The sequence below is a fragment of the Vipera ursinii genome (assembly GCF_947247035.1).
Source record: "Vipera ursinii genome assembly, chromosome: 2".
Classification (NCBI taxonomy): Eukaryota; Metazoa; Chordata; class Lepidosauria; order Squamata; family Viperidae; genus Vipera; species Vipera ursinii.
In genome coordinates, this window is record NC_139513.1 from 10743902 (window position 1) to 10815990 (window position 72089).

General features: G+C 46.3%; 1 protein-coding gene and 1 long non-coding RNA gene across 2 annotated transcripts in view; both read left to right on the forward strand.

Moving 5' to 3' along the window:
* Window positions 1–14667: 14667 nt before the first annotated feature.
* Window positions 14668–38628, forward strand: LOC310633991. Its single transcript, XR_014491133.1, has 2 exons — window positions 14668–14723; window positions 36145–38628. It is a non-coding gene; the product is annotated as an uncharacterized lncRNA (long non-coding RNA).
* A 24877-nt stretch (window positions 38629–63505) lies between these two features.
* The window catches only part of LOC310636531 (uncharacterized protein), a 142481-nt gene continuing 133897 nt past the window's right edge, over window positions 63506–72089 (forward strand). The window contains exon 1 of the mRNA XM_083356470.1: window positions 63506–63546. The gene's annotated coding sequence lies outside the window, so the exon portion shown is untranslated. The remainder of the gene's footprint in view (window positions 63547–72089) is intronic.

Consider the following 72089-nt stretch of genomic DNA (forward strand, 5'->3'; position numbering starts at 1 on the left):
TGCTAGCCTACAATGTTGGGTTGAAAATATATTAACCATAATGCTATGTCTTTAAGAAGTTAATTGGCCAATGGGTGTGTAAGTGTTCTCATGGCCATAAGAGGAAGCTAGGAACATAGCTTCTCTCTCTCTCTCTGAATTCACTGATCTCTACTATTACTATTTTTGCTCTGCTGTTGGTTTACTACTGTTGTAAACCTGAACTGTGTATTGACCTCTGGACCGGGAAGAAGACTTTGTAGCTTGGACTGTTGCTATTGTTTATGACCTGAACTGTTTATTTTTTGACTGTGCATTTTTGTTCTTACACCACCTCAAAAGTAAACTACTTTTTGTTTTTATAACTCAGTGTATTCTTGTGTGACTTTTACTGCTCTCAGTACCCTTCCTTGTCTGTGCAACTCTTTGGTAGCACAAGGAGACCTTGCACAACAAATTCCTTAACAAGCCCCTTCTCGGTGGATGTTTTACAAAGCACAAGTTTTAAGGAGGTTTTGAGGCTGGCCTTGTAAAGCAGGTAATAGAACAAGCTGATGGCTAGAAGGCTGCCTTCCATAATTTTAAATATTTTTCAAAACGCCTATTGGAGGCAGCTGCAGAGACCTGGAATCTTTGTGGCTTTGTATTCTCCAAAAAGCTTAAGAAAGAGCAGCCCTCTTCACACATGCTCTGCCCCACCTGATCTCTCTCATCTTCCACTGAGTTTTTCCTACATTGCTCCCTGTTGGACTTCATCTTGCTGGTTTCTCTCCGTTTTGGCTCATCAATATCTTCCTGAATAATGATTCTATCTCCATTATTCTATCTCCATTCTAGAGAATTTGGAAATTGAGGCCTGGTTGGAGAAGCAGCTTCCTGCACAAAGGGCCAGTTGGTCAGGTGAGATCAAATCGGTCAGCGGTGAGGGTCATACCTGGCCTTGATTCACAGCAGTAACGAGTGACCCAGAAACCTCTTACCCGCAACTATATTTCTTTTCACTTTGGGGAAGCTCTCTGTAGCTTTATTTTCTCTGATCAGCAAAGGTCCTTTTACGAGCGGCTTGGCTGTTGAGTCTGGAGAAGGATGAAATGCCAAATCTGAGCCATTTTCCCATCCTCCTTTCCTGTCTGATTTTCTGGGGTTGAGTCACTTTTCTGGTGCACTGACTGAAGTCCTCTTTCCAATACACACACACACACACACACACACAGAGTGTTTTGGTTGGACCTGGTTGTGCTTAGACAAGCACAACAGACAAGTTGCCTAGTGTGATCCAGGCATTCAGTTGGCCTCTCTCCCATCCAGGTAGGAAATGCAAAAGAATGACCTCAATTCAGACAGCAGCTTTGTATCCCAGTCCAGGAACCTCCCAACTCATGGGTGGCCTATGCCTGGTCTCCACGACCTCCCCCACCACCATTGTCTGGTCCTCCTCCTCACCTAACCACTGCTTCACTGAACAACTGAAATGCCAGTCTCAACTGTGGTCCTAAGTTGAGGACATGTCTCCTACAGATGTAGGGCCTCCATCACTGTTTCAGGTATACCGAGGACCCTATCCTGGGCAGAGGGTGGGACTGGAAGACCTTCAAGGTCCCTTCCAAGGCTGAGATTTTGTGATCCTCTACCATTCTCAAAAGGAAATATTATTCTCGATTTCTTTTTCATTCCAACAGCAGATAAGCGATCGTAACCAAAGATTTATCTGCAATTCAAGGCATAATAGAAAATCAACCCAAGGCAGCAGTCACCAGTAAGCATGGAGCCTGGGAAACTCTTGGATCCCCCGTCAGACACAAGGAGCACTTCGGAAAACCACACCAAAAAAAACTATGAATGCTCAGAGTGTGGGAAATCCTTCGCTCGCCAGTCCTCCCTTTTGACCCACAGGAAGGTCCATGTGGAAAGAGGATCCAGTCAAGGTTTGGAGGGTGAGAATTCCTTCTCTGGAAAAGACACCCAAGATTCCAGAAGCTCCTCCAGACTAAAGCCCTATAAATGTCTGGAATGTGACATATGCTTTGGTCAAAAGTCACGTCTTCTTACACATCAGAAAATCCACACTGGAGAGAAAAAATATCAATGTCTGGAATGTGGGAAATTTTTCCGTGAAAAAGCCCAAGTCAGAAACCACGAGAGAATTCACACAGGAGAGAAACCTTACAAGTGTTGGCAATGTGGGAAGAGCTTTTCTTGGAATTCAAGTCTTTGGGCCCATGAGAAGATCCATGCAGGAATAAAACCTTACAAATGCTTTGAGTGTGGAAAATCTTTCACCCAGAGTTCAGGTCTTTGGACTCATGAGAAAACACACAGAGGGGAGAAAAACGAAAAGTGCCTCGAATGTGGGAAACGTTTTTCCAGGAAATCACACCTGATGCAACATCAGAGATGTCACACTGGAGACAGACCCTATGAATGCCCAGAATGTGAGAAACGATTTACATTTTCTTATGAACTTCGGAGACACCAGGAAAGGCACAGAGGAGAGTTACCCTATCAATGTGGGGAGTGTGGGAAAAGTTTTGGTTTCCTAAGAGAGCTTCAGATTCATCAGAGAATCCACACAGGGGAAAAACCATACAAATGTGGGGAGTGTGGGAAATGTTTTTCACAAAAACAACACCTTATAAGGCATGAGAGGCTCCACACAGGAGAGAAGCCATACAGATGCGTAGAATGCGGAAAATGTTTTACTCAAAAGGGGGACCTTTGGAAACATCTTAGAACACACACGGGGGAGAAGCCACATCAATGCAATGAATGTGGACGATTCTATTGTACCTCATCCGCCCTTAAAAGTCATGTGAAAATTCACACAGGGGAAAAAAACAACAAATGTTTAGACTGTGGGAGAACATTTGCTGATGTAAGTTCCCTCAGAAGGCACAGCCGAATCCACACAGGAGAGAAGCCCTTTAAATGCTCAGAGTGCGATAAATGTTTTTCTCAGAAAGGTAATCTTGTGACACATCAGCGAACCCACACTGGAGAGAAACCCTACAAATGTCTGGAGTGTGGGAAATGTTTTGCCCATCCTTCAACACTGCATGCACACCAGAAATCACACAGGATAGTCGCCTTATAAGTGTGCAGAGTGCGAGAAACCTTTCCGTTGTAAATCAGAGTTAAAGATGCATCAGAATGCCCATTGCAGAGATCAATCTCTTCTGTTGTGAAAAAAACTGATTTTTTTTAAAAAGTCACATCTTAAGGTTAATCAGGAACATCACACAGTGTCAGAAGGGAAATCCTACTATTGTTTGGTGTGGGAAAAATGTTTTTCCTACTCAAGTAGCCTTAAATACCATAATCAAGAAAAACTGCATAAATCTTTGCCTCAGAAAGCAGCAGCCTTAGTAGCTTAACGGTTATTACACAAGAGGAAAGAGCTATAAGTGATGGGCGGAGTAGATAATGGTTTGCAGAGTGCAGCTAGTCTCCACTTACAGTCGCAGTTGGGAAGAGATTTCCAGTCATAAGTTGTTACGGTGGTTAGTCGAGGCACCCATATATATCGGAGCTGATTTTCTGACATGTTTCTGGTCATTAAGCAAGTCACTGTAGTTTAAACATAAAGCCATTCTTCGAAATGTGTGTGTTTTGATAAAAAGTGGCAATACGCCAGGAACTACCAGAAAAAGAAAAATTGGGATCCCACAGCTGCAGGATCACACAAGTGGTCTTACAAGCTATACGATTGCCAAGCATCCATAATGAGGTTACATAACTTTTTGGCTTTTGGGATGTGGATTGGGGTGTGTTGGAAGCTGGCTTTTAGGTCATTATCATATATGGACACGTATATAATGTATATTCACCTTCATTCGTGACAGATTTTCTAGTTGAAAATAAAAAACGTTGAAAGCAAAGTTCTTGCCACTTTCCTGTATTTCTAGCAAAGAGAGTCAAATCAGATGGAAATTGCTCAGATATTCAGGAACACTTAAGAATATTGAAAAATGTTATTTTAAAATTCTTGCCAGTGTTTGACAAACGGAACATTCTTCTTCAATGATTTCATTATTTTTCCTTGGGCTCGATCTTCACGCCCGCTAACAGGAAAAGAAGCCACAGCCTGTGTTCCACTTACAGCAGCATTTGGGACTGGAGTTTCCATCCTTAAACGATGCCGTCATAAACCCCTGACTGCACTGCAGAGTGATGACAATCCCTACAGTCCCGGTTACCGTTGTTAATTGAATCCCACGGTCATTTGACGGGGTGACTTCCTGCAGGCTTCCCACAAATTCAGTGGGGAAACGGGCAGGAAGTTGTGAGTCCCAGGTCCACAGCTGCAAAGCATCTCCTGAGACGGAGCAAGGAGTGTCCCAGGCTATGGGAGAGGGTCAGGAAGTGTGCTGCCACCACGTGGCTGTTCTTGGGAAATTATAATATGCTAATTGGGTCTGCCAGTACCTTTCCCCTTTCTGATGTATATCCTATCCTGCTCATGATGCTGTACTAGGATCCACCCCTTCTGGGTTGGACTTCCCCTTCCCCTTGTTCCCTTGTGTTCCATCCTCCATTGTAACATCTGAACACAAGCCATGCGGACAGTAATCCCGTTACTGTCTTTTGACCTTAAAGTACCGTCCAGACTTCACCTGACCACACCTTCTCTGCTGTAATCATCTACATGCAAAATAAAGGTATTTCAGATGAACCAGGTACTTTACGAGTTCACTGTCTGGAAAGGGCCGTTAAATTGTGACTAAATTTGCTTAAACAGACCAGTGCAAGTGTTAACAAGAAATTAAAACACTAGCACAACGAGCTTCGATTCAGAACAGGAAGGGTGTGCAAGTGGCATGGCATGGGTGTGTGTGCGAGAGAGCAAGGGGTGCACAAGAGGCCTGGTGTGGCAGCAGGAGAGGAGTAACAGGACAGGGAGAGGACGTGGGGGAGCGAGGGTCACATGGGTCAGGATGGAGGCAATTGGGACTCCGCAAGTGGCTGGCACAGTGCAGAGGGGTCAAGGGAGGGGATGTGAGTGGAAGATACCCAGCAACCTGCAGTCTTCCATGCCAGCTTCCCCTTTGACTTTTCAGGGAAGCCAGCATAGAAGTTTGCAAATGGCAGTCATGCAAAGGTGGGCGCTTGCCAGCCAGTGGTACCTGCCTACAGCTTGCAAAAGCACTCAGATATTGATCACAAACGACCAGAACAAGAAGGATCAGTTGCAGCCACCAATTGATTCTGGGTGGTTATGCCCCAGATGGGCCTTTCCCAATCTGGTGTTCTGCAGATGTTCAGGGAGTCGAAGTCCCAAACATCTGGAGGACAGCAGCTGGGGCAAGGTGGCCAGAGGGGTCTCCTGGCTCTCACTGGGCTGACCTGTTTAACTCCTGCTTTTTCTTCCGCCTCTTCCTTAAACCCGGGTGCTGCTCTAAATGCTCCTAATTGTTTTTCTATCTCAGAAACAGAAATATTTCGGACTGCAGAGTAAACAAAATGTCACTCTATATACAGCAAGTTAACCTTGTGTTTCTTGGGTTGTGGGTCCAGGGATTATCTTGCCACAAGGAGGCTTGCTAGCATTCACTAAATGGAATCCTCCAGATGTGAGTTAGGCTGGGATTCTACTCCCATAACATCTTGGCAGCTGGACCTGATGGGAGTTGTGATCGAGCAACTCAAGGAGAGAAGCAACCTAGAACTAAGGAGAAACTTCCAGACAGTTAGAACAATTAACCAGTGGAACAACCTGCCTCCAGAGGTGGAGGAGACTGGACAGCCATTTGCCTGAAATGCTATAGGGTTTCCTGCCTGAGCATGTGTGGGTTTTTCGCACCCGGCGGGCTCCTCATGAACTTGCCAATAAATGAGGACATGTCTCTCTGAAGCGTTCTCCGAGTGAGGCCAAGACCAAAGTCCCAAGCTCTCTTTTATTAAGATACAAGCAAGCAACAAGCAGCTATCTCATGGTTACATCTCAGCTATAGCCCTGTATGGAATGCCTTTGTTCCTGTAACTTTCTTGTGTTACTTTCTTGTACGTGTTCCAACGGGATTGTCCGTCTGCACGTAGCAAGGTCATTTGATTTCTGGTAAACTGCAACTTATGTACAGAAACGAAACTTGTCTCTGCCCTGAGCCAGACCTGCGCCATTTTATGTGAGCCTAAGGTGGAAATATGACAGGTTTCCTACAAGCATGGGGTTGGACTAGATGACCTCCAAGGTCCCTTCCAAATTATTATTATTATAACTGCAGCCTCCAGGCAGGTGAGCTGCTCTTAAGACATTTAAAGGTTACATTTGATAATGTTTGGAGCTGGTGAACAGGCCAAATAAGCTTAATATATATTCAAAAGTTGAAATATCCTTAAGAGGCCCAAATGAACATTAGGTGTCAAGGGAGGGGTGGGGTAGAGAAGAATAAGAAGGGGTCTTCTCAGCGCCCTACAAACAGTGTATAAGTCTCTGTGTGAAACGGGAGACCCCGAAGCCCAGCAGTGGCTCAAGTGTTTTTATCCTTGGGAGGGAAGCGGAGACCCAGCATCCCCAGCGCCTCTCCGATTCCGGGCAGAAGGGAGGGGAAGGCAGAGGGGGGGCCCTGGGTGGACTCTCTTCCCCCCCCCCGTCTGTTCTCTCCTACACAGCTGGAGTTGGAGATCTTCGAGATCCAGAAGGGATCCGCTCGGGGCTTCTTCCCCTTCCTCCCCCCAGGCGATCCCCCAACCTCGGCTGCACGGAGGACTCTGCCCCGCTTCCCCTCCCCTCCCGTCTCGGCCACGGAGGAGACCCCCGGAGGGAGGGAGGGAGGGAGGGGGAGGAGAGGGGGGCGGCCAAGGGGCGGGGCTGCAAGGCGGAGGCGGAGCCTGAGAGGAAGAGAGAAGCCCCGCCCCCCTCGACCCTCCCACTCGCTGGATCTCCGCTTCCTTCCTGCCGTCTCGCTTCTCCTCGGGAAGATCGGCGCCGGATCCCTCGGGAGAGGCTTCTGGATTCCGCTCCGGACAGGTCTGGCTGCTCTCCTCCCTCCGGCCTTCGGGGCGCCCCTCCCGCCAGGAGAGCTTTTCCCCGCAAGCAGAAAGGTAGCTGCGGATCCGCCTCTTCGTCCTGCAGGGTTTTCCTTGGGGAGATTCGGCTCTGGCGTCGCCTGCGGGGAGCGGATCCTTCCCTTCCCTCCTGGGGGGCAAAGGGGGACCCCTCCCCGGGCTGGATCTGCCCCCTCCTCGCCCGGCCAAGGGTCCCCGCGGGGATCCAGGTGGATCCGGGAAGGAGCTTTTGGGAAGTTGCTTTCGGAAGGTCTCTCTGTGGTCCGTCAGAGCATGCACATCCTCCCACGTGCAGTTGCAAAAATGGAGTAAACGGAGCTTTAAAACCTGTATTGAGGTTTGTCGTGTGGTATTAACCCAACTGACCTCGTTGCAATGGGGAGTGGAGGGTTTGGGGGAAAGAAAACAAGTTTAAATGGAATGAATTGATCTCATGTTGTCTTAGCCCAGGTGAGATCCTCTTTTTCCGTGCTCAGCTTAAAAGCCCAGCCAGGAAACCCTTTGTCTTTAGGCGAATGATTACTTTGCTTCTTCTTTTAAAAAAAACTCTGTGGAATCCCTAAAAAGCATTTTTCCCCTTTTTTTTTGACCCTGAGGAGGCTGTGATGAGGCAGCCCCTTCTTGGTGGATGTTTTACAAAGCACAAGTTTTAAGGAGGTTTTGAGGCTGGTCTTGTAAAGCAGGTAATAGAGCAAGCTGATGGCTAGAAGGCTGCCTTCCATAATTTTAAATATTTTTCAAAACGCCTATTGGAGGCAGCTGCAGAGACCTGGAATCTTTGTGGCCTTGCATCCTCCAAAAAGCTTAAGAGAAGCCCTTTTCACACATGCTCTGCCCCACCTGATCTCTCTCATCTTCCACTGAGTTTTTCCTACCGACAATTCTGCCTTGGTCCCTCTTGGACTTCATCTTGCTGGTTTCTTTCCATTTTGACTCATCAATAACTTCCTGAATAATGATTCTATCTCCATTATTTTGGATTGTGAAGAAATAATCCTATTTTCTCCTCCCTCTTCTGGGTCACTTGCACATTATGTTCAGCATTACTCTTGGCATCTGAGCCTTTTTCCTTTCTCCTTGCAGGAGAGCAGTGAAGATGTGGCCATGAGCTCCGCAGAGGAGAAGGGGCGCTCTTGGATCGGGACCCACAAACTCCATTCTAGAGAATTTGGAAATCGAGGCCTGGTTGGAGAAGCAGCTTCCTGCACAAAGGGCCAGTTGGTCAGGTGAGATCAAATGGGTCAGCTGTGAGGACCACACCTGGCCTTGATTCTGTAGGAAGAAAAGTCTCCATCATGGTTCCTCCAAGCGGGGAATAAACATGGCAACTTCTTTGGGAAGAAGGTTGTAGTTGATTGCAGAGGAAAGGCAGACAGAAAGATGGATGCAACAGGAAACGGAGGGCTGAGCACATGTGGGTAGTGGGTTTTTATACCCCTTGGACTCTATTGTCTGGAGTTATTTCCTGTTTGAAGCTTTGTATTTCCTTTCTCATGTATTCTGTCCTGAGCCTAGGTGTGCCACTCTAGGATTCTTGCTGGTTGTCTGTCCCAGCCCACCTCCCTGGGGCTGGGGTATGTAGATTTTAGAAGTCTTCTTAGCTTCAACCTTCCTGAATGGTTTACATCTGCATTTCTATACAGTTGGTTTCCGCTTGGGGGAGGGAGACTTGGGGCTATTAAGAAAACCTGGGCATGCTTTTCTGCCTTTTAACTTCTTTTTAGGAAATGTATTTTATTTATTTATTTATTAATGGGATTCCTGCCCTTTTATTATTTTCTTCTCTGGGGAGATGACTTCCCACAATTCAGAGCAGTAACGAGTGACCCAGAAACCTCTTAACTGCAACTATAATTCTTTTCACTTTGGGGAAGCTCTCTGTAGCTTTATTTTCTCTGATCAGCAAAGGTCCTTTTGCGAGTGGCTTGGCTGTTGCGCCTGGAGAAGGATGAAATGCCAAATCTGAGCCATTTTCCCCTCCTCCTTTCCTGTCTGATCTTCTGGGGTTGAGTCTCTTTTTGGGTGCTTTGCTTTCCTCTTTCCAATACACACACACACACACACACACACACACACACACAGAGTTTTAGTTGGACCTGGTTGTGCTTAGAGAAGTACAACAGACAAGTTGCCTAGTGTGATCCAGGGATTCGGTTGGCCTCTCTCCCATCCAGGTAGGAAATGCAAAGGAATGACCTCAATTCAGACAGTCCTGTGCCTTGTGCCAATCCAAGGGTTGTGGAATAAGCCAGGTGTGAACTTGGGTGTACCGAGTGCCCATGTCCTGGTCAGAGGGTGGGACTCAGGTGACTTTTGCCCCTTTTTATGACATTTCTAGGGACGCGGTGGCTCAGTGGGTTAAGACACTGAGCTTGTCGATCAGAAGGTCGGCAGTTTGGCGGGTCGAATCCCAAGTGCTGCGTAGCAGAATGAGCGCCTGTTACTCGTCCCAGCTTCTGCCCACCTAGTAGTTCGAAAGCACGTAAAAATGCAAGTAGAAAAATAGGGACCACTACGGTGGGAAGGTAACAGCGTTCCGTGCACCTTTGGCGTCTAGTCATGCCGGCCACATGACCACGGAGACGTCCTCGGACAAACGCTGGCTCTTTGGCTTTGAAACGGAGATGAGCACCGGCCCCTAGAGTCGGAAACAACTAGCACGCATGTGTGGGGGAACCTTTACCTATGACCTTTCTTGCTACACTTGTTAAGTGAATCATCTAATCACCGCAGTTCTCAAGTTACTAACATGGGAAGTTTAGGGGGCCCTGAAGAAGCTGACGGATGCTTTGGGACACGTTGCTTAGCAACAATATGGAACATGAGGCTTAGAGAATGGCCTAAGGCTGCAAAGGCCTCCGGTCTGGGGATTAAGGCCTCATTTCTCAGTGGCAGTGGAGACACTGGGCTGAAGTCCAGTCCAGGGGTCATTGTCAGATGGCTGAAACTGTTGAAGACTCCAGGCCTCCATTGAAGACACAATCCCAGTATTGTTGTCAATCCGGCCTGCTTTTCATGGCTGTGCTGGTATAGCTCAGGCTTCCCGGGGTGGCTACAGCTTTGTATCCCACTCCAGGAACCCTCCAACTCATGGGTGGCCTGTGCCTGGTCTCCACGACCTCCCCCACCACCATTGCCTGGTCCTCCTCCTCACCTAACCACTGCTTCACTGAACAACTGAAATTTCAGTCCCGACTGTGGTCCTAAGTTGAGGACATCTCTCCTACAGATGTAGGGCCTCCATCACTGTTTCAGGTGTACCGAGGACCCTACCCTGGGCAGAGGGTGGGACTGGAAGACCTTCAAGGTTCCTTCCAAGGCTGAGATTTTGTGATCCTCTACCATTCTCAAAAGGAAATATTATTCTCGATTTCTTTTTCATTCCAACAGCAGATAAGCGATCGGAACCAAAGATTTATCTGCAATTCAAGACATAATAGAAAATCAACCCAAGGCAGCAGTCACCAGTAAGCATGGAGCCTGGGAAACTCTTGGATCCCCCGTCAGACACAATCAGCACTCCAGAAAACCACAAAAAAACCCATCAATGCTCAGAGTGTGGGAAATCCTTCGCTCGCCAGTCCTCCCTTTTGACCCACAGGAAGGTCCATGTGGAAAGTGGATCCAGTCAAGGTTTGGAGGATGAGAAATCCTTCTCTGGAAGAGACACCCAAGATCCCAGAAGCCCCTCCAGACTGAAGCCCTATAAATGTCTGGAATGTGACATATGCTTTGGTCAAAAGTCAAGACTTCTTACACATCAGAAAATCCACACTGGAGAAAAAAAATATCAATGTCTGGAATGTGGCAATTTTTTCCGTGAAAAAGCCCATGTCAGAAACCATGAGAGAATTCACACAGGAGAGAAACCTTACAAGTGTTGGCAATGTGGGAAGAGCTTTTCTTGGAATTCAGGTCTTTGGGCCCATGAGAGGATCCATCCAGGAATAAAACCTTACAAATGCTTTGAGTGTGGAAAATCTTTCACCCGGAGTTCAGGTCTTCGGACTCATGATAAAACACACAGAGGGGAGAAAAACGAAAAGTGCCTCCAATGCGGGAAATGTTTTTCCAGGAAATCAAACCTGGTGCGACATCAGAAACTCCACACCGGAGAGAGACCCTATGAATGCCCAGAATGTGAGAAACGATTTACATTTTCTTATGAACTTCGGAGACACCAGGAAAGGCACAGAGGAGAGTTACCCTATCAATGTGGGGAGTGTAGAAAAAGTTTTGGTTTCCTAGGAGAGCTTCAGATTCATCAGAGAATCCACACAGGGGAAAAACCATACAAATGTGGGGAGTGTGGGACATGTTTTTCACAAAAACACCACCTTGTAAGGCATCAGAGGCTCCACACAGGAGAGAAGCCATACAGATGCGTAGAATGCGGAAAATGTTTTACTCAAAAGGGGGACCTTTGGAAACATCATAGAACACACACGGGGGAGAAGCCACATCAATGCAATGAATGTGGACAATTCTATCGTACCTCATCCGCCCTTAAAAGTCATGTGAAAATTCACACAGGGGAAAAAAACTACAAATGTTTAGACTGTGGGAGAACATTTGCTGATGCAAGTTCCCTCAGAAGCCACAGCCGAATCCACACAGGAGAGAAGCCCTTTAAATGCTCAGAGTGCGATAGAGGTTTTTCTCAGAAAGATAGTCTTGTGAGCCATCAGCGAACCCACACTGGAGAGAAACCCTACAAATGTCTGGAGTGTGGGAAATGCTTTTCCCACAAACAACACCTTGGAATCCATCAGAGGGTCCACACAGGACACAAAATTCACACAGGGGGAAAAAACTTCAAATGTTTAGACTGCGGGACAGCTGTTTCATCTCACCTCAAACGTCACAGCCGAATCGACACAGGAGAGAAGCCCTTTAAATGTTCAGAGTGCGATAAATGTTTTTCTCGGAAAGATACTCTTTTGAAGCATCAGCGAACCCACACTGGAGAGAAACCCTACAAATGTCTGGAGTGTGGGAAATGTTTTGCCCATCCTTCAACACTGCATGCACACCAGAAATCACACAGGATAGTCGCCTTATAAGTGTGCGGAGTGTGAGAAACCTTTCCATTGTAAATCAGAGTTAAAGATTGTAGGAAACCTGTCATATTTCCACCTTAGGCTCACATAAAATGGCGCAGGTCTGGCTCAGGACAGAAATAAGTTTCGTTTCTGTGTATAAGTTGCAGTTTACCAAAAATCAGATGACCTTGCTACGTGCAGACGGACACCCGTTGGAACACGTACAAGAAAGTAACACATACAAGATAGTTAGAAGAACAAAGACATTCCATACAGATATGTAGCTGATTTATAACCTTGAGATAATTGCTTAGTGCATGGCTGAGATGTAACCATTCGCAACCTTAAGATAACGGTTTTCATGGATAGCTGAACGCTTAGATAATTGTTTGTTGCTAATTGCTTGTTGCTTATGCGCTGCTGGTATCTCAATAAAAGAGAGCTTGGGACTTCGGTCTGGGCCCTCATCCCGAGAAAGCTCAGACACGTGTCTTCATTCATCGGCAAGTTCATGAGGAGCCCGCAGGGTGCGAAAAAACCCACAACTGGTGACCCCGACGTGATTCTGCGGAATACGTCTTCAGCCGTCCATCCTCATTCACCCGATGGTGGCCGTGCTCAACCTGGCTGTTCACTAGCAGCAGGTTCCCAGCAACAGGTTCCCAGCAACCCGGCTGCTTCAAGCAACGGGTTCCCAGCATCCCGACGTGATCTGCTGCGAGTGGATACGTCTCTGACGGTCTCCATACTCATCGCCTGGAATAGGCTGTGCACACGATCTCGCCTCGTGAAGAGGACGATCCATTCGTGAGTATGGGGAACAAATTTTCTAAGCAACAGGCAGCGCACCTGAAAGAGCTTGAGGAAATAGTCAGAACTTCTAATATTTTACTTAAAAGTAGTGGCAAACAATTACCAGCAGTTTCAAAAAAGGAGTTGATTGCTTTAATGGAATATATTTGGGAAAAGACTCCGGCTTATCCGGAAAAGGGCTCCTTGAAAACAGGGACTTGGAGAAAAATTGGAGAATGGCTCCACGAACCTCCTCGAGCACCTCCAAAAATGTTAACAGCCTGGCGAGTCTTAATGGAAAGTTTGTGGATTCACGAAAAGGGACTTAAAGAAGCCTTTTCCGTTTCTCTGGCTCCCCCTCCTTATGAGGAACTTATTCAGCTGCGAGAAACTCAGCAGGGCACCTCAGCTGCGGCTCCCAGTGCCCCTCAGGCTCAGCCAGAAGCAATTAACAATTATCCTAAGAAGGAATGGTGGCAAATTCTGCTAGACAAGCCGCCCGATCAGGACAGCTAACATTGGAAGATTTGTCTTGCTATCCAGTAAACATCTAACCAGCTCCGGCAGCTGGAGGAACTGGAAGTCCATTGCACACATGATATTGACACCTTCACAATATGTAGTTTGGGAATCTGAGTATAAAAAAGAAATAGAGAAAATTTTTTGCTGTATTACCTCAAGGAATAAATAGGGATCAATTATTTGGCACGGGACAATTCATTACTAATGACCAACAGGCTCAAAGCCCAAGGGAGACTTTTAATTTGAAGGGGCTTTAGCAACTTTCCACAAGATATCCACACGGAAAAGCTAAAATGTCTTTTGCAAAGGTTTATCAAGATCCCAATCAGGCTTATTCAGACTTTGTGGATAACTCCTGTTAAAATTGGCTTATGTGGGGCTTGAAAGAGCCTCTTGGGGCGAGCTGTTCTCAGTAAAGTCCAGGGGCGCGCCTGTTGAATTCAATTGCCTGGACCTGCCTGAGATCTAGCTAGCTCTTTGGATTATTGTTTTGGCCTAAAACCCCAAATTGATATGTGTGTTTTGTTTTGTTTTATGTGTATGTATATATATATATGTATATATATGGACATTTGGAACATTAAGCTTGGACTTGGAATGGTGAGAAAAATAGGAGATGGTTAAAGGGCCCTATAGAAACCATGTTCGGTTGGAATCAACTCATGATTTTTCTCACCTCTCGTAGGACAAGCCATATGTCTAAATAAATGTTGTTTTAATAGTATCTGTGTATATATGTCTGTCTGTGTTGTTCTGTGTTATTTCCAAGACTTGGAAGAGGGTCAAAATCCTCTCTGATAACACCAAACAAAAAGGCCTTATTTAACAATGTATGGTTTGTCTGGAGTAAGTATGAAATGAAATTTTTGTATGTGAAATTGTTTATGCAAGCAGTCAGAATGGAAGTGAATGAGTTAATTTGCTGATATGTAAATGTGTGTGTTAGTCTTCAAACATCACTCACCCCCACCAGTCCCTGGTGTGAAAGGAATAGTAAATTGCAGAAAGTAATTGAAAAAACAAAGAAAAAACAAAAAAAACCAATGAGACAAGTTTCATGGACAATGTGTGTGAGAATTTATGGAAAATGCATGTAAAGGAGAGCAAACTATTTTTTTTAGTGGTGAGATTTTTGTAAAGTTTCTTTTACTCACTCCCCCCCAACCCCGCTCTGTTATTTTAAGAGTGAGAAAGGGAGAGACAGCCAGAAGAGGGGGGGGTGGCTGGTCCTTTTAACCATTTTTTTTCCTCTGCTTGGAATTCCGGTCTGAGAGGGGGGGGGGTGGATGTGGGGCTTGATGCCCACTCTTGCAGTTTCAGCTTGCAATTTTTTTTTACTCGAAAGAGGAGAGATTAATTGTTGGACAAGTTTTTGGAATTCTTTGAGTTTTAGTTAAACATCACCCAAAAGAAATTACTCTGATCTTTTTGTGGAGTTGTTAAATGTCCCAAGGATACATTTTGTCCAAGAGCCGTTAAAGGCATCTGAAGTAAGGACATTTAAAAAAGAATTGAGAAATCTAATTTAGGACCCGCTGGGGGCTGCTGAACAGTTGGATAATTTATTAGGACCAAACATTTATACCTGGGATGAACTGACGGCTATTTTAAATTCTTTATTTTCGGCTGAAGAAAGACAATTAATTCCAACTGCAGCAGCAGCAATTTGGACTAGGGAACATCCAAATGGTGGGGTAGTGGCAGATGTAAAGCTTCCTCTTGCCAGACCAAACTGGGATAACAATGATTTGGCTGGAAGACAAAATATGGAAGATATGAGAAATCCTATAATTAGAGGAATGAAAGAAGCAATACCAAAGGCTCAAAATATGACCAAGGCATTGCAGATAGAACAAGAGAAGGACGAATCCCCAGCTGCCTTTTTGCAAAGACTAAAAGATGGTATGCGTAAATATACAGGGATGGATCCAGATGATGATGCCAATGTACCACTGGTCAGAGTTCAATTTGTTACTAAATCCTGGCCTGATATAAATAAGAAGCTACAGAAATTGGATGATTGGACAGCCAAACCAATCAATGATTTATTGAAAGAGGCTCAGAAGTGTATGTTCAGAGGGATACAGAGAAAGTAAGGCAGAATAGTAAGATGATGGTAGCAACAGGTACAGCAAGTGATAAGCAGGAAAAACCTCCTAGAAGAGAGTTTGGGAACAAGCAGAGTTCCTTTGAGACAAGATATAGGAGGGGTGAAAGGAACCAGTATGTTAATGAGAGCAGAGGAAGAGGATTTGGAGGATTTTGGAGTGGATTCATTTATCCCATACGCCCAAAGTTTCTGTTTTAACCAGAGAAGCACAATTGGCTCAATTGATTTTTAAAATCTGTCACCGAACAAAAGCCTTGATTGGGCTGGAGATAGACACTCTTTTTGTGCCTATGTCTTTGCAAATTTGGGAATCATTTTTTCAAACCTCGAGTGAATTGCAATTTTCCTTAGCTGATTGGCATGGCAAGGTTTCTTGCCACCCACCACCCGATTATCGTTTGCAAATTGTTCGCACTGTACCCATTGACTGGTTGTCACCCTTGTCCCCTCACCCTTTACATTCGGCTGTTACAGTTTTTGCAGATGGGAGCAAGGAGTGTGGCGCCTGTGCCTGGTTGGAAAATGGTCAATGGAGAACCAAGCAAACAACACCCCAGCGGTCAGCTCAAAAAGCTGAACTGGCTGCTTCAATTTTGGCTTGTCAACTTTTTTCCTTTCAACCTTTGAATCTTATTGTGGATAGCTTTTATGTTTATCACACAATTCAAGTGATTTATGGATCTTATTTATCCCCCTCCATTCAACCAGATTTGTTACAACTTTTTTTAACCTTGCAAAATTTGCTTTTTGAACGCCAACATCCTATTTTTGTTGCTCACATTCGTAGTCATCAGCCTTTTCCAGGTTTTTTGCAAGAGGGAAACAATGTTGCAGATCAGGCTGCCTCCGGACCTTCAGCCTGTTCTTTGCAACCCCTCACCCCCTGGGAAAGTCATTCATATTTTCATCAAAATTCCAAAGCTTTGCAAAAGCAGTTTGGCATCACCGCTGCAGAAGCTATTGCGATTCGCCAGCAGTGTCCAACCTGCAGCCAACAAGCCACTGCAATCCCTATGGGTGTCAATCCAAGGGGATTGGAGCCTTGGCAAATTTGGCAAATGGATGTCACACAATATGCACCATTTGCCCCATGGAAGTATTTGCATGTTTCAATTGATACCTTTTCAGGATTCATCATGGCTACCCCCCAAAGGGGAGAAGCCACCAAACATGTCATTAATCATTGTATTCGGACCTTTGCAGTGCTGGGATGTCCAAAAGAACTCAAAACAGATAATGGCCCTGCCTATAGCAGTCAAGCCATGGCAGAATTTTGTCATTATTGGCAAATAACACACAAATTTGGAATTCCATACAATAGCCAAGGCCAAGCCTTGGTGGAAAGAGCTAACCAAACCTTGAAACATGCTTTAGATCGCTATAAAAATCAGAACGGGGGAAAACGAAATCCCAACCTCCCAGCAGTGCAAGAAATTCTTAACCTTTGCCTCTACACTCTGAACTTTTCAAACTTGACTGGCCATCCCTTAACCACCGCTGCAGAGCGGCATTTTTCTTCTTCTTCTTCTTCAGATCTCCCTAAGCCACAGGTTTGGTACCGACAACTTCCAGACCTGACTTGGCAAGGCCCCGCAGACCTTATCACCTGGGGCAGAGGCTACGCAGCTGTTCAACTGCCAGACAAAGTGCTGTGGATCCCCGGTCGTCATGTTTGCCCATATCATGCCTCCACAAAAACAACTATGGACCCCGCTAAAGACGACAATATGGTTTGTGACTCTTATCGGTTTTTCATTAACATTACCAACTCATACGACCACGGTGCTTCAGACTAAAGGACAATGTGAACTTTGCATGGCAACCACCAAACAAGGCACCCTCATAACTAGAACATTGATTTTTCACACTCACCTATCTTGCAAAACCAAACTTTCACATCAATGCACCTATAATGGTACATCATATTCCATCTGTACTGATGCTGGTAAGATTCAATGTTTTAATCCGAAGGGACCCACTCATCGATACACAATTAAAATTGAAGCAGGGTCAGCCCTCCTGGTTAGTCATGATTTTTATAACAAAGAGGTTTCTCAATCTGTCATCTTTGATGCGTGCAGAGCCATGGACGAAGGGGCCAGCACATGCGGATCCTTAGAATGGCGGCGAACTTACTCCAACAACGAAAAGTATCTATGCGCCCGACGATCCGACTACCGTGACTCTTGCGGCAGAGGCACCTATTGTGGGGACTGGAAATGTGTGGATTTTCAGTCCCGAGGAATGACTGTCCATCCAGATACCATACCCAGGTATAATCAGCATAAAACACTTTATATTACCAGGTTGCCAGCAAACTCCTCCTGCCACCGGCATAATTGCAACCTAATAAATTTGACATTCCCGGTCCCACAAAATTGGTTGGGATCGCATTCCTGGAAAGGGGTCAACAATCAATATGGGCTGGGTATCGACGGAACAGGCTCAGACCCCAGTGTAATCTTAACAATCCAGATTATTCAGCACAATTTAGATCCCCTTAGTCAGTCACTTTTTCATTCTTATTATCAAGAAAGCCAACAAATGGAGGGGCTGGTACTTCCCCCTAGAGCTCACAACATGTTTTTGGCCTTGGCAGAAACTATTGCTAAGGAGCTCACGGTACAAAATTGTTTTGTGTGTGGGGGCACTAACATGGGTGATCAATGGCCATGGGAAGCCCATGAACTCAATTACACTCAAATGTTAGAAAATCAGGCCAATTACACCTTTAATCAGAAAGGACAAGAAATTTGGGCTATAACTACCAAATTGGTAGGCAACGTTTGTTACCAACGCAAAAAGACTGATTTTCGCCATAGTAACGTGGGCTCACTAAGATGCAAAGGGACTTGGGAGAACAATACTTGGTGGTCAGGTTCTTCGGACGCACAGCCCAACAACGCATTGGCACAAATGACACACATGGCCTTCCTGTTAGATCCAGAAAACAACGCCTTGCAATGGAAAGCTCCTACCGGCCTCTATTGGATTTGTGGACGTTTTGCTTATAATTTTCTCCCCAAGGACTGGTATGGTTCTTGTGTTCTAGGAGCCATCAGGCCTAGCTTTTTCCTTTTGCCCCTCCAACAGCGACAAGTGTTGGGTGTTCCAGTTTATGAAGAAATTGGTAACATCCGTAGTGAAAGAGACACAAAAAACATTCATCGGGGTGTTTGGAAGGACAATGAATGGCCCCCCGACCGTATAATCCATTATTATGGACCTGCAACTTGGGCAGAAGATGGGACCTATGGCTATAGGACCCCAATTTACTTACTCAATCGTCTGATTCGGCTGCAAGCAGTTGTAGAAATTGTCACTAATGAAACAGTTTCAGCCATGACCCATTTAGCTAAAGAAAGTGCTAAATCAAGAACTTATATTATGCAAAATCGATTGGCCCTGGACTATCTCTTGGCTAAAGAAGGGGGGGTATGTGGAAAATTTAATCTTACAAATTGTTGTATTGAAATTGATGACAGTGGGAAAGTGATTCAGGAGATCACAGACAAAATGATTAAAGTAGCTCATGTTCCTGTTCAAACATGGAATGGTTTTAACTTTCAGGAATTATTTGGCTCCTGGTTTCCCAAATTACCTGGTTTGCAGGCTATTGTAGCTTTAATTAGTATGATTGCTTTAGGATGTATTATTTTGCCTTGTATTTTACCTATTTTTGTTAGAACTATTTCTAATAGCATTTCATTTATAGCAGAACAACGTGCCATCAAGCATGTAAATGCCTTGTGGGAAAGAAAATATCAGTTATTGCCTCAAGAAGACCTTGAGTCAAATACTACGGACCGTGCCATTGAAAAGGCCTCCTTCGTATTAGACACAGATGGCGAGGAGGGCCAAAAGAAAGCCTTATGCTTAGCACCGGAATGCACCACATCTCTGTCCTACTGAGCCCTTTGGGTCAAAAAACAAAAAAGGAGGAGATGTAGGAAACCTGTCATATTTCCACCTTAGGCTCACATAAAATGGCGCAGGTCTGGCTCAGGACAGAAATAAGTTTCGTTTCTGTGTATAAGTTGCAGTTTACCAAAAATCAGATGACCTTGCTACGTGCAGACGGACACCCGTTGGAACACGTACAAGAAAGTAACACATACAAGATAGTTAGAAGAACAAAGACATTCCATACAGATATGTAGCTGATTTATAACCTTGAGATAATTGCTTAGTGCATGGCTGAGATGTAACCATTCGCAACCTTAAGATAACGGTTTTCATGGATAGCTGAACGCTTAGATAATTGTTTGTTGCTAATTGCTTGTTGCTTATGCGCTGCTGGTATCTCAATAAAAGAGAGCTTGGGACTTCGGTCTGGGCCCTCATCCCGAGAAAGCTCAGACACGTGTCTTCATTCATCGGCAAGTTCATGAGGAGCCCGCAGGGTGCGAAAAAACCCACAAAAGATGCATCAGAATGTCCATTGCAGAGATAAAACTCTTCTGTTGTGAAAAAAACTGATCTTTTTTTCCAAAAGTCACTTGTTAAGGTTAATCAGGAACATCACACAGTGTCAGAAGGGAAATCCTACTATTGTTTGGTGTGGGGAAAATGTTTTTCCTACTCAAGTAGCGTTAAATACCATAATCAAGGAAAACTGCATAAATGTTTGCCTCAGAAAGCAGCAGCGTTAGTAGCTTAACAGAGTTATTACACAAGAGGAAAGAGCTATAAGTGACGGGCAGAGTAGATAATGGTTTGCAGAGTGCAGCTTGTCTCGAATTACAGTTGCAATTGGGAAGAGATTTCCGGTCATAAGTTGTTACAGTTGTTAGTCAAGGCACCCATATATATCGGAGCTGATTTTCTGACATGTTTGTGGTCATTAAGCAAGTCACTGTAGTCCTAAACATAAAGCCATTCTTCCAAATGTGTGTGTTTTGATAAAAAGTGGCAATATGCCAGGAACAGAAAAAGAAAAATTGGGATCCCATGGCTGCAGGATCACACAAGTGGTCTTACAAGCTATACGATTGCCAAGCATCCATAATGAGGTTACATAACTTTTTGGCTTTTGGGATGTGGATTGGGGTGTGTTGGAAGCTGGCTTTTAGGTCATTAACTATCATATATGGACACATATATAATGTATATTCGCTTTCATTCGTGACAGATTTTCTAGTTGAAAAATAAAAAGTTGAAGGCAAAGTTCTTGCCACTTTCCTGTATTTCTAGCAAAGAAAGTCAAATCAGATGGAAATTGCTCAGATATTCAGGAACACTTAAGAATATTGAAAAATGTTATTTTAAAATTCTTGCCAGTGTTTGACAAACGGAACATTCTTCTTCAATGATTTCATTATTTTTCCTTGGGCTCGATCTTCACGCCTGCTAACAGGAAAAGAAGCCACAGCCTGTGTTCCACTTACGGCAGCATTTGGGACTGGAGTTTCCATCCTTAAACGATGCCGTCATAAACCCCTGACTGCACTGCAGAGTGATGACAATCCCTACAGTCCCGGTTACCGTTGTTAATTGAATCCCACGGTCATTTGACCGGGCGACTTCCTGCAGGCTTCCCACAAATTCAGTGGGGAAACGGGCAGGAAGTTGTGAGTCCCAGGTCCACAGCTGCAAAGCATCTCCTGAGATGGAGCAAGGAGTGTCCCAGGCTATGGGAGAGGGTCAGGAAGTGTGCTGCCACCACGTGGCTGTTCTTGGGAAATTATAATATGTTAATTGGGTCTGCCAGTACCTTTCCCCTTTCTGATGTATATCCTATCCTGCTCATGATGCTGTACTAGGATCCACCCCTTCTGGGTTGGACTTCCCCTTCCCCTTGTTCCCTTGTGTTCCATCCTCCATTGTAACATCTGAACACAAGCCATGCGGACAGTAATCCCGTTACTGTCTTTTGACCTTAAAGTACCGTCCAGACTTCACCTGACCACACCTTCTCTGCTGTAATCATCTACATGCAAAATAAAGGTATTTCAGATGAACCAGGTACTTTACGAGTTCACTGTCTGGAAAGGGCCATTAAATTGTGACTAAATTTGCTTAAACAGACCAGTGCAAGTGTTAACAAGAAATTAAAACACTAGCACAACGAGCTTCGATTCAGAACAGGAAGGGTGTGCAAGTGGCATGGCATGGGTGTGTGTGCGAGAGAGCAAGGGGTGCACAAGAGGCCTGGTGTGGCAGCAGGAGAGGAGTAACAGGACAGGGAGAGGACGTGGGGGAGCGAGGGTCACATGGGTCAGGATGGAGGCAATTGGGACTCCGCAAGTGGCTGGCACAGTGCAGAGGGGTCAAGGGAGGGGATGTGAGTGGAAGATACCCAGCAACCTGCAGTCTTCCATGCCAGCTTCCCCTTTGACTTTTCAGGGAAGCCAGCATAGAAGTTTGCAAATGGCAGTCATGCAAAGATGGGCGCTTGCCAGCCAGTGGTACCTGCCTACAGCTTGCAAAAGCACTCAGATATTGATCACAAACGACCAGAACAACAAGGATCAGTTGCAGCCACCAATTTTTTTTTTATTGAAAAGTTTTAACATACAATTTTTCTTTAAAACCCCCCTCCCCCTCCCTTCTCCCCCCCCACCTCTCCCCCCTCCCCCCCTCCCCCCACTTCCCAGAGCTAAATACAAGGTATATATATAAAAAGCAATCATAAACAATCATATACTAACAACTATAAACTCTAAAATCCATCACTCTCTAGCTTATATAGGATAAAACAAGCCTTAGTAATATTAAATATATATAAAGAAACTAAAAGAAAAAAAGAAAAAAAAGAAAGAAGACTTATTCAAATGCTACATAAAACTTCTTAACCCTATACTTGTTCTGGATAAACTCGATCCATTTTCTCCATTCCATAATATAGCGTTCTTGCGAGTGAGTTGCAGCCACCAATTGATTCTGGGTGGTTATGCCCAAGATGGGCCTTTCCCAATCTGGTGTTCTGCAGATGTTGAGGGAGTCGAAGTCCCAAACATCTGGAAGGCAGCAGCTGGGGCAAGGTGGCCAGAGGGGGTCTCCTGGCTCTCACTGGGCTGACCTGTTTAACTCCTGCTTTTTCTTCCGCCTCTTCCTTAAACCCGGGTGCTGCTCTAAATGCTCCTAATTGTTTTTCTATCTCAGAAATATTTCGGACTGCAGAGTAAACAAAATCTCACTCTATATACAGCAAGTTAACCTTGTGTTTCTTGGGTTGTGGGTGCAGTGATTGTCTCGCCACAAGGAGGCATAATAATAATAATAATAATAATAATAATAATAATAATAATAATAATAATAATAATAATAATAATAATAATAATAATAATAATAATAATAATAATAATAATAATAATAATTAATAATAATAATAATAATATGATGATGATGATGATGATGATGATGATGAAGAAGAAGAAGAAGAAGAAGAAGAAGAAGAAGAAGAAGAAGAAGAAGAAGAAGAAGAAGAAGAAGAAGAAGAAGTAGTTGGAAGGGACCTTGGAGGTCATTTATTCCAACCCCCTGCTCAGGCAGGAAACCCTATACCATTTCAGGCAAATGGCTGTCCAGTCTCTTCTTAAAAACTTGCTTGCTTGCTAGCAATCACTCAATGGAATCCTCCAGATGTGAGTTAGGCTGGGATTTTACTCCCATAATGTCTTGGCAGCTGCACCTGATGGGAGTTGTGATCGAGCAACTCCTCAGGGAGAGAAGCAACCTAGAACTAAGGAGAAACTTCCTGACAGAACAATTAACCAGTGGAACAACCTGCCTCCAGAGGTGGTGAATGCTCCAACACTGGAAGTTTTTAAGAGGAGACTGGACAGCCATTTGCCTGAAATGGGATAGGGTTTCCTGCCTGAGCAGGGGGGTCTAGATGACTAGATGACCTCCAAGGTCCCTTCCAACTACATAGTGTGGTGGGATGGAGGGTTTGTTGTCACTGTGTGTTGGGGGGAGAGAGCACAGGGGGAGGCTCAGCTAATCTCAATGTACACATGTTGTACTTTGACAATAAAGGTTGTTGTTGTTGTTGTTGTTATTATTATTATTATTATTATTATTATTATTATTATTATTAATAATATTATTACTCTGCAACCTCCAGGCAGGTGAGCTGCACTTAAGACATTTAAAGGTTACATTTGATAATGTTTGGAGCTTGTGTAATATATACTCAAAAGTTGAAATATCCTTAAGAGGCCCAAATCGACATTGAGTGTCAAGGGAGGGGTGGGGTAGAGAATAAGAAGGGGTCTCCTCAGCTCCCTACAAACAGTTTATAAGTCACCGTGTAAAACGGGAGACCCCGAAGCCCAGCAGTGGCTCAAGTGTTTTTATCCTTGGGAGGGAAGCAGGGACCCAGCATCCCCAGCGCCTCTCCGATTCCGGGCAGAAGGGAGGGGAAGGCAGAGGGGGGGTCCTGGGTGGACTCTCCTCCCCCCCCCGTCTGTTCTCTCCTGCGCAGCTGGAGTTGGAGATCTTGGAGATCCAGAAGGGATCCGCTCGGGGTTCTTCCCCTTCCTCCCCCAGGCGCTCCCCCAACCTCGGCTGCACGGAGGACCCTGCCCCGCTTCCCCTCCCCTCCCGTCTCGGCCGCGGAGGAGACCCCGGGAGGGCGAGGAGAGGGGGCGGCCAAGGGGCGGGGCTGCAAGGCGGAGGCGGAGCCTAAGAGGAAGAGAGAAGCCCCGCCCCCCTCGACCCTCCCACTCGCTGGATCTCCGCTTCCTTCCTGCCGTCTCGCTTCTCCTCGGGAGTATCGGCGCCGGATCCCTCGGGAGAGGCTTCTGGATCCCGATCCGGGCAGGTCTGGCTGCTCTCCTCCCTCCGGGAGAGCTTTTCCCCGCCGGGAGAAAGGTAGCTGCGGATCCGCCTCTTCGTCCTGCAGGGATTTCCTTGGGGAGATTCGGCTCTGGCGTCGCCTGCGGGGAGCGGATCCCTTCCCTTCCCTCCTGGGGAACAAAGGGGGATCCCTCCCCGGGCTGGATCTGCCCCCTCCTCGCCCGGCCAAGGCTCTCCGCGGGGCTCCGGGTGGATCCGGGAAGGAGCTTTGGGGAAGTTGCTTTCAGAAGGTCTCTCTGTGGTCCGTCAGAGCAGGAAGTCTCCGGGCATGCACATCCTCGCAGGTGCAGTTGCAAAAACGGAGTAAACGGAGCTTTAAAACCTGTATCGAGGTTTGCAGTGTGGTATTAACCCAACTGACCTCGTTGCAATGGGGAGGGGAGGGTTTGGGGGAAAGAAAACAAGTTTTTATGTGAATGATTACTTTGCTTCTGCTTTCAAAAAAACCCTCTGTGGAATCCCTAAAAAGCATTTTTTCCCCTTTTTTTGCCCTGAGGAGGCTGTGATGAGGCAGCCCTGTTAGGTATATGGTGCTAGCCTACAATGTTGGGTTGAAAATATATTAACCATAATGCTATGTCTTTAAGAAGTTAATTGGCCAATGGGTGTGTAAGTGTTCTCATGGCCATAAGAGGAAGCTAGGAACATAGCTTCTCTCTCTCTCTCTGAATTCACTGATCTCTACTATTACTATTTTTGCTCTGCTGTTGGTTTACTACTGTTGTAAACCTGAACTGTGTATTGACCTCTGGACCGGGAAGAAGACTTTGTAGCTTGGACTGTTGCTATTGTTTATGACCTGAACTGTTTATTTTTTGACTGTGCATTTTTGTTCTTACACCACCTCAAAAGTAAACTACTTTTTGTTTTTATAACTCAGTGTATTCTTGTGTGACTTTTACTGCTCTCAGTACCCTTCCTTGTCTGTGCAACTCTTTGGTAGCACAAGGAGACCTTGCACAACAAATTCCTTAACAAGCCCCTTCTCGGTGGATGTTTTACAAAGCACAAGTTTTAAGGAGGTTTTGAGGCTGGCCTTGTAAAGCAGGTAATAGAACAAGCTGATGGCTAGAAGGCTGCCTTCCATAATTTTAAATATTTTTCAAAACGCCTATTGGAGGCAGCTGCAGAGACCTGGAATCTTTGTGGCTTTGTATTCTCCAAAAAGCTTAAGAAAGAGCAGCCCTCTTCACACATGCTCTGCCCCACCTGATCTCTCTCATCTTCCACTGAGTTTTTCCTACATTGCTCCCTGTTGGACTTCATCTTGCTGGTTTCTCTCCGTTTTGGCTCATCAATATCTTCCTGAATAATGATTCTATCTCCATTATTCTATCTCCATTCTAGAGAATTTGGAAATTGAGGCCTGGTTGGAGAAGCAGCTTCCTGCACAAAGGGCCAGTTGGTCAGGTGAGATCAAATCGGTCAGCGGTGAGGGTCATACCTGGCCTTGATTCACAGCAGTAACGAGTGACCCAGAAACCTCTTACCCGCAACTATATTTCTTTTCACTTTGGGGAAGCTCTCTGTAGCTTTATTTTCTCTGATCAGCAAAGGTCCTTTTACGAGCGGCTTGGCTGTTGAGTCTGGAGAAGGATGAAATGCCAAATCTGAGCCATTTTCCCATCCTCCTTTCCTGTCTGATTTTCTGGGGTTGAGTCACTTTTCTGGTGCACTGACTGAAGTCCTCTTTCCAATACACACACACACACACACACACACAGAGTGTTTTGGTTGGACCTGGTTGTGCTTAGACAAGCACAACAGACAAGTTGCCTAGTGTGATCCAGGCATTCAGTTGGCCTCTCTCCCATCCAGGTAGGAAATGCAAAAGAATGACCTCAATTCAGACAGCAGCTTTGTATCCCAGTCCAGGAACCTCCCAACTCATGGGTGGCCTATGCCTGGTCTCCACGACCTCCCCCACCACCATTGTCTGGTCCTCCTCCTCACCTAACCACTGCTTCACTGAACAACTGAAATGCCAGTCTCAACTGTGGTCCTAAGTTGAGGACATGTCTCCTACAGATGTAGGGCCTCCATCACTGTTTCAGGTATACCGAGGACCCTATCCTGGGCAGAGGGTGGGACTGGAAGACCTTCAAGGTCCCTTCCAAGGCTGAGATTTTGTGATCCTCTACCATTCTCAAAAGGAAATATTATTCTCGATTTCTTTTTCATTCCAACAGCAGATAAGCGATCGTAACCAAAGATTTATCTGCAATTCAAGGCATAATAGAAAATCAACCCAAGGCAGCAGTCACCAGTAAGCATGGAGCCTGGGAAACTCTTGGATCCCCCGTCAGACACAAGGAGCACTTCGGAAAACCACACCAAAAAAAACTATGAATGCTCAGAGTGTGGGAAATCCTTCGCTCGCCAGTCCTCCCTTTTGACCCACAGGAAGGTCCATGTGGAAAGAGGATCCAGTCAAGGTTTGGAGGGTGAGAATTCCTTCTCTGGAAAAGACACCCAAGATTCCAGAAGCTCCTCCAGACTAAAGCCCTATAAATGTCTGGAATGTGACATATGCTTTGGTCAAAAGTCACGTCTTCTTACACATCAGAAAATCCACACTGGAGAGAAAAAATATCAATGTCTGGAATGTGGGAAATTTTTCCGTGAAAAAGCCCAAGTCAGAAACCACGAGAGAATTCACACAGGAGAGAAACCTTACAAGTGTTGGCAATGTGGGAAGAGCTTTTCTTGGAATTCAAGTCTTTGGGCCCATGAGAAGATCCATGCAGGAATAAAACCTTACAAATGCTTTGAGTGTGGAAAATCTTTCACCCAGAGTTCAGGTCTTTGGACTCATGAGAAAACACACAGAGGGGAGAAAAACGAAAAGTGCCTCGAATGTGGGAAACGTTTTTCCAGGAAATCACACCTGATGCAACATCAGAGATGTCACACTGGAGACAGACCCTATGAATGCCCAGAATGTGAGAAACGATTTACATTTTCTTATGAACTTCGGAGACACCAGGAAAGGCACAGAGGAGAGTTACCCTATCAATGTGGGGAGTGTGGGAAAAGTTTTGGTTTCCTAAGAGAGCTTCAGATTCATCAGAGAATCCACACAGGGGAAAAACCATACAAATGTGGGGAGTGTGGGAAATGTTTTTCACAAAAACAACACCTTATAAGGCATGAGAGGCTCCACACAGGAGAGAAGCCATACAGATGCGTAGAATGCGGAAAATGTTTTACTCAAAAGGGGGACCTTTGGAAACATCTTAGAACACACACGGGGGAGAAGCCACATCAATGCAATGAATGTGGACGATTCTATTGTACCTCATCCGCCCTTAAAAGTCATGTGAAAATTCACACAGGGGAAAAAAACAACAAATGTTTAGACTGTGGGAGAACATTTGCTGATGTAAGTTCCCTCAGAAGGCACAGCCGAATCCACACAGGAGAGAAGCCCTTTAAATGCTCAGAGTGCGATAAATGTTTTTCTCAGAAAGGTAATCTTGTGACACATCAGCGAACCCACACTGGAGAGAAACCCTACAAATGTCTGGAGTGTGGGAAATGTTTTGCCCATCCTTCAACACTGCATGCACACCAGAAATCACACAGGATAGTCGCCTTATAAGTGTGCAGAGTGCGAGAAACCTTTCCGTTGTAAATCAGAGTTAAAGATGCATCAGAATGCCCATTGCAGAGATCAATCTCTTCTGTTGTGAAAAAAACTGATTTTTTTTAAAAAGTCACATCTTAAGGTTAATCAGGAACATCACACAGTGTCAGAAGGGAAATCCTACTATTGTTTGGTGTGGGAAAAATGTTTTTCCTACTCAAGTAGCCTTAAATACCATAATCAAGAAAAACTGCATAAATCTTTGCCTCAGAAAGCAGCAGCCTTAGTAGCTTAACGGTTATTACACAAGAGGAAAGAGCTATAAGTGATGGGCGGAGTAGATAATGGTTTGCAGAGTGCAGCTAGTCTCCACTTACAGTCGCAGTTGGGAAGAGATTTCCAGTCATAAGTTGTTACGGTGGTTAGTCGAGGCACCCATATATATCGGAGCTGATTTTCTGACATGTTTCTGGTCATTAAGCAAGTCACTGTAGTTTAAACATAAAGCCATTCTTCGAAATGTGTGTGTTTTGATAAAAAGTGGCAATACGCCAGGAACTACCAGAAAAAGAAAAATTGGGATCCCACAGCTGCAGGATCACACAAGTGGTCTTACAAGCTATACGATTGCCAAGCATCCATAATGAGGTTACATAACTTTTTGGCTTTTGGGATGTGGATTGGGGTGTGTTGGAAGCTGGCTTTTAGGTCATTATCATATATGGACACGTATATAATGTATATTCACCTTCATTCGTGACAGATTTTCTAGTTGAAAATAAAAAACGTTGAAAGCAAAGTTCTTGCCACTTTCCTGTATTTCTAGCAAAGAGAGTCAAATCAGATGGAAATTGCTCAGATATTCAGGAACACTTAAGAATATTGAAAAATGTTATTTTAAAATTCTTGCCAGTGTTTGACAAACGGAACATTCTTCTTCAATGATTTCATTATTTTTCCTTGGGCTCGATCTTCACGCCCGCTAACAGGAAAAGAAGCCACAGCCTGTGTTCCACTTACAGCAGCATTTGGGACTGGAGTTTCCATCCTTAAACGATGCCGTCATAAACCCCTGACTGCACTGCAGAGTGATGACAATCCCTACAGTCCCGGTTACCGTTGTTAATTGAATCCCACGGTCATTTGACGGGGTGACTTCCTGCAGGCTTCCCACAAATTCAGTGGGGAAACGGGCAGGAAGTTGTGAGTCCCAGGTCCACAGCTGCAAAGCATCTCCTGAGACGGAGCAAGGAGTGTCCCAGGCTATGGGAGAGGGTCAGGAAGTGTGCTGCCACCACGTGGCTGTTCTTGGGAAATTATAATATGCTAATTGGGTCTGCCAGTACCTTTCCCCTTTCTGATGTATATCCTATCCTGCTCATGATGCTGTACTAGGATCCACCCCTTCTGGGTTGGACTTCCCCTTCCCCTTGTTCCCTTGTGTTCCATCCTCCATTGTAACATCTGAACACAAGCCATGCGGACAGTAATCCCGTTACTGTCTTTTGACCTTAAAGTACCGTCCAGACTTCACCTGACCACACCTTCTCTGCTGTAATCATCTACATGCAAAATAAAGGTATTTCAGATGAACCAGGTACTTTACGAGTTCACTGTCTGGAAAGGGCCGTTAAATTGTGACTAAATTTGCTTAAACAGACCAGTGCAAGTGTTAACAAGAAATTAAAACACTAGCACAACGAGCTTCGATTCAGAACAGGAAGGGTGTGCAAGTGGCATGGCATGGGTGTGTGTGCGAGAGAGCAAGGGGTGCACAAGAGGCCTGGTGTGGCAGCAGGAGAGGAGTAACAGGACAGGGAGAGGACGTGGGGGAGCGAGGGTCACATGGGTCAGGATGGAGGCAATTGGGACTCCGCAAGTGGCTGGCACAGTGCAGAGGGGTCAAGGGAGGGGATGTGAGTGGAAGATACCCAGCAACCTGCAGTCTTCCATGCCAGCTTCCCCTTTGACTTTTCAGGGAAGCCAGCATAGAAGTTTGCAAATGGCAGTCATGCAAAGGTGGGCGCTTGCCAGCCAGTGGTACCTGCCTACAGCTTGCAAAAGCACTCAGATATTGATCACAAACGACCAGAACAAGAAGGATCAGTTGCAGCCACCAATTGATTCTGGGTGGTTATGCCCCAGATGGGCCTTTCCCAATCTGGTGTTCTGCAGATGTTCAGGGAGTCGAAGTCCCAAACATCTGGAGGACAGCAGCTGGGGCAAGGTGGCCAGAGGGGTCTCCTGGCTCTCACTGGGCTGACCTGTTTAACTCCTGCTTTTTCTTCCGCCTCTTCCTTAAACCCGGGTGCTGCTCTAAATGCTCCTAATTGTTTTTCTATCTCAGAAACAGAAATATTTCGGACTGCAGAGTAAACAAAATGTCACTCTATATACAGCAAGTTAACCTTGTGTTTCTTGGGTTGTGGGTCCAGGGATTATCTTGCCACAAGGAGGCTTGCTAGCATTCACTAAATGGAATCCTCCAGATGTGAGTTAGGCTGGGATTCTACTCCCATAACATCTTGGCAGCTGGACCTGATGGGAGTTGTGATCGAGCAACTCAAGGAGAGAAGCAACCTAGAACTAAGGAGAAACTTCCAGACAGTTAGAACAATTAACCAGTGGAACAACCTGCCTCCAGAGGTGGAGGAGACTGGACAGCCATTTGCCTGAAATGCTATAGGGTTTCCTGCCTGAGCATGTGTGGGTTTTTCGCACCCGGCGGGCTCCTCATGAACTTGCCAATAAATGAGGACATGTCTCTCTGAAGCGTTCTCCGAGTGAGGCCAAGACCAAAGTCCCAAGCTCTCTTTTATTAAGATACAAGCAAGCAACAAGCAGCTATCTCATGGTTACATCTCAGCTATAGCCCTGTATGGAATGCCTTTGTTCCTGTAACTTTCTTGTGTTACTTTCTTGTACGTGTTCCAACGGGATTGTCCGTCTGCACGTAGCAAGGTCATTTGATTTCTGGTAAACTGCAACTTATGTACAGAAACGAAACTTGTCTCTGCCCTGAGCCAGACCTGCGCCATTTTATGTGAGCCTAAGGTGGAAATATGACAGGTTTCCTACAAGCATGGGGTTGGACTAGATGACCTCCAAGGTCCCTTCCAAATTATTATTATTATAACTGCAGCCTCCAGGCAGGTGAGCTGCTCTTTAGACATTTAAAGGTTACATTTGATAATGTTTGGAGCTTGTGAACAGTCCAATTATGCTTAATATATATTCAAAAGTTGAAATATCCTTAAGAGGCCCAAATCGACATTGAGTGTCAAGGGAGGGGTGGGGTAGAGAATAATAAGAAGGGGTCTCCTCAGCGCCCTACAAACAGTGTATAAGTCTCTGTGTGAAACGGGAGACCCCGAAGCCCAGCAGTGGCTCAAGTGTTTTTATCCTTGGGAGGGAAGCAGGGACCCAGCATCCCCAGCGCCTCTCTGATTCTGGGCAGAAGGGAGGGGAAGGCAGAGGGGGGGCCCTGGGTGGACTCTCTTTCCCCCCCCCCCGTCTGTTCTCTCCTGCACAGCTGGAGTTGGAGATCTTCGAGATCCAGAAGGGATCCGCTCGGGGCTTCTTCCCCTTCCTCCCCCCAGGCGATCCCCCAACCTCGGCTGCACGGAGGACCCTGCCCCGCTTCCCCTCCCCTCCCGTCTTGGCCGGGGAGGGGACCCCCGGAGGGAGGGAGGGAGGGAGGGGGAGGAGAGGGGGCAGCCAAGGGGCGGGGCTGCAAGGTGGGGGCGGAGCCTGAGAGGAAGAGAGAAGCCCCGCCCCCCTCGACCCTCCCACTCGTTGGATCTCCGCTTCCTTCCGGCTGTCTCGCTTCTCCACGGGAGGATCGACGCCGGATCCCTCGAGAGAGGCTTCTGGATCCCTCTCCGGGCAGGTCTGGCTGCTCTCCTCCCTCCGGCCTTTGGGGCGCCCCTCCCGCCAGGAAGAGCTTTTCCCCGCAAGCAGAAAGGTAGCTGGGGATCCCCCTCTTCGTCCTGCAGGGATTTCCTTGGGGAGATTCGCTTCTGGCGTCGCCTGCAGGGAGCGGATCCCTTCCCTCCTGGGGGGCAAAGGGGGATCCCTCCCCGGGCTGGATCTGCCCCCTCCTCGCCCGACCAAGGGTCCCCGCGGGGATCCGGGTGGATCCGAGACGGAGCTTTTGGGGAAGTTGCTTTCAGAAGGTCTCTCTGTGGTCCGTCAGAGCATGCACATCCTCGCACGTGCAGTTGCAAAAATGGAGTAAACGGAGCTTCAAAACCTGTATTGAGGTTTGCAGTGTGGTATTAACCCAACTGACCTCGTTGCAATGGGGAGGGGAGGGTTTGGGGGAAAGAAAACAAGTTTAAATTGAGTGAATTGATCTCATGTTGTCTTAGCCCACGTGAGATCCTCTTTTTCCGTGCTCAGCTTAAAAGGCCAGCCAGGAAACCCTTTGTTTTTATGCGAATGATTACTTTGCTTCTTCTTTAAAAAAAACTCTGTGGAATCCCTAAAAAGCATTTTTTCCCCTTTTTTTGCCCTGAGGAGGCTGTGATGAGGCAGCCCCTTCTTGGTGGATATTTTACAAAGCAGAAGTTTCAAGGAAGTGTTGAGGCTGGCCTTGTAAAGCAGGTAATAGAACAAGCTGATGGCTAGAAGGCTGCCTTCCATAATTTTAAATATTTTTCAAAATGCCTATTGGAGGCAGCTGCAGAGACCTGGAATCTTTGTGGCTTTGCATCCTCCAAAAAGCTTAAGAAAGAGCAGCCCTCTTCACACATGCTCTGCCCCACCTGATCTCTCTCATCTTCCACTGAGTTTTTCCTACATTGGTCCCTGTTGGACTTCATCTTGCTGGTTTCTCTCCGTTTTGGCTCATCAATATCTTCCTGAATAATGTTTGGATTGTGAAGAAATAATCCTATTTTCTCCTCCCTCTTCCGGGTCACTTACAGATTATGTTCAGCATTACTCTTGGCATCTGAGACTTTTTCCTTTCTCTTTGCAGGAGAGCAGTGAAGATGTGGCCATGAGCTCCGCAGAGGAGAAGGGGCGTTCTTGGATCGGGACCCACAAACTCCATTCTAGAGAATTTGGAAATCGAGGCCTGGTTGGAGAAGCAGCTTCCTGCACAAAGGGCCAGTTGGTCAGGTGAGATCAAATCGGTCAGCGGTGAGGATCACACCTGGCCTTGATTCAGAGCAGTAACGAGTGACCCAGAAACCTCTTACCCGCAACTATATTTCTTTTCACTTTGGGGAAGCTCCCTGTAGCTTTATTTTCTCTGATCAGCAAAGGTCCTTTTACGAGTGGATTGGCTGTTGCGCCTGCGGAAGGATGAAATGCCAAATCTGAGCCATTTTCCCGTCCTCCTTTCCTGTCTGATTTTCTGGGGTTGAGTCACTTTTCTGGTGCTCTGACTGAAGTCCTCTTTCCAACACACACACACACACAGAGTGTTTTGGTTGGACCTGGTTGTGCTTAGACAAGCACAACAGACAAGTTGCCTACTGTGATCCAGGGATTCGGTTGGCCTCTCTCCCATCCAGGGAGAGGAATGCAAAGGAATGACCTCAATTCAGACAGTCCTGTGCCTTGTGCCAATCCAAGGGTTGTGCAATAAGCCAGGTGTGAACTTGGGTGTACCGAGTGCCCATGTCTGGTCAGAGGGTGGGACTCAGGTGACTTTTGCCCCTTTTTATGACCTTTCTAGGGACGCGGTGGCTCAGTGGGTTAGGACACTGAGCTTGCCGATCAGAAGGTCAGCAGTTTGGCGGGTCGAATCCCGAGTGCCGCGTAACAGAGTGAGCGCCTGTTACTCGTCCCAGCTTCTGCCCACCTAGTAGTTCGAAAGCACGTAAAAATGCAAGTAGAAAAATGGGGACCACTACGGTGGGAAGGTAACAGCGTTCCGTGCGCCTTTGGCGTCTAGTCATGCCGGCCACGTGACCACGGAGACTGTTGGAATAACCATGATCTCTGTTCCTATACATGTAGCTGGCTAGTACTTTTCTGGCTAATACTTTTCTACCATGGAAAGTCTTCAGTGAACCATGTGCAAGGAAGTAAGCCATAAACCCAGAGAGGCCATTTGGCTACAGCCAGATAAGGTCAGTGAACCATGTGCAAGGAAGTAAGCCATAAACCCAGAGAGGCCATTTGGCTACAGCCAGATAAGGTCAGTGAACCATGTGCAAGGAAGTAAGTCATAAACCCAGAAAACAAAGGAACCTAGGAGAGGCCATTTGGCTGCAGCCAGATAAGGGCATGGTCACAGTATTCCTCCACACCATTGGCTATTCAATTTAAGGTAAATTCTGACGTCTCCTGCAAATGATTGGTCATTACTGTATTTGGTATCTACCTCTAACACCTATGTCCTTTTAGGATAGTTTAGAAGAACACATGTGTAACCATGATTGGTCTATTTGAATAACAATAAAATGTGATTGGTTGCTTTTGCTATAAATAAACAAGGTCCACTGCTCCTCGTGGTTCAGTGTCCAGCATCCAGGGTGCATCCCAGGAGCAGCGGGGCCCTTTCCCCGAGAGATCTCTGTGTCTTTCTTTCATGGGCGCTAACCCTGGGCAGGAGCAGCCTCTGCCCAGCTTCACCAGCAGCATCCCAGCAACAGCAGCTTCCCTGCATCCCCGCAAATGGTGACCCCGACGTGATTCTGTGGAATACGTCTTCAGCCATCCATACTCATTCGCCCGACGGTGGCCGCGACTCATCCTCGTCCGTTGCTAGACGCAGGAATTTTCGTGAGTATGGGTGGAAAATTCTCTCAACAGCAGACAGCGTATCTGCAGGAGTTGAGGGAATTAATTGATAATGCCAAAGCCTCCATTTCTAAACCCCCTCCTCCCCCTTTCCCTCCTCCTCCTTCCTCAGATCTCCCTCCGGAGAAGCTTCCTCCTACCTCTTCTCTTTGCCCTGCTGTGCCTGTCTCTCCCTCTGACAAAGAGGAAAAAGCCTCTGAGCTTGTTGCCATTACCATTTCTAAACCTCCTCCCTTCCCCCCTCCTCCTTCTTCAAATCTCCCTCCTCCACCTCCCAGCCCCACTCAAGGGGCACCTTTTGTTCACTCTATGCTTGCAGCTCATGCCTTCGAGATATTAGATCCAGAGGATTTAGAAGCTTGTGCTGCCTATCCTGTCACTTTTGTACAACCTGTTTATACTCCTCTGACTCCAAAAACTATTGATTACCTTGGCACTCATATGACCATCGCTGATTATCGCGTGCTGTTTGGCCACGCCTCTTCTGGTTCCCTGCAGGGAATCTAGAGGGGGGGCAGTCAGCCAGCCCGACAACAAAGGCTGACATTTCTTTTCCTCTTAATGCTTCTAACTCCTCTGAACTTTTCACTGATTCTCTTTTTCATTAAGCCTTTTCAGTTTCTCTGGCTCCCCCTCCTTATGAGGATTCAGCTGGGAGAAACTCAGCAGGGCACCTAAGAAAATACAAGGCAAATAGACAATGAATATGCCCGAAATGAACTCCTGTTAAAATTGGCTTATGTGGGGCTTGAAAGAGCCTCTTGGGGCAAGCTGTTCTCAGTAAAGTCCAGGGGCGCGCCTGTTGAATTCAACTGCCTGGACCTGTCTGAGATCTAGCTTCCCATGAAAAGAAAAGAAAAATCAAAGAAATAAAATCAAGTTTTTCTTCTATCTTTTTTTTATCTAGCTCTTTGGATTATTGTTTTGGCCTAAAACCCCAAATTGATATGTGTGTTTTGTTCTGTTTTAAATAAATGTTGTTTTATATGTGTGTTTTGTTCTGTTTTAAATAAATGTTGTTATAATAGTATCTGTGTATATATGTCTGTCTGTGTTGTTCTGTGTTATTTCCAAGACTTGGAAGAGGATCAAAATCCTCTCTGATAACACCAAACAAAAAGGCCTTATTTAACAATGTATGGTTTGTCTGGAGAAAGTATGAAATGAAATTTTTGTATGTGAAATTGTTTATGCAAGCAGTCAGAATGGAAGTGAATGAGTTAATTTGCTGATATGTACACGTGAGTGTGTTAGCCCTCTAAATTGCAGATTTTATTGTTGTAAAAGCCATGGATGATGTGTGAGAGTAACTGCATGTAAAGGAGAGCAAACTATTTTTATTTTTTATTTTTTTGGTGGTGAGATTTTTGTAAAGTTTCTTTTACCCCCCCCCCCCAACCCCGCTCTGTTACTTTAAGAGTGAGAAAGGGAGAGACAGCCAGAAGAGGGGGGGTGGCTGGTCCTTTTAACCATTTTTTTTTCTCTGCTTAGAATTCCAGTCTGAGAAAGGGGGGTTAAACATCACCCAAAAGAAATTTTTGGAAATTTTTGAGTTTTTAGTTAAACATCACCCAAAAGTAATTACTCTGATCTTTTTGTGGAGTTGTTTTTTGTTTTTGTTTTTTTTTTTTTGTTTTTGATGTTTTTGTGTCTGTGTGCAGGACACATTGATAGAAGGTGATATCTGGGAGAATTTCCCTCCCTTAATCAGCACTAGCCTAAACAATTTTGCAGATCAGGCTGCCTCCGGACCCTTGGCCTGTTCCTTGCAACCCCTCACCCCCTGGGAAAGTCATTCATATTTCCATCAAAATTCCAAAGCTTTGCAGAAGCAGTTTGGCATCACCGCTGCAGAAGCAATTGCAATTCGCCAGCAGTGCCCAACATGCAGCAAACAAGCAACTGCAATCCCTATGGGTGTAAATCCAAGGGGATTGGAGCCTTGCCAAATTTGGCAAATGGATGTCACACAATATGCACCATTTGCCCCATGGAAGTATTTGCATGTTTCAATTGACACCTTCTCAGGATTCATCATGGCCACCCCCCAAAGGGGTGAAGCCACTAAACATGTAGTTAATCATTGTATTCGGACCTTTGCAGTGCTGGGATGTCCAAAAGAACTCAAAACAGATAATGGCCCTGCCTACAGCAGTCAAGCCATGGCAGAATTTTGTCATCATTGGCAAATAACACACAAATTTGGAATTCCATATAATAGCCAAGGCCAAGCCTTGGTGGAAAGGGCTAACCAAACTTTGAAACATGCATTAGATCGTTATAAAAATCAGAACGGGGGAAAACGAAGCCCCAACCTCCCAGCATTGCAAGATACTCTTAACCTTTGCCTCTACACTCTGAACTTTTCAAACTTGACTGGCCATCCCTTAACCACAGCCGCAGAGCGGCATTTTTCATCTCTAGTTGCAGATCAGCCTAAACCCAAAGTGTGGTATCGCCAACTTCCAGACCTAACTTGGAAAGGCCCTGCAGACCTTCTCACTTGGGGAAGAGGCTACGCTGCAGTCCAGCTGCCAGACAAAGTGCTGTGGATCCCAGGTCGCCACGTTCGTCCATATCATGCCTCCACAAACACAACTGCAGAACCCATTAAAGATGACAGCATGGTTTGTGACTTTTTTCAGCTTTGTTCTTACACCACTGACTGATGCCACTAAAACACAATTCCATCTGAAAGCTTACCCCAGACGTCAACTCCACTTCACCAGCTATCCCATCCTGTTCTTGACACCTTTGACATTGCTTCCAGTCAAAAATGACTCTTTTCACACTGTTTTTGCCCCATCGCATGGACCCAGAAGGAACAACCTGTTGTTAACAACGAGTCTACTATCATCATCTATGTGAACTCTGTAGCTCATGTTCCTGTCCAAACTTGAAATGGTTTCAACTTTCAGGAATTATTTGGCTCCTGGTTTCCCAGACTACCTGGTTTACAAGCTATTGTAGCTTTTATTAGTATGATTGTATTAGGATGTACTATTTTACCTTGTGTCTTGCCTATCTTTATCAAAGTATTACTAACAGTATCCTATCTTTATCGAAAGTATTACTAACAGTATCCTATCTTTATCGAAAGTATTACTAACAGTATCCTATCTTTATCAAAGTATTACTAACAGTAGCGTATCTTTATCAAAAGTATTACTAACAGTATTTCCTTGATAGCTGAACAGAGAGCTGTTAAACAAATTAATTCTTTATGGTACAGTAAGTATCAATCCCTTCCCCAGGAGGATTCAGAAGAGCCTAATGCTCAATTTGAACTAGAGACTCCTTTGTCTCCTAAAAGAGGAAAATAAAAATGCCTTTTGGGCTCGCTTGCCTCTTGACTCTCCCGAAGGTGCATCTCTAAAGAACCCATCCCTCCTCAACTTTGAAGCGGAACACACAGATTCTGCATTTAAAACAAAAACGGAGGAGATGTTGGAATAACCATGATCTCTGTTCCTATACATGTAGCTGGCTAGTACTTTTCTGGCTAATACTTTTCTACCATGGAAAGTCTTCAGTGAACCATGTGCAAGGAAGTAAGCCATAAACCCAGAGAGGCCATTTGGCTACAGCCAGATAAGGTCAGTGAACCATGTGCAAGGAAGTAAGCCATAAACCCAGAGAGGCCATTTGGCTACAGCCAGATAAGGTCAGTGAACCATGTGCAAGGAAGTAAGTCATAAACCCAGAAAACAAAGGAACCTAGGAGAGGCCATTTGGCTGCAGCCAGATAAGGGCATGGTCACAGTATTCCTCCACACCATTGGCTATTCAATTTAAGGTAAATTCTGACGTCTCCTGCAAATGATTGGTCATTACTGTATTTGGTATCTACCTCTAACACCTATGTCCTTTTAGGATAGTTTAGAAGAACACATGTGTAACCATGATTGGTCTATTTGAATAACAATAAAATGTGATTGGTTGCTTTTGCTATAAATAAACAAGGTCCACTGCTCCTCGTGGTTCAGTGTCCAGCATCCAGGGTGCATCCCAGGAGCAGCGGGGCCCTTTCCCCGAGAGATCTCTGTGTCTTTCTTTCATGGGCGCTAACCCTGGGCAGGAGCAGCCTCTGCCCAGCTTCACCAGCAGCATCCCAGCAACAGCAGCTTCCCTGCATCCCCGCAGGAGACGTCCTCGGACAAGCACTGGCTCTTCGGCTTTGAAACGGAGATGAGCACCGGCCCCTAGAGTTGGAAACGACTAGCACGCATGTGTGAGGGAACCTTTACCTATGACCTTTCTTGCTACACTTGTTAAGTGAATCATCTAATCACCGCAGTTCTCAAGTTACTAACATGGGAAGTTGAGGGGGCCCTGAAGAAGCTGACGGATGCTTTGGGACACGTTGCTTAGCAACAATATGGAACATGAGGCTTAGAGAATGGCCCAAGGCTGCAAAGGCCTCCGGTCTGGGGATTAAGGCCTCATTTCTCAGTGGCAGTGGAGACACTGGGCTGAAGTCCAGTCCAGGGGTCATTGTCAGATGGCTGAAACTGTTGAAGACTCCAGGCCTCCATTTAAGACACAATCCCAGTATTGTTGTCAATCCGGCCTGCTTTTCATGGCTGTGCTGGTATAGCTCAGGCTTCCAGGGGTGGCTACAGCTTTGTATCACACTCCAGGAACCCTCCAACTCATGGGTGGTCTGTGCCTGGTCTCCAGGACCTCCCCCACCACCATTGCCTGGTCTTCCTCCTCACTTAACCACTGCTTCGTTGAACAACTGAAATTTCAGTCCCGACTGTGGTCCTAAGTTGAGGACATCTCTCCTACAGATGTAGGGCCTCCATCACTGTCTCTGGTGTACTGAGGACCCTACCCTGAGCAGAGGGTGGGACTGGAAGACCTTCAAGGTCCCTTCCAAGGCTGAGATTTTGTGATCCTCTACCATTCTCAAAAGGAAATATTATTCTTGATTTCTTTTTCATTCCAACAGCAGATAAGCGATCGTAACCAAAGATTTATCTGCAATTCAAGACATAATAGAAAATCAACTCAAGGCAGCAGTCACCAGTAAGCATGGAGCCTGGGAAACTCTTGGATCCCCCGTCAGACACAATTAGCACTCCAGAAAACCACAAAAAAACCCATGAATGCTCAGAGTGTGGGAAATCCTTTCCTCGCAGATCACTGCTTTTTACCCACAAGAAAGTCCATATGGGAAGTGGATCCAGTCCAGGTTTGGAAGGTGAGAAATCCTCTGGGACAGACACCAAAGGCCTCAGAAACTCCCCCAGAATAAAAACCTATAGATGTATAACATGCGACTTATACTTTGGTCGAAAGTCAAAGCTTCTTATACATCAGAAAATCCACACTGGAGAGAAACCCTATCAGTGTCTGGAATGTGGGAAATGTTTCCGTCAAAAAGGCACTCTCAGGAATCACGAGAGGCTTCACACTGGGGATAAACCTTACAAGTGTTGGGAATGTGGGAAGAGCTTTTCTCAGAACTCAAGTCTTTGGGTCCATGAGAAGATTCATGCAGGAATAAAATCGTACAAATGCTTTGAGTGTGGAAAATCTTTCATCCAGAGTTCATCTCTTCGGACTCATGAGAAAACGCACAGAGGGGAGAAAAAGGAAAAGTGCCTCCAATGCGGGAAATGTTTTTACCAGAAATCAAACCTGGTGCGACATCAGAAACTCCACATCGGAGAGAGACCCTATGAATGCCCAGAATGTGAGAAACGATTTACATTTTCTTATGAACTTCGGAGACACCAGGAAAGGCACAGAGGAGAGTTACCCTATCAATGTGGGGAGTGTGGAAAAAGTTTTGGTTTCCTAAGAGAGCTTCAGATTCATCAGAGAATCCACACAGGGGAAAAACCATACAAATGTGGGGAGTGTGGGAAATGTTTTTCACAAAAACAACACCTTATAAGGCATGGGAGGCTCCACACAGGAGAGAAGCCATACAGATGCGTAGAATGCGGAAAATGTTTTACTCAAAAGGGGGACCTTTGGAGACATCATAAAACCCACACAGGGGAGAAGCCACATCAATGCAATGAATGTGGACGATTCTATTGTACCTCATCCGCCCTTCAAAGTCATATGAAAATTCACACAGGGGAAAAAAACAACAAATGTTTAGACTGTGGAAGAACATTTGCTCATGCAAGTTCCCTCAGAAGCCACTGCCGAATCCACACAGGAGAGAAGCCCTTTAAATGCTCAGAGTGCGATAAATGTTTTTCTCGGAAAGATACTCTTTTGAAGCATCAGCGAACCCACACTAGAGAGAAACCCTACAAATGTCTGGAGTGTGGGAAATGTTTTGCCCATCCTTCAACACTGCATGCACACCAGAAATCACACAGGATAGTCGCCTTATAAGTGTGCAGAGTGCGAGAAACCTTTCCGTTGTAAATCAGAGTTAAAGATGCATCAGAATGTCCATTGCAGAGATAAATCTCTTCTGTTGTGAAAAAAACTGATCTTTTTTTCCAAAAGTCACTTGTTAAGTTTAATCAGGAACATCACACAGTGTCAGAAGGGAAATCCTACTATTGTTTGGTGTGGGGAAAATGTTTTTCCTACTCAAGTAGCGTTAAATACCATAATCAAGGAAAACTGCATAAATCTTTGCCTCAGAAAGCAGCAGCGTTAGTAGCTTAACAGAGTTATTACACAAGAGGAAAGAGCTATAAGTGACGGGCGGAGTAGATAATGGTTTGCAGAGTGCAGCTACTCTCCACTTACAGTCGCAGTTGGGAAGAGATTTCCAGTCATAAGTTGTTACGGTTGTTAGTCGAGGCACCCATATATATCGGAGCTGATTTTCTGACATGTTTCTGGTCATTAAGCAAGTCACTGTAGTCCTAAACATAAAGCCATTCTTCCAAATGTGTGTGTTTTGATAAAAAGTGGCAATACGCCAGGAACTAGCAGAAAAAGAAAATTTGGGATCCCACAGCTGCAGAATCACACAAGTGATTTTAAAAGCCATCAGGTTGTGTAGCGCCCATAATGAGGTTACATAACTTTTTGGCTTTTGGGATGTGGATTGAGGTGTGTTGGAGGCTGGCTTTTAGGTCATTATCATATATGGACACGTATATAATGTATATTCGCCTTCATTCGTGACAAATTGTCTAGTTGAAAATAAAAAATGTTGAAAGCAAAGTTCTTGCCACTTTCCTGTATTTCTAGCAAAGAAAGTCAAATAGGATGGAAATAGCTCAGATGTTCAGGAACCCTTAAGAATATTGAAAAATGTTATTTTAAAATTCTTGCCAGTGTTTGACAAACGGAACATTCTTCTTCAATGATTTCATTATTTTTCCTTGGGCTCGATCTTCACGCCTGCTAACAGGAAAAGAAGCCACAGCCTGTGTTCCACTTACGGCAGCATTTGGGACTGGAGTTTCCATCCTTAAACGATGCCGTCATAAACCCCTGACTGCACTGCAGAGTGATGACAATCCCTACAGTCCCGGTTACCGTTGTTAATTGAATCCCACGGTCATTTGACCAGGCGACTTCCTGCAGGCTTCCCACAAATTCAGTGGGGAAACGGGCAGGAAGTTGTGAGTCCCAGGTCCACAGCTGCAAAGCATCTCCTGAGATGGAGCAAGGAGTGTCCCAGGCTATGGGAGAGGGTCAGGAAGTGTGCTGCCACCACGTGGCTGTTCTTGGGAAATTATAATATGTTAATTGGGTCTGCCAGTACCTTTCCCCTTTCTGATGTATATCCTATCCTGCTCATGATGCTGTACTAGGATCCACCCCTTCTGGGTTGGACTTCCCCTTCCCCTTGTTCCCTTGTGTTCCATCCTCCATTGTAACATCTGAACACAAGCCATGCGGACAGTAATCCCGTTACTGTCTTTTGACCTTAAAGTACCGTCCAGACTTCACCTGACCACACCTTCTCTGCTGTAATCATCTACATGCAAAATAAAGGTATTTCAGATGAACCAGGTACTTTACGAGTTCACTGTCTGGAAAGGGCCATTAAATTGTGACTAAATTTGCTTAAACAGACCAGTGCAAGTGTTAACAAGAAATTAAAACACTAGCACAACGAGCTTCGATTCAGAACAGCAAGTGGCATGGCATGGGTGTGTGTGCGAGAGAGCAAGGGGTGCACAAGAGGCCTGGTGTGGCAGCAGGAGAGGAGTGACAGGACAGGGAGAGGACGTGGGGGAGCGAGGGTCACATGGGTCAGGATGGAGGCAATTGGGACTCCGCAAGTGGCTGGCACAGTGCAGAGGGGTCAAGGGAGGGGATGTGAGTGGAAGATACCCAGCAACCTGCAGTCTTCCATGCCAGCTTCCCCTTTGACTTTTCAGGGAAGCCAGCATAGAAGTTTGCAAATGGCAGTCATGCAAAGATGGGCGCTTGCCAGCCAGTGGTACCTGCCTACAGCTTGCAAAAGCACTCAGATATTGATCACAAACGACCAGAACAACAAGGATCAGTTGCAGCCACCAATTTTTTTTTTATTAAAAAGTTTTAACATACAATTTTTCTTTAAAACCCCCCTCCCCCTCCCTTCTCCCCCCCTACCTCTCCCCCCTCCCCCCCTCCCCCCCACTTCCCAGAGCTAAATACAAGGTATATATATAAAAAGCAATCATAAACAATCATATACTAACAACTATAAACTCTAAAATCCATCACTCTCTAGCTTATATAGGATAAAACAAGCCTTAGTAATATTAAATATATATAAAGAAACTAAAAGAAAAAAAGAAAAAAAAGAAAGAAGACTTATTCAAATGCTACATAAAACTTCTTAACCCTATACTTGTTCTGGATAAACTCGATCCATTTTCTCCATTCCATAATATAGCGTTCTTGCGAGTGAGTTGCAGCCACCAATTGATTCTGGGTGGTTATGCCCAAGATGGGCCTTTCCCAATCTGGTGTTCTGCAGATGTTGAGGGAGTCGAAGTCCCAAACATCTGGAAGGCAGCAGCTGGGGCAAGGTGGCCAGAGGGGGTCTCCTGGCTCTCACTGGGCTGACCTGTTTAACTCCTGCTTTTTCTTCCGCCTCTTCCTTAAACCCGGGTGCTGCTCTAAATGCTCCTAATTGTTTTTCTATCTCAGAAATATTTCGGACTGCAGAGTAAACAAAATCTCACTCTATATACAGCAAGTTAACCTTGTGTTTCTTGGGTTGTGGGTGCAGTGATTGTCTCGCCACAAGGAGGCATAATAATAATAATAATAATAATAATAATAATAATAATAATAATAATAATAATAATAATAATAATAATAATAATAATAATAATAATAATATAATAATAATATGATGATGATGATGAAGAAGAAGAAGAAAGAAGAAAGAAGAAGAAGAAGAAGAAGAAGAAGAAGAAGAAGAAGAAGAAGAAGAAGAAGAAGAAGAAGAAGAAGAAGAAGAAGAAGAAGTTGGAAGGGACCTTGGAGGTCATTTATTCCAACCCCCTGCTCAGGCAGGAAACCCTATACCATTTCAGGCAAATGGCTGTCCAGTCTCTTCTTAAAAACTTGCTTGCTTGCTAGCAATCACTCAATGGAATCCTCCAGATGTGAGTTAGGCTGGGATTTTACTCCCATAATGTCTTGGCAGCTGCACCTGATGGGAGTTGTGATCGAGCAACTCCTCAGGGAGAGAAGCAACCTAGAACTAAGGAGAAACTTCCTGACAGAACAATTAACCAGTGGAACAACCTGCCTCCAGAAGTGGTGAATGCTCCAACACTGGAAGTTTTTAAGAGGAGACTGGACAGCCATTTGCCTGAAATGGGATAGGGTTTCCTGCCTGAGCAGGGGGGTCTAGATGACTAGATGACCTCCAAGGTCCCTTGCAACTACATAGTGTGGTGGGATGGAGGGTTTGTTGTCACTGTGTGTTGGGGGGAGAGAGCACAGGGGGAGGCTCAGCTAATCTCAATGTACACATGTTGTACTTTGACAATAAAGGTTGTTGTTGTTGTTGTTGTTGTTGTTATTATTATTATTATTATTATTATTATTATTATTATTATTATTATTATTATTATTATTATTATTATTATTATTATTATTATTATTATTATTACTCTGCAACCTCCAGGCAGGTGAGCTGCACTTAAGACATCTAAAGGTTACATTTGATAATGTTTGGAGCTTGTGAACAGTCCAATTATGCTTAATATATATTCAAAAGTTGAAATATCCTTAAGAGTCCCAAATCGAGACTGAGTGTCAAGGGAGGGGTGGGGTAGAGAATAATAAGAAGGGGTCTCCTCAGCGCCCTACAAACAGTGTATAAGTCTCTGTGTGAAACGGGAGACCCCGAAGCCCAGCAGTGGCTCAAGTGTTTTTATCCTTGGGAGGGAAGCAGGGACCCAGCATCCCCAGCGCCTCTCCGATTCTGGGCAGAAGGGAGGGGAAGGCAGAGGGGGGGCCCTGGGTGGACTCTCCTCCCCCCCATCTGTTCTCTCCTGCGCAGCTGGAGTTGGAGATCTTCGGGATCCAAAAGGGATCCGCTCGGGGCTTCTTCCCCTTCCTCCCCCCAGGCGATCCCCCAACCTCGGCTGCACGGAGGACCCTGCCCCGCTTCCCCTCCCCTCCCGTCTCGGCCGGGGAGGGGACCCCGGGAGGGAGGGGGAGGAGAGGGGGCGGCCAAGGGGCGGGGCTGCAAGGCGGGGGCGGAGCCTGAGAGGAAGAGAGAAGCCCCGCCCCCCTCGACCCTCCCACTCGCTGGATCTCCGCTTCCTTCCTGCCGTCTCGCTTCTCCTCGGGAGGATCGGCGCTGGATCCTTCGGGAGAGGCTTCTGGATCCCGATCCGGGCAGGTCTGGCTGCTCTCCTCCCTCCGGGAGATCTTTTCCCCGCCGGGAGAAAGGTAGCTGCGGATCCGCCTCTTCGTCCTGCAGGGATTTCCTTGGGGAGATTCGGCTCTGGCGTCGCCTGCAGGGAGCGGATCCCTCCCTTCCCTCCTGGGGGGCAAAGGAGGGGATCCCTCCCCGGGCTCGATCTGCCCCCTCCTCGCCCGGCCAAGGCTCTCCGCGGGGCTCCGGGTGGATCCGGGAAGGAGCTTTTGGGAAGTTGCTTTCAGAAGGTCTCTCTGTGGTCCGTCAGAGCAGGAAGTCTCCGGGCATGCACATCCTTGCAGGTGCAGTTGAAAAAATGGAGTAAACGGAGCTTTAAAACCTGTGTTGAGGTTTGTCATGTGGTATTAACCCAACTGACCTCGTTGCAATGGGGAGCGGAGGGTTTGGGGGAAAGAAAACAAGTTTAAATTGAGTGAATTGATCTCATGTTGTCTTAGCCCAGGTGTGATCCTCTTTCTCGTGCTCAGCTTAAAAGCCCAGCCAGGAAACCCTTTGTTTTTAAGCGAATGATTACTTTGCTTCTTCTTGAAAAAAAACTCTGTGGAATCCCTAAAAAGCATTTTTTTCCTTTTTTTGCCCTGAGGAGGCTGTGATGAGGCAGCCCTGTTAGGCATATGGTGCTAGCCTACAATGTTGGGTTGAAAATATATTAACCATAATGCTATGTCTTTAAGATGTTAATTGGCCAATGGGTGTGTAAGTGTTCTCATGGCCATAAGAGGAAGCTAGTAACTAGCTTCTCTCTCTCTCTGAATTCACTGATCTCTACTATTACTGTTTTTGCTCTGCTGTTAGTTTACTACTGTTGTAAACCTGAACTGTGTATTGACCTCTGGACCGGTAAGAAGACTTTGTAGCTTGGACTGTTGCTATTGTTTATGACCTGGACTGCTTATTTTTTGACACTGCATTTTTGTTCTTACACCACCTCAAAAGTAAACTACTTTTTGTTTTTATAACTCAGTGTATTCTTGTGTGACTTTTACTGCTCTCGGTACCCTTCCTTGTCTGTGCAACTCTTTGGTAGCACAAAGAACCTTGCACAACAAATTCCTTAACAAGCCCCTTCTCGGTGGATGTTTTACAAAGCAGAAGTTTTAAGGAGGTTTTGAGGCTGGCCTTGTAAAGCAGGTAATAGAACAAGCTGATGGCTAGAAGGCTGCCTTCCATAATTTTAAATATTTTTCAAAACGCCTATTGGAGGCAGCTGCAGAGACCTGGAATCTTTGTGGCTTTGCATTCTCCAAAAAGCGTAAGAAAGAGCAGCCCTCTTCACACATGCTCTGCCCCACCTGATCTCTCTCATCTTCCACTGAGTTTTTCCTACCGACAATTCTGCCTTGGTCCCTGTTGGACTTCATCTTGCTGGTTTCTTTACATTTTGACTCATCAATAACTTCCTGAATAATGATTCTATCTCCATTATTTTGGATTGTGAAGAAATAATCCTATTTTCTCCTTCCTCTTCCGGGTCACTTACAGATTATGTTCAGCATTACTCTCGGCATCTGAGCCTTTTTCCTTTCTCTTTGCAGGAGAGCAGTGAAGATGTGGCCATGAGCTCCCCAGAGGAGAAGGGGCGTTCTTGGATCGTGACCCACAAACTCCATTCTAGGGAATTTGGAAATTGAGGCCTGGTTGGAGAAGCAGCTTCCTGCACAAAGGGCCAGTTGGTCAGGTGAGATCAAATCGGTCAGCGGTGAGGGTCATACCTGGCCTTGATTCAGAGCAGTAACGAGTGACCCACAAACCTCTTACCCGCAACTATATTTCTTTTCACTTTGGGGAAGCTCTCTGTAGCTTTATTTTCTCTGACCAGCAAAGGTCCTTTTACGAGAGGCTTGGCTGTTGCGCCTGCGGAAGGATGAAATGCCAAATCTGAGCCATTTTCCCCTCCTTCTTTCCTGTCTGATTTTCTGGGGTTGAGTCACTTTTCTGCTGCACTGACTGAAGTCCTCTTTCCAATACACACATACACACACACACAAACAGACACACAAACACAGTGTTTTGGTTGGACCTGGTTGTGCTTAGACAAGCACAACAGACAAGTTGCCTACTGTGATCCAGGGATTCGGTTGGCCTCTCTCCCATCCAGGTAGCAAATGCAAAGGAATGACCTCAATTCAGACAGTCCTGTGCCTTGTGCCAATCCAAGGGTTGTGCAATAAGCCAGGTGTGAACTTGGGTGTACCGAGTGCCCATGTCTGGTCAGAGGTTGGGACTCAGGTGACTTTTGCCCCTTTTTATGACATTTCTAGGGACGCGGTGGCTCAGTGGGTTAGGACACTGAGCTTGTCGATAAGAAGGTCGGCAGTTTGGCAGGTCGAATCCCAAGTGCCGCGTAACAGAGTGAGCGCCTGTTACTCGTCCCAGCTTCTGCCCACCTAGTAGTTCTAAAGCACGTAAAAATGCAAGTAGAAACATAGGGACCACTACGGTGGGAAGGTAACAGCGTTCCGTGCGCCTTTGGCGTCTAGTCATGCCGGCCACATGACCACGGAGACGTCCTCGGACAAGCACTGGCTCTTCGGCTTTGAAACGGAGATGAGCACCGGCCCCTAGAGTCGGAAACATCTAGCATGCATGTGTGGGGGAACCTTTACCTATGACCTTTCTTGCTACACTTGTTAAGTGAATCATCTAATCACCGCAGTTCTCAAGTTACTAACATGGGAAGTTGAGGGGGCCCTGAAGAAGCTGACGGATGCTTTGGGACACGTTGCTTAGCAACAATATGGAACATGAGGCTTAGAGAATGGCCTAAGGCTGCAAAGGCCTCTGGTCTGGGGATTAAGGCCTCATTTCTCAGTGGCAGTGGAGACACTGGGCTGAAGTCCAGTCCAGGGGTCATTGTCAGATGGCTGAAACTGTTGGAAGACTCCAGGCCTCCATTTAAGACACAATCCCAGTATTGTTGTCAATCCGGCCTGCTTTTCATGGCTGTGCTGGTATAGCTCAGGCTTCCAGGGGTGGCTGCAGCTTTGTATCCCACTCCAGGAACCCTCCAAGTCATGGGTGGCCTATGCCTGGTCTCCACGACCTCCCCCACCACCATTGCCTGGTCCTCCTCTTCACCTAACCACTGCTTCACTGAACAACTGAAATTTCAGTCCTGACTGTGGTCCTAAGTTGAGGACATGTCTCCTACAGATGTAGGGCCTCCATCACTGTCTCTGGTGTACCGAGGACCCTACCCTGGGCAGAGGGTGGGACTGGAAGACCTTCAAGGTCCCTTCCAAGGCTGAGATTTTGTGATCCTCTACCATTCTCAAAAGGAAATATTATTCTCGATTTCTTTTTCATTCCAACAGCAGATAAGCGATCGTAACCAAAGATTTATCTGCAATTCAAGACATAATAGAAAATCAACCCAAGGCAGCATTCACCAGTAAGCATGGAGCCTGGGAAACTCTTGGATCCCCCGTCAGACACAAGGAGCACTTCGGAAAACCACACAAAAAAAAACTATGAATGCTCAGAGTGTGGGAAATCCTTCGCTCGCCAGTCCTCCCTTTTGACCCACAGGAAGGTCCATGTGGAAAGAGGATCCAGTCAAGGTTTGGAGGATGAGAAATCCTTCTCTGGAAAAGACACCCAAGATTCCAGAAGCTCCTCCAGACTAAAGCCCTATAAATGTCTGGAATGTGACATATGCTTTGGTCAAAAGTCACGTCTTCTTACACATCAGAAAATCCACACTGGAGAGAAAAAATATCAATGTCTGGAATGTGGGAAATTTTTCCGTGAAAAAGCCCAAGTCAGAAACCACGAGAGAATTCACACAGGAGAGAAACCTTACAAGTGTTGGCAATGTGGGAAGAGCTTTTCTTGGAATTCAAGTCTTTGGGCCCATGAGAAGATCCATGCGGGAATAAAACCTTACAAATGCTTTGAGTGTGGAAAATCTTTCACCCAGAGTTCAGGTCTTTGGACTCATAAGAAAACACACAGAGGGGAGAAAAACGAAAAGTGCCTCGAATGTGGGAAACGTTTTTCCAGGAAATCACACCTGATGCAACATCAGAGATGTCACACTGGAGACAGACCCTTTGAATGCCCAGAATGTGAGAAACGATTTACATTTTCTTATGAACTTCGGAGACACCAGGAAAGGCACAGAGGAGAGTTACCCTATCAATGTGGGGAGTGTGGAAAAAGTTTTGGTTTCCTAAGAGAGCTTCAGATTCATCAGAGAATCCACACAGGGGAAAAACCATACAAATGTGGGGAGTGTGGGAAATGCTTTTCCCGAAAACAACACCTTGTAAGGCATGGGAGGCTCCACACAGGAGAGAAGCCGTACAGATGCGTAGAATGCGGAAAATGTTTTACTCAAAAGGGGGACCTTTGGAAACATCATAGAACACACACGGGGGAGAAGCCACATCAATGCAATGAATGTGGACGATTCTATTGTACCTCATCCGCCCTTAAAAGTCATGTGAAAATTCACACAGGGGAAAAAAACAACAAATGTTTAGACTGTGGGAGAACATTTGCTCATCCATGTTCCCTCAGAAGCCACAGCCGAATCCACACAGGAGAGAAGCCCTTTAAATGTTCAGAGTGCGATAAATGTTTTTCTCAGAAAGGTACTCTTGTGACACATCAGCGAACCCACACTGGAGAGAAACCCTACAAATGTCTGGAGTGTGGGAAATTTTTTGCCCATCCTTCAACACTGCATGCACACCAGAAATCACACAGGATAGTCGCCTTATAAGTGTGCAGAGTGCAAGAAACCTTTCCGTTGTAAATCAGAGTTAAAGATGCATCAGAATGCCCATTGCAGAGATCAATCTCTTCTGTTGTGAAAAAAACTGATTTTTTTTCAAAAGTCACATCTTAAGGTTAATCAGGAACATCACACAGTGTCAGAAGGGAAATCCTACTATTGTTTGGTGTGGGGAAAATGTTTTTCCTACTCAAGTAGCCTTAAATACCATAATCAAGAAAAACTGCATAAATCTTTGCCTCAGAAAGCAGCAGTGTTAGTAGCTTAGCAGAGTTATTACACAAGAGGAAAGAGCTATAAGTGACGGGCGGAGCAGATGATGTTTTGCAGAGTGCAGCTAATCTCAAATTACAGTCGTAATTGGGAAGAGATTTCCAGTCATAAGTTGTTACGGTGGTTAGTCGAGGCACCCATATATATCGGAGCTGATTTTCTGACATGTTTCTGGTCATTAAGCAAGTCACTGTAGTTTAAACATAAAGCCATTCTTCCAAATGTGTGTGTTTTGATAAAAAGTGGCAATACGCCAGGAACTACCAGAAAAAGAAAAATTGGGATCCCACAGCTGCAGGATCACACAAGTGGTCTTACAAGCTATACGATTGCCAAGCATCCATAATGAGGTTACATAACTTTTTGACTTTTGGGATGTGGATTGGGGAGTGTTGGAGGCTGACTTTTAGGTCATTAACTATCATATATGGACACGTATATCACGTACAGTATATTCGCCTTCATTCGTGACAGATTTTCTAGTTGAAAAAAAAACAACGTTGAAAGCAAAGTTCTTGCCACTTTCCTGTATTTCTAGCAAAGAGAGTCAAATCAGATGGAAATTGCTCAGATATTCAGGAACACTTAAGAATATTGAAAAATGTTATTTTAAAATTCTTGCCAGTGTTTGACAAACGGAACATTCTTCTTCAATGATTTCATTATTTTTCCTTGGGCTCGATCTTCACGCCCGCTAACAGGAAAAGAAGCCACAGCCTGTGTTCCACTTACAGCAGCATTTGGGACTGGAGTTTCCATCCTTAAACGATGCCGTCATAAACCCCTGACTGCACTGCAGAGTGATGACAATCCCTACAGTCCCGGTTACCGTTGTTAATTGAATCCCACGGTCATTTGACGGGGTGACTTCCTGCAGGCTTCCCACAAATTCAGTGGGGAAACGGGCAGGAAGTTGTGAGTCCCAGGTCCACAGCTGCAAAGCATCTCCTGAGACGGAGCAAGGAGTGTCCCAGGCTATGGGAGAGGGTCAGGAAGTGTGCTGCCACCACGTGGCTGTTCTTGGGAAATTATAATATGCTAATTGGGTCTGCCAGTACCTTTCCCCTTTCTGATGTATATCCTATCCTGCTCATGATGCTGTACTAGGATCCACCCCTTCTGGGTTGGACTTCCCCTTCCCCTTGTTCCCTTGTGTTCCATCCTCCATTGTAACATCTGAACACAAGCCATGCGGACAGTAATCCCGTTACTGTCTTTTGACCTTAAAGTACCGTCCAGACTTCACCTGACCACACCTTCTCTGCTGTAATCATCTACATGCAAAATAAAGGTATTTCAGATGAACCAGGTACTTTACGAGTTCACTGTCTGGAAAGGGCCGTTAAATTGTGACTAAATTTGCTTAAACAGACCAGTGCAAGTGTTAACAAGAAATTAAAACACTAGCACAACGAGCTTCGATTCAGAACAGGAAGGGTGTGCAAGTGGCATGGCATGGGTGTGTGTGCGAGAGAGCAAGGGGTGCACAAGAGGCCTGGTGTGGCAGCAGGAGAGGAGTAACAGGACAGGGAGAGGACGTGGGGGAGCGAGGGTCACATGGGTCAGGATGGAGGCAATTGGGACTCCGCAAGTGGCTGGCACAGTGCAGAGGGGTCAAGGGAGGGGATGTGAGTGGAAGATACCCAGCAACCTGCAGTCTTCCATGCCAGCTTCCCCTTTGACTTTTCAGGGAAGCCAGCATAGAAGTTTGCAAATGGCAGTCATGCAAAGGTGGGCGCTTGCCAGCCAGTGGTACCTGCCTACAGCTTGCAAAAGCACTCAGATATTGATCACAAACGACCAGAACAAGAAGGATCAGTTGCAGCCACCAATTGATTCTGGGTGGTTATGCCCCAGATGGGCCTTTCCCAATCTGGTGTTCTGCAGATGTTCAGGGAGTCGAAGTCCCAAACATCTGGAGGACAGCAGCTGGGGCAAGGTGGCCAGAGGGGTCTCCTGGCTCTCACTGGGCTGACCTGTTTAACTCCTGCTTTTTCTTCCGCCTCTTCCTTAAACCCGGGTGCTGCTCTAAATGCTCCTAATTGTTTTTCTATCTCAGAAACAGAAATATTTCGGACTGCAGAGTAAACAAAATGTCACTCTATATACAGCAAGTTAACCTTGTGTTTCTTGGGTTGTGGGTCCAGGGATTATCTTGCCACAAGGAGGCTTGCTAGCATTCACTAAATGGAATCCTCCAGATGTGAGTTAGGCTGGGATTCTACTCCCATAACATCTTGGCAGCTGGACCTGATGGGAGTTGTGATCGAGCAACTCAAGGAGAGAAGCAACCTAGAACTAAGGAGAAACTTCCAGACAGTTAGAACAATTAACCAGTGGAACAACCTGCCTCCAGAGGTGGAGGAGACTGGACAGCCATTTGCCTGAAATGCTATAGGGTTTCCTGCCTGAGCATGTGTGGGTTTTTCGCACCCGGCGGGCTCCTCATGAACTTGCCAATAAATGAGGACATGTCTCTCTGAAGCGTTCTCCGAGTGAGGCCAAGACCAAAGTCCCAAGCTCTCTTTTATTAAGATACAAGCAAGCAACAAGCAGCTATCTCATGGTTACATCTCAGCTATAGCCCTGTATGGAATGCCTTTGTTCCTGTAACTTTCTTGTGTTACTTTCTTGTACGTGTTCCAACGGGATTGTCCGTCTGCACGTAGCAAGGTCATTTGATTTCTGGTAAACTGCAACTTATGTACAGAAACGAAACTTGTCTCTGCCCTGAGCCAGACCTGCGCCATTTTATGTGAGCCTAAGGTGGAAATATGACAGGTTTCCTACAAGCATGGGGTTGGACTAGATGACCTCCAAGGTCCCTTCCAAATTATTATTATTATAACTGCAGCCTCCAGGCAGGTGAGCTGCTCTTTAGACATTTAAAGGTTACATTTGATAATGTTTGGAGCTTGTGAACAGTCCAATTATGCTTAATATATATTCAAAAGTTGAAATATCCTTAAGAGGCCCAAATCGACATTGAGTGTCAAGGGAGGGGTGGGGTAGAGAATAATAAGAAGGGGTCTCCTCAGCGCCCTACAAACAGTGTATAAGTCTCTGTGTGAAACGGGAGACCCCGAAGCCCAGCAGTGGCTCAAGTGTTTTTATCCTTGGGAGGGAAGCAGGGACCCAGCATCCCCAGCGCCTCTCTGATTCTGGGCAGAAGGGAGGGGAAGGCAGAGGGGGGGCCCTGGGTGGACTCTCTTTCCCCCCCCCCCGTCTGTTCTCTCCTGCACAGCTGGAGTTGGAGATCTTCGAGATCCAGAAGGGATCCGCTCGGGGCTTCTTCCCCTTCCTCCCCCCAGGCGATCCCCCAACCTCGGCTGCACGGAGGACCCTGCCCCGCTTCCCCTCCCCTCCCGTCTCGGCCACGGAGGAGACCCCCGGAGGGAGGGAGGGAGGGAGGGGGAGGAGAGGGGGCGGCCAAGGGGCGGGGCTGCAAGGCGGGGGCGGAGCCTGAGAGGAAGAGAGAAGCCCCGCCCCCCTCGACCCTCCCACTCGCTGGATCTCCGCTTCCTTCATGCCCTCCCGCTTCTCCTCGGGAAGATCGGCGCCGGATCCCTCGGGAGAGGCTTCTGGATTCCGCTCCGGACAGGTCTGGCTGCTCTCCTCCCTCCGGCCTTCGGGGCGCCCCTCCCGCCAGGAGAGCTTTTCCCCGCAAGCAGAAAGGTAGCTGCGGATCCGCCTCTTCGTCCTGCAGGGTTTTCCTTGGGGAGATTCGGCTCTGGCGTCGCCTGCGGGGAGCGGATCCTTCCCTTCCCTCCTGGGGGGCAAAGGGGGACCCCTCCCCGGGCTGGATCTGCCCCCTCCTCGCCCGGCCAAGGGTCCCCGCGGGGATCCAGGTGGATCCGGGAAGGAGCTTTTGGGAAGTTGCTTTCGGAAGGTCTCTCTGTGGTCCGTCAGAGCATGCACATCCTCCCACGTGCAGTTGCAAAAATGGAGTAAACGGAGCTTTAAAACCTGTATTGAGGTTTGTCGTGTGGTATTAACCCAACTGACCTCGTTGCAATGGGGAGTGGAGGGTTTGGGGGAAAGAAAACAAGTTTAAATGGAATGAATTGATCTCATGTTGTCTTAGCCCAGGTGAGATCCTCTTTTTCCGTGCTCAGCTTAAAAGCCCAGCCAGGAAACCCTTTGTCTTTAGGCGAATGATTACTTTGCTTCTTCTTTTAAAAAAAACTCTGTGGAATCCCTAAAAAGCATTTTTCCCCTTTTTTTTTGACCCTGAGGAGGCTGTGATGAGGCAGCCCCTTCTTGGTGGATGTTTTACAAAGCACAAGTTTTAAGGAGGTTTTGAGGCTGGTCTTGTAAAGCAGGTAATAGAGCAAGCTGATGGCTAGAAGGCTGCCTTCCATAATTTTAAATATTTTTCAAAACGCCTATTGGAGGCAGCTGCAGAGACCTGGAATCTTTGTGGCCTTGCATCCTCCAAAAAGCTTAAGAGAAGCCCTTTTCACACATGCTCTGCCCCACCTGATCTCTCTCATCTTCCACTGAGTTTTTCCTACCGACAATTCTGCCTTGGTCCCTCTTGGACTTCATCTTGCTGGTTTCTTTCCATTTTGACTCATCAATAACTTCCTGAATAATGATTCTATCTCCATTATTTTGGATTGTGAAGAAATAATCCTATTTTCTCCTCCCTCTTCTGGGTCACTTGCACATTATGTTCAGCATTACTCTTGGCATCTGAGCCTTTTTCCTTTCTCCTTGCAGGAGAGCAGTGAAGATGTGGCCATGAGCTCCGCAGAGGAGAAGGGGCGCTCTTGGATCGGGACCCACAAACTCCATTCTAGAGAATTTGGAAATCGAGGCCTGGTTGGAGAAGCAGCTTCCTGCACAAAGGGCCAGTTGGTCAGGTGAGATCAAATGGGTCAGCGGTGAGGACCACACCTGGCCTTGATTCTGTAGGAAGAAAAGTCTCCATCATGGTTCCTCCAAGCGGGGAATAAACATGGCAACTTCTTTGGGAAGAAGGTTGTAGTTGATTGCAGAGGAAAGGCAGACAGAAAGATGGATGCAACAGGAAACGGAGGGCTGAGCACATGTGGGTAGTGGGTTTTTATACCCCTTGGACTCTATTGTCTGGAGTTATTTCCTGTTTGAAGCTTTGTATTTCCTTTCTCATGTATTCTGTCCTGAGCCTAGGTGTGCCACTCTAGGATTCTTGCTGGTTGTCTGTCCCAGCCCACCTCCCTGGGGCTGGGGTATGTAGATTTTAGAAGTCTTCTTAGCTTCAACCTTCCTGAATGGTTTACATCTGCATTTCTATACAGTTGGTTTCCGCTTGGGGGAGGGAGACTTGGGGCTATTAAGAAAACCTGGGCATGCTTTTCTGCCTTTTAACTTCTTTTTAGGAAATGTATTTTATTTATTTATTTATTAATGGGATTCCTGCCCTTTTATTATTTTCTTCTCTGGGGAGATGACTTCCCACAATTCAGAGCAGTAACGAGTGACCCAGAAACCTCTTAACTGCAACTATAATTCTTTTCACTTTGGGGAAGCTCTCTGTAGCTTTATTTTCTCTGATCAGCAAAGGTCCTTTTGCGAGTGGCTTGGCTGTTGCGCCTGGAGAAGGATGAAATGCCAAATCTGAGCCATTTTCCCCTCCTCCTTTCCTGTCTGATCTTCTGGGGTTGAGTCTCTTTTTGGGTGCTTTGCTTTCCTCTTTCCAATACACACACACACACACACACACACACACACACACAGAGTTTTAGTTGGACCTGGTTGTGCTTAGAGAAGTACAACAGACAAGTTGCCTAGTGTGATCCAGGGATTCGGTTGGCCTCTCTCCCATCCAGGTAGGAAATGCAAAGGAATGACCTCAATTCAGACAGTCCTGTGCCTTGTGCCAATCCAAGGGTTGTGGAATAAGCCAGGTGTGAACTTGGGTGTACCGAGTGCCCATGTCCTGGTCAGAGGGTGGGACTCAGGTGACTTTTGCCCCTTTTTATGACATTTCTAGGGACGCGGTGGCTCAGTGGGTTAAGACACTGAGCTTGTCGATCAGAAGGTCGGCAGTTTGGCGGGTCGAATCCCAAGTGCTGCGTAGCAGAATGAGCGCCTGTTACTCGTCCCAGCTTCTGCCCACCTAGTAGTTCGAAAGCACGTAAAAATGCAAGTAGAAAAATAGGGACCACTACGGTGGGAAGGTAACAGCGTTCCGTGCACCTTTGGCGTCTAGTCATGCCGGCCACATGACCACGGAGACGTCCTCGGACAAACGCTGGCTCTTTGGCTTTGAAACGGAGATGAGCACCGGCCCCTAGAGTCGGAAACAACTAGCACGCATGTGTGGGGGAACCTTTACCTATGACCTTTCTTGCTACACTTGTTAAGTGAATCATCTAATCACCGCAGTTCTCAAGTTACTAACATGGGAAGTTTAGGGGGCCCTGAAGAAGCTGACGGATGCTTTGGGACACGTTGCTTAGCAACAATATGGAACATGAGGCTTAGAGAATGGCCTAAGGCTGCAAAGGCCTCCGGTCTGGGGATTAAGGCCTCATTTCTCAGTGGCAGTGGAGACACTGGGCTGAAGTCCAGTCCAGGGGTCATTGTCAGATGGCTGAAACTGTTGAAGACTCCAGGCCTCCATTGAAGACACAATCCCAGTATTGTTGTCAATCCGGCCTGCTTTTCATGGCTGTGCTGGTATAGCTCAGGCTTCCCGGGGTGGCTACAGCTTTGTATCCCACTCCAGGAACCCTCCAACTCATGGGTGGCCTGTGCCTGGTCTCCACGACCTCCCCCACCACCATTGCCTGGTCCTCCTCCTCACCTAACCACTGCTTCACTGAACAACTGAAATTTCAGTCCCGACTGTGGTCCTAAGTTGAGGACATCTCTCCTACAGATGTAGGGCCTCCATCACTGTTTCAGGTGTACCGAGGACCCTACCCTGGGCAGAGGGTGGGACTGGAAGACCTTCAAGGTTCCTTCCAAGGCTGAGATTTTGTGATCCTCTACCATTCTCAAAAGGAAATATTATTCTCGATTTCTTTTTCATTCCAACAGCAGATAAGCGATCGGAACCAAAGATTTATCTGCAATTCAAGACATAATAGAAAATCAACCCAAGGCAGCAGTCACCAGTAAGCATGGAGCCTGGGAAACTCTTGGATCCCCCGTCAGACACAATCAGCACTCCAGAAAACCACAAAAAAACCCATCAATGCTCAGAGTGTGGGAAATCCTTCGCTCGCCAGTCCTCCCTTTTGACCCACAGGAAGGTCCATGTGGAAAGTGGATCCAGTCAAGGTTTGGAGGATGAGAAATCCTTCTCTGGAAGAGACACCCAAGATCCCAGAAGCCCCTCCAGACTGAAGCCCTATAAATGTCTGGAATGTGACATATGCTTTGGTCAAAAGTCAAGACTTCTTACACATCAGAAAATCCACACTGGAGAAAAAAAATATCAATGTCTGGAATGTGGCAAATTTTTCCGTGAAAAAGCCCATGTCAGAAACCATGAGAGAATTCACACAGGAGAGAAACCTTACAAGTGTTGGCAATGTGGGAAGAGCTTTTCTTGGAATTCAGGTCTTTGGGCCCATGAGAGGATCCATGCAGGAATAAAACCTTACAAATGCTTTGAGTGTGGAAAATCTTTCACCCGGAGTTCAGGTCTTCGGACTCATGATAAAACACACAGAGGGGAGAAAAACGAAAAGTGCCTCCAATGCGGGAAATGTTTTTCCAGGAAATCAAACCTGGTGCGACATCAGAAACTCCACACCGGAGAGAGACCCTATGAATGCCCAGAATGTGAGAAACGATTTACATTTTCTTATGAACTTCGGAGACACCAGGAAAGGCACAGAGGAGAGTTACCCTATCAATGTGGGGAGTGTAGAAAAAGTTTTGGTTTCCTAGGAGAGCTTCAGATTCATCAGAGAATCCACACAGGGGAAAAACCATACAAATGTGGGGAGTGTGGGACATGTTTTTCACAAAAACACCACCTTGTAAGGCATCAGAGGATCCACACAGGAGAGAAGCCATACAGATGCGTAGAATGCGGAAAATGTTTTACTCAAAAGGGGGACCTTTGGAAACATCATAGAACACACACGGGGGAGAAGCCACATCAATGCAATGAATGTGGACAATTCTATCGTACCTCATCCGCCCTTAAAAGTCATGTGAAAATTCACACAGGGGAAAAAAACTACAAATGTTTAGACTGTGGGAGAACATTTGCTGATGCAAGTTCCCTCAGAAGCCACAGCCGAATCCACACAGGAGAGAAGCCCTTTAAATGCTCAGAGTGCGATAGAGGTTTTTCTCAGAAAGATAGTCTTGTGAGCCATCAGCGAACCCACACTGGAGAGAAACCCTACAAATGTCTGGAGTGTGGGAAATGCTTTTCCCACAAACAACACCTTGGAATCCATCAGAGGGTCCACACAGGACACAAAATTCACACAGGGGGAAAAAACTTCAAATGTTTAGACTGCGGGACAGCTGTTTCATCTCACCTCAAACGTCACAGCCGAATCGACACAGGAGAGAAGCCCTTTAAATGTTCAGAGTGCGATAAATGTTTTTCTCGGAAAGATACTCTTTTGAAGCATCAGCGAACCCACACTGGAGAGAAACCCTACAAATGTCTGGAGTGTGGGAAATGTTTTGCCCATCCTTCAACACTGCATGCACACCAGAAATCACACAGGATAGTCGCCTTATAAGTGTGCGGAGTGTGAGAAACCTTTCCATTGTAAATCAGAGTTAAAGATGCATCAGAATGTCCATTGCAGAGATAAAACTCTTCTGTTGTGAAAAAAACTGATCTTTTTTTCCAAAAGTCACTTGTTAAGGTTAATCAGGAACATCACACAGTGTCAGAAGGGAAATCCTACTATTGTTTGGTGTGGGGAAAATGTTTTTCCTACTCAAGTAGCGTTAAATACCATAATCAAGGAAAACTGCATAAATGTTTGCCTCAGAAAGCAGCAGCGTTAGTAGCTTAACAGAGTTATTACACAAGAGGAAAGAGCTATAAGTGACGGGCAGAGTAGATAATGGTTTGCAGAGTGCAGCTTGTCTCGAATTACAGTTGCAATTGGGAAGAGATTTCCGGTCATAAGTTGTTACAGTTGTTAGTCAAGGCACCCATATATATCGGAGCTGATTTTCTGACATGTTTGTGGTCATTAAGCAAGTCACTGTAGTCCTAAACATAAAGCCATTCTTCCAAATGTGTGTGTTTTGATAAAAAGTGGCAATATGCCAGGAACAGAAAAAGAAAAATTGGGATCCCATGGCTGCAGGATCACACAAGTGGTCTTACAAGCTATACGATTGCCAAGCATCCATAATGAGGTTACATAACTTTTTGGCTTTTGGGATGTGGATTGGGGTGTGTTGGAAGCTGGCTTTTAGGTCATTAACTATCATATATGGACACATATATAATGTATATTCGCTTTCATTCGTGACAGATTTTCTAGTTGAAAAATAAAAAGTTGAAGGCAAAGTTCTTGCCACTTTCCTGTATTTCTAGCAAAGAAAGTCAAATCAGATGGAAATTGCTCAGATATTCAGGAACACTTAAGAATATTGAAAAATGTTATTTTAAAATTCTTGCCAGTGTTTGACAAACGGAACATTCTTCTTCAATGATTTCATTATTTTTCCTTGGGCTCGATCTTCACGCCTGCTAACAGGAAAAGAAGCCACAGCCTGTGTTCCACTTACGGCAGCATTTGGGACTGGAGTTTCCATCCTTAAACGATGCCGTCATAAACCCCTGACTGCACTGCAGAGTGATGACAATCCCTACAGTCCCGGTTACCGTTGTTAATTGAATCCCACGGTCATTTGACCGGGCGACTTCCTGCAGGCTTCCCACAAATTCAGTGGGGAAACGGGCAGGAAGTTGTGAGTCCCAGGTCCACAGCTGCAAAGCATCTCCTGAGATGGAGCAAGGAGTGTCCCAGGCTATGGGAGAGGGTCAGGAAGTGTGCTGCCACCACGTGGCTGTTCTTGGGAAATTATAATATGTTAATTGGGTCTGCCAGTACCTTTCCCCTTTCTGATGTATATCCTATCCTGCTCATGATGCTGTACTAGGATCCACCCCTTCTGGGTTGGACTTCCCCTTCCCCTTGTTCCCTTGTGTTCCATCCTCCATTGTAACATCTGAACACAAGCCATGCGGACAGTAATCCCGTTACTGTCTTTTGACCTTAAAGTACCGTCCAGACTTCACCTGACCACACCTTCTCTGCTGTAATCATCTACATGCAAAATAAAGGTATTTCAGATGAACCAGGTACTTTACGAGTTCACTGTCTGGAAAGGGCCATTAAATTGTGACTAAATTTGCTTAAACAGACCAGTGCAAGTGTTAACAAGAAATTAAAACACTAGCACAACGAGCTTCGATTCAGAACAGGAAGGGTGTGCAAGTGGCATGGCATGGGTGTGTGTGCGAGAGAGCAAGGGGTGCACAAGAGGCCTGGTGTGGCAGCAGGAGAGGAGTAACAGGACAGGGAGAGGACGTGGGGGAGCGAGGGTCACATGGGTCAGGATGGAGGCAATTGGGACTCCGCAAGTGGCTGGCACAGTGCAGAGGGGTCAAGGGAGGGGATGTGAGTGGAAGATACCCAGCAACCTGCAGTCTTCCATGCCAGCTTCCCCTTTGACTTTTCAGGGAAGCCAGCATAGAAGTTTGCAAATGGCAGTCATGCAAAGATGGGCGCTTGCCAGCCAGTGGTACCTGCCTACAGCTTGCAAAAGCACTCAGATATTGATCACAAACGACCAGAACAACAAGGATCAGTTGCAGCCACCAATTTTTTTTTTATTGAAAAGTTTTAACATACAATTTTTCTTTAAAACCCCCCTCCCCCTCCCTTCTCCCCCCCCACCTCTCCCCCCTCCCCCCCTCCCCCCACTTCCCAGAGCTAAATACAAGGTATATATATAAAAAGCAATCATAAACAATCATATACTAACAACTATAAACTCTAAAATCCATCACTCTCTAGCTTATATAGGATAAAACAAGCCTTAGTAATAAATATATATAAAGAAACTAAAAGAAAAAAAGAAAAAAAAGAAAGAAGACTTATTCAAATGCTACATAAAACTTCTTAACCCTATACTTGTTCTGGATAAACTCGATCCATTTTCTCCATTCCATAATATAGCGTTCTTGCGAGTGAGTTGCAGCCACCAATTGATTCTGGGTGGTTATGCCCAAGATGGGCCTTTCCCAATCTGGTGTTCTGCAGATGTTGAGGGAGTCGAAGTCCCAAACATCTGGAAGGCAGCAGCTGGGGCAAGGTGGCCAGAGGGGGTCTCCTGGCTCTCACTGGGCTGACCTGTTTAACTCCTGCTTTTTCTTCCGCCTCTTCCTTAAACCCGGGTGCTGCTCTAAATGCTCCTAATTGTTTTTCTATCTCAGAAATATTTCGGACTGCAGAGTAAACAAAATCTCACTCTATATACAGCAAGTTAACCTTGTGTTTCTTGGGTTGTGGGTGCAGTGATTGTCTCGCCACAAGGAGGCATAATAATAATAATAATAATAATAATAATAATAATAATAATAATAATAATAATAATAATAATAATAATAATAAAAATAATAATAATAATATGATGATGATGATGATGATGATGATGAAGAAGAAGAAGAAGAAGAAGAAGAAGAAGAAGAAGAAGAAGAAGAAGAAGAAGAAGAAGTAGTTGGAAGGGACCTTGGAGGTCATTTATTCCAACCCCCTGCTCAGGCAGGAAACCCTATACCATTTCAGGCAAATGGCTGTCCAGTCTCTTCTTAAAAACTTGCTTGCTTGCTAGCAATCACTCAATGGAATCCTCCAGATGTGAGTTAGGCTGGGATTTTACTCCCATAATGTCTTGGCAGCTGCACCTGATGGGAGTTGTGATCGAGCAACTCCTCAGGGAGAGAAGCAACCTAGAACTAAGGAGAAACTTCCTGACAGAACAATTAACCAGTGGAACAACCTGCCTCCAGAGGTGGTGAATGCTCCAACACTGGAAGTTTTTAAGAGGAGACTGGACAGCCATTTGCCTGAAATGGGATAGGGTTTCCTGCCTGAGCAGGGGGGTCTAGATGACTAGATGACCTCCAAGGTCCCTTCCAACTACATAGTGTGGTGGGATGGAGGGTTTGTTGTCACTGTGTGTTGGGGGGAGAGAGCACAGGGGGAGGCTCAGCTAATCTCAATGTACACATGTTGTACTTTGACAATAAAGGTTGTTGTTGTTGTTGTTATTATTATTATTATTATTATTATTATTATTATTATTAATATTATTATTAATAATATTATTACTCTGCAACCTCCAGGCAGGTGAGCTGCACTTAAGACATTTAAAGGTTACATTTGATAATGTTTGGAGCTTGTGTAATATATACTCAAAAGTTGAAATATCCTTAAGAGGCCCAAATCGACACTGAGTGTCAAGGGAGGGGTGGGGTAGAGAATAAAAAGGGGTCTCCTCAGGGCCCTACAAAGAGTTTATAAGTCTCTGTGTGAAACGGGAGACCCCGAAGCCCAGCAGTGGCTCAAGTGTTTTTATCCTTGGGAGGGAAGCAGGGATCCAGCATCCACAGCGCCTCTCCGATTCCGGGCAGAAGGGAGGGGAAGGCAGAGGGGGGGTCCTGGGTGGACTCTCCTCCCCCCCCGTCTGTTCTCTCCTGCGCAGCTGGAGTTGGAGATCTTGGAGATCCAGAAGGGATCCGCTCGGGGTTCTTCCCCTTCCTCCCCCAGGCGATCCCCCAACCTCGGCTGCACGGAGGACCCTGCCCCGCTTCCCCTCCCCTCCCGTCTCGGCCGCGGAGGGGAGCCCGGGAGGGAGGGGGAGGAGAGGGGGCGGCCAAGGGGCGGGGCTGAAAGGCGGAGGCGGAGCCTGAGAGGAAGAGAGAAGCCCCGCCCCCCTCGACCCTCCCACTCGCTGGATCTCCGCTTCCTTCCTGCCGTCCCGCTTCTCCTCGGGAGTATCGGCGCCGGATCCCTCGGGAGAGGCTTCTGGATCCCGATCCGGGCAGGTCTGGCTGCTCTCCTCCCTCCGGCCTTCGGGGCGCCCCTCCCGCCAGGAGAGCTTTTCCCCGCCAGCAGAAAGGTAGCTGCGGATCCGCCTCTTCGTCCTGCAGGGATTTCCTTGGGGAGATTCGGCTCTGGCGTCGCCTGCGGGGAGCGGATCCCTTCCCTTCCCTCCTGGGGAACAAAGGGGGATCCCTCCCCGGGCTGGATCTGCCCCCTCCTCGCCCGGCCAAGGCTCTCCGCGGGGCTCCGGGTGGATCCGGGAAGGAGCTTTGGGGAAGTTGCTTTCAGAAGGTCTCTCTGTGGTCCGTCAGAGCAGGAAGTCTCCGGGCATGCACATCCTCGCAGGTGCAGTTGCAAAAACGGAGTAAACGGAGCTTTAAAACCTGTATCGAGGTTTGCAGTGTGGTATTAACCCAACTGACCTCGTTGCAATGGGGAGGGGAGGGTTTGGGGGAAAGAAAACAAGTTTTTATGTGAATGATTACTTTGCTTCTGCTTTCAAAAAAACCCTCTGTGGAATCCCTAAAAAGCATTTTTTCCCCTTTTTTTGCCCTGAGGAGGCTGTGATGAGGCAGCCCTGTTAGGTATATGGTGCTAGCCTACAATGTTGGGTTGAAAATATATTAACCATAATGCTATGTCTTTAAGAAGTTAATTGGCCAATGGGTGTGTAAGTGTTCTCATGGCCATAAGAGGAAGCTAGGAACATAGCTTCTCTCTCTCTCTCTGAATTCACTGATCTCTACTATTACTATTTTTGCTCTGCTGTTGGTTTACTACTGTTGTAAACCTGAACTGTGTATTGACCTCTGGACCGGGAAGAAGACTTTGTAGCTTGGACTGTTGCTATTGTTTATGACCTGAACTGTTTATTTTTTGACTGTGCATTTTTGTTCTTACACCACCTCAAAAGTAAACTACTTTTTGTTTTTATAACTCAGTGTATTCTTGTGTGACTTTTACTGCTCTCAGTACCCTTCCTTGTCTGTGCAACTCTTTGGTAGCACAAGGAGACCTTGCACAACAAATTCCTTAACAAGCCCCTTCTCGGTGGATGTTTTACAAAGCACAAGTTTTAAGGAGGTTTTGAGGCTGGCCTTGTAAAGCAGGTAATAGAACAAGCTGATGGCTAGAAGGCTGCCTTCCATAATTTTAAATATTTTTCAAAACGCCTATTGGAGGCAGCTGCAGAGACCTGGAATCTTTGTGGCTTTGTATTCTCCAAAAAGCTTAAGAAAGAGCAGCCCTCTTCACACATGCTCTGCCCCACCTGATCTCTCTCATCTTCCACTGAGTTTTTCCTACATTGGTCCCTCTTGGACTTCATCTTGCTGGTTTCTCTCCGTTTTGGCTCATCAATATCTTCCTGAATAATGATTCTATCTCCATTATTCTATCTCCATTCTAGAGAATTTGGAAATTGAGGCCTGGTTGGAGAAGCAGCTTCCTGCACAAAGGGCCAGTTGGTCAGGTGAGATCAAATCGGTCAGCGGTGAGGGTCATACCTGGCCTTGATTCACAGCAGTAACGAGTGACCCAGAAACCTCTTACCCGCAACTATATTTCTTTTCACTTTGGGGAAGCTCTCTGTAGCTTTATTTTCTCTGATCAGCAAAGGTCCTTTTACGAGCGGCTTGGCTGTTGAGTCTGGAGAAGGATGAAATGCCAAATCTGAGCCATTTTCCCATCCTCCTTTCCTGTCTGATTTTCTGGGGTTGAGTCACTTTTCTGGTGCACTGACTGAAGTCCTCTTTCCAATACACACACACACACACACACACACACACAGAGTGTTTTGGTTGGACCTGGTTGTGCTTAGACAAGCACAACAGACAAGTTGCCTAGTGTGATCCAGGCATTCAGTTGGCCTCTCTCCCATCCAGGTAGGAAATGCAAAAGAATGACCTCAATTCAGACAGCAGCTTTGTATCCCAGTCCAGGAACCTCCCAACTCATGGGTGGCCTATGCCTGGTCTCCACGACCTCCCCCACCACCATTGTCTGGTCCTCCTCCTCACCTAACCACTGCTTCACTGAACAACTGAAATGCCAGTCTCAACTGTGGTCCTAAGTTGAGGACATGTCTCCTACAGATGTAGGGCCTCCATCACTGTTTCAGGTATACCGAGGACCCTATCCTGGGCAGAGGGTGGGACTGGAAGACCTTCAAGGTCCCTTCCAAGGCTGAGATTTTGTGATCCTCTACCATTCTCAAAAGGAAATATTATTCTCGATTTCTTTTTCATTCCAACAGCAGATAAGCGATCGTAACCAAAGATTTATCTGCAATTCAAGGCATAATAGAAAATCAACCCAAGGCAGCAGTCACCAGTAAGCATGGAGCCTGGGAAACTCTTGGATCCCCCGTCAGACACAAGGAGCACTTCGGAAAACCACACAAAAAAAAACTATGAATGCTCAGAGTGTGGGAAATCCCTCGCTCGCCAGTCCTCCCTTTTGACCCACAGGAAGGTCCATGTGGAAAGTGGATCCAGTCAAGGTTTGGAGGATGAGAAATCCTTCTCTGGAAAAGACACCCAAGATTCCAGAAGCTCCTCCAGACTAAAGCCCTATAAATGTCTGGAATGTGACATATGCTTTGGTCAAAAGTCACGTCTTCTTACACATCAGAAAATCCACACTGGAGAGAAAAAATATCAATGTCTGGAATGTGGGAAATTTTTCCGTGAAAAAGCCCATGTCAGAAACCACGAGAGAATTCACACAGGAGAGAAACCTTACAAGTGTTGGCAATGTGGGAAGAGCTTTTCTTGGAATTCAAGTCTTTGGGCCCATGAGAAGATCCATGCAGGAATAAAACCTTACAAATGCTTTGAGTGTGGAAAATCTTTCACCCAGAGTTCAGGTCTTTGGACTCATGAGAAAACACACAGAGGGGAGAAAAACGAAAAGTGCCTCGAATGTGGGAAACGTTTTTCCAGGAAATCACACCTGATGCAACATCAGAGATGTCACACTGGAGACAGACCCTTTGAATGCCCAGAATGTGAGAAACGATTTACATTTTCTTATGAACTTCGGAGACACCAGGAAAGGCACAGAGGAGAGTTACCCTATCAATGTGGGGAGTGTGGGAAAAGTTTTGGTTTCCTAAGAGAGCTTCAGATTCATCAGAGAATCCACACAGGGGAAAAACCATACAAATGTGGGGAGTGTGGGAAATGCTTTTCACAAAAACAACACCTTATAAGGCATGAGAGGCTCCACACAGGAGAGAAGCCATACAGATGCGTAGAATGCGGAAAATGTTTTACTCAAAAGGGGGACCTTTGGAAACATCATAGAACACACACGGGGGAGAAGCCACATCAATGCAATGAATGTGGACGATTCTATCGTACCTCATCCGCCCTTAAAAGTCATGTGAAAATTCACACAGGGGAAAAAAACAACAAATGTTTAGACTGTGGGAGAACATTTGCTGATGTAAGTTCCCTCAGAAGGCACAGCCGAATCCACACAGGAGAGAAGCCCTTTAAATGCTCAGAGTGCGATAAATGTTTTTCTCAGAAAGGTAATCTTGTGACACATCAGCGAACCCACACTGGAGAGAAACCCTACAAATGTCTGGAGTGTGGGAAATGTTTTGCCCATCCTTCAACACTGCATGCACACCAGAAATCACACAGGATAGTCGCCTTATAAGTGTGCAGAGTGCGAGAAACCTTTCCGTTGTAAATCAGAGTTAAAGATGCATCAGAATGCCCATTGCAGAGATCAATCTCTTCTGTTGTGAAAAAAACTGATTTTTTTTCAAAAGTCACATCTTAAGGTTAATCAGGAACATCACACAGTGTCAGAAGGGAAATCCTACTATTGTTTGGTGTGGGAAAAATGTTTTTCCTACTCAAGTAGCCTTAAATACCATAATCAAGAAAAACTGCATAAATCTTTGCCTCAGAAAGCAGCAGCCTTAGTAGCTTAACGGTTATTACACAAGAGGAAAGAGCTATAAGTGATGGGCGGAGTAGATAATGGTTTGCAGAGTGCAGCTAGTCTCCACTTACAGTCGCAGTTGGGAAGAGATTTCCAGTCATAAGTTGTTACGGTGGTTAGTCGAGGCACCCATATATATCGGAGCTGATTTTCTGACATGTTTCTGGTCATTAAGCAAGTCACTGTAGTTTAAACATAAAGCCATTCTTCGAAATGTGTGTGTTTTGATAAAAAGTGGCAATACGCCAGGAACTACCAGAAAAAGAAAAATTGGGATCCCACAGCTGCAGGATCACACAAGTGGTCTTACAAGCTATACGATTGCCAAGCATCCATAATGAGGTTACATAACTTTTTGGCTTTTGGGATGTGGATTGGGGTGTGTTGGAAGCTGGCTTTTAGGTCATTATCATATATGGACACGTATATAATGTATATTCACCTTCATTCGTGACAGATTTTCTAGTTGAAAATAAAAAACGTTGAAAGCAAAGTTCTTGCCACTTTCCTGTATTTCTAGCAAAGAGAGTCAAATCAGATGGAAATTGCTCAGATATTCAGGAACACTTAAGAATATTGAAAAATGTTATTTTAAAATTCTTGCCAGTGTTTGACAAATGGAACATTCTTCTTCAATGATTTCATTATTTTTCCTTGGGCTCGATCTTCACGCCCGCTAACAGGAAAAGAAGCCACAGCCTGTGTTCCACTTACGGCAGCATTTGGGACTGGAGTTTCCATCCTTAAACGATGCCGTCATAAACCCCTGACTGCACTGCACAGTGATGACAATCCCTACTGTCCCGGTTACCGTTGTTACTTGAATCCCACGGTCATTTGACGGGGCAACTTCCTGCAGGCTTCCCACAAAGTCAGTGGGAAAACGGGCAGGAAGTTGTGAGTCCCAGGTCCACAGGTGCAAAGCATCTCCTGAGACGGAGCAAGGAGTGTCCCAGGCTATGGGAGAGGGTCAGGAAGTGTGCTGCCACCACGTGGCTGTTCTTGGGAAATTATAATATGTTAATTGGGTCTGCCAGTACCTTTCCCCTTTCTGATGTATTTCCTATCCTGCTCATGATGCTGTACTAGGATCCACCCCTTCTGGGTTGGACTTCCCCTTCCCCTTGTTCCCTTGTGTTCCATCCTCCATTGTAACATCTGAACACAAGCCATGCGGACAGTAATCCCGTTACTGTCTTTTGACCTTAAAGCACCGTCCAGACTTCACCTGACCACACCTTCTCTGCTGTAATCATCTTCATGCAAAATAAAGGTATTTCAGATGAACCAGGTACTTTACGAGTTCACTGTCTGGAAAGGGCCGTTAAATTGTGACTAAATTTGCTTAAACAGACCAGTGCAAGTGTTAAGAAATTAAAACACTAGCACGACGAGCTTCGATTCAGAACAGGAAGGGTGTGCAAGTGGCGTGGCATGGGTGTGTGTGCGAGAGAGCAAGGGGTGCACAAGAGGCTTGGTGTGGCAGCAGGAGAGGAGTGACAGGACAGGGAGAGGACGTGGGGGAGCGAGGGTCACGTGGGTCAGGATGGAGGCAATTGGGACTCCGCAAGTGGCTGGCACAGTGCAGAGGGGTCAAGGGAGGGGATGTGAGTGGAAGATACCCAGCAACCTGCAGTCTTTCATGCCAGCTTCCCCTTTGACTTTTCAGGGAAGCCAGCATAGAAGTTTGCAAATGGCAGTCATGCAAAGGTGGGCGCTTGCCAACCAGTGGTACCTGCCTACAGCTTGCAAAAGCACTCAGATATTGATCACAAACGGCCGGAACAACAAGGATCAGTTGCAGCCACCAATTGATTCTGGGTGGTTATGCCCCAGATGGGCCTTTCCCAATCTGGTGTTCTGAAGATGTTCAGGGAGTCGAAGTCCCAAACATCTGGAGGTCAGCAGCTGGGGCAAGGTGGCCAGAGGGGTCTCCTGGCTCTCACTGGGCTGACCTGTTTAACTCCTGCTTTTTCTTCTGCCTCTTCCTTAAACCCGGGTGCTGCTCTAAATGCTCCTAATTGTTTTTGTATCTGAGAAAGAGAAATATTTCAGACTGCAGAGTAAACAAAATGTCACTCTATATACAGCAGGTTAACCTTGTGTTTCTTGGGTTGTGGGTCCAGTGATTATCTCGCCACAAGGAGGCTTGCTAGCATTCACTCAATGGAATCCTCCAGATGTGAGTTAGGCTGGGATTCTACTCCCATAACATCTTGGCAGCTGGACCTGATGGGAGTTGTGATCGAGCAACTCAAGGAGAGAAGCAACCTAGAACTAAGGAGAAACTTCCAGACAGTTAGAACAATTAACCAGTGGAACAACCTGCCTCCAGAGGTGGAGGAGACTGGACAGCCATTTGCCTGAAATGCTATAGGGTTTCCTGCCTGAGCATGGGGTTGGACTAGATGACCTCCAAAGTCCCTTCCAAATTATTATTATTATAACTGCAGCCTCCAGGCAGGTGAGCTGCTCTTAAGGCATCTAAAGGTTACATTTGATAATGTTTGGAGCTGGTGAACAGGCCACATAAGCTTAATATATATTCAAAAGTTGAAATATCCTTAAGAGACCCAAATCGACACTGAGTGTCAAGGGAGGGGTGGGGTAGAGAATAATAACAAGGGGTCTCCTCAGGGCTCTACAAACAGTGTATAAGTCTCTGTGTGAAACGGGAGACCCCGAAGCCCAGCAGTGGCTCAAGTGTTTTTATCCTTGGGAGGGAAGCAGGGACCCAGCATCCACAGCGCCTCTCCGATTCCGGGCAGAAGGGAGGGGAAGGCAGAGGGGGGCCCTGGGTGGACTCTCCTCCCCCCCGTCTGTTCTCTCCTGGGCTCCTGCACAGCTGGAGTTGGAGATCTTCGGGATCCAGAAGGGATCCGCTCGGGGCTTCTTCCCCTTCCTCCCCCCAGGCGATCCCCCAACCTCGGCTGCACGGAGGACCCTGCCCCGCTTCCCCTCCCCTCCCGTCTCGGCCACGGAGGAGACCCCCGGAGGGAGGGAGGGAGGGAGGGGGAGGAGAGGGGGCGGCCAAGGGGCGGGGCTGCAAGGCGGAGGCGGAGCCTGAGAGGAAGGCAGAAGCCCCGCCCCCCTCGACCCTCCCACTCGCTGGATCTCCGCTTCCTTCCTGCCGTCTCGCTTCTCCTCGGGAGGATCGGCGCTGGATCCCTCGGGAGAGGCTTCTGGATCCCGCTCCGGGCAGGTCGGGCTGCTCTCCTCCCTCCGGCCTTCGGGGCGCCCCTCCCCCCAGGAGAGCTTTTCCCCGCAAGCAGAAAGGTAGCTGCGGATCCGCCTCTTCGTCCTGCAGGGATTTCCTTGGGGAGATTCGGCTCTGGCGTCGCCTGCGGGGAGCGGATCCCTCCCTTCCCTCCAGGGGGGCAAAGGGGGATCCCTCCCCGGGCTGGATCTGCCCCCTCCTCGCCCGGCCAAGGCTCTCCGCGGGGCTCCGGGTGGATCCGGGAAGGAGCTTTGGGGAAGTTGCTTTCAGAAGGTCTCTCTGTGGTCCGTCAGAGCATGCACATCCTCGCACGTGCAGTTGCAAAAATGGAGTAAACGGAGCTTTAAAACCTGTATTGAGGTTTCTAGTGTGGTATTAACCCAACTGACCTCGTTGCAATGGGGATGGGAGGGTTTGGGGGAAAGAAAACAAGTTTAAATTGAATGAATTGATCTCATGTTGTTTTAGCCCACGTGAGATCCTCTTTTTCCGTGCTCAGCTTAAAAGCCCAGCCAGGAAACCCTTTGTTTTTATGCGAATGATTACTTTGCTTCTTCTTGGACAAAAAACTCTGTGGAATCCCTAAAAAGCATTTTTTTCCTTTTTTTGCCCTGAGGAGGCTGTGATGAGGCAGCCCTGTTAGGCATATGGTGCTAGCCTACAATGTTGGGTTGAAAATATATTAACCATAATGCTATGTCTTTAAGAAGTTAATTGGCCAATGGGTGTGTAAGTGTTCTCATGGCCATAAGAGGAAGCTAGTAACTAGCTTCTCTCTCTCTCTGAATTCACTGATCTCTACTATTACTGTTTTTGCTCTGCTGTTAGTTTACTACTGTTGTAAACCTGAACTGTGTATTGACCTCTGGACCGGTAAGAAGACTTTGTAGCTTGGACTGTTGCTATTATTTATTTATTTATTTTAATTCCATTTATATCCCGCCCTTCTCCGAAGACTCAGGGCGGCTTACAAGCTTAGCAGTAGCCTTCATTCTATGTATATGTCTGCTTATTAGGGCTTTCGCCCCCCCAAGCGGCATTATTACAAAGTCAGCTTAATTGCCCCCAACAATCTGGGTCCTCATTTTACCTACCTGGGAAGGATGGAAGGCTGAGTCAACCTTGAGCCTGGTGGGATGCGAACCTGCACTAATTGCAGGCAGCTGGTGTTACTTAAGGTGTTACTTAAGAAGGCCTTAGCCCACTGCTCCACCAAGGCATTTTATGACCTGGACTGTTTATTTTTTGACTGTGCATTTTTGTTCTTACACCACCTCAAAAGTAAACTACTTTTTGTTTTTATAACTCAGTGTATTCTTGTGTGACTTTTACTGCTCTCAGTACCCTTCCTTGTCTGTGCAACTCTTTGGTAGCACAAGGAGACCTTGCACAAAAAATTCCTTAACAAGCCCCTTCTCGATGAATGTTTTACAAAGCACATGTTT